This window comes from Haemorhous mexicanus, chromosome 2 (assembly GCF_027477595.1).
Source record: "Haemorhous mexicanus isolate bHaeMex1 chromosome 2, bHaeMex1.pri, whole genome shotgun sequence".
Lineage (NCBI taxonomy): Eukaryota > Metazoa > Chordata > Aves > Passeriformes > Fringillidae > Haemorhous > Haemorhous mexicanus.
The window spans coordinates 111,329,601-111,401,689 of NC_082342.1; the positions used below are offsets into that span (position 1 = coordinate 111,329,601).

A 72,089-nucleotide genomic window follows, 5' to 3' on the forward strand; every position below is an offset into this window, starting at 1 on the left:
GTGTGCTTGCAGATGACACCAAGCTGCGTGATGCAGGTGACACACCTGAAGGACAGAAGAGCATCCAGAGGGTCCTGGACAAGCTTGAGAAGTAGGACCATGGGAATCTCATGCAGTTTAACAAGAGCAAGGGCTGGTGCTGTGCCTGGCCTGGGCAATCCCAGGCAGCAGCACAGGCTGGGGGAGGAACTCACCGAGAGCAGCGCTGCAGGAAAGGACTTGGGAGAGCTGCTGGATCAGAGGCTGGCCTTGAGCCAGCCAAGGGCACTTGTAGCCCAGAAAACAAATGGTGTCCTGGGCTGTATGAAAGAGCAGGTCCTGGGAACTTATTGTCTCCCTCTACTCTGCTTTCATAAAACTTACCTGGAAAGATAACCACTGCCAGCAGAAGTTAATCCCAATGTCGTGAACACAGTATTTAATGTAAATAACTACACCAAGGTACCAAGACATCTTTCTCTTGATGTTCCTCTCTATCATCTTACTCTTCTCACACCTCAATACTAAATATTATCAATAAAAATAGCAACTGGCTATAGTTCTTCACAAATTCTGTCACTAAACTCTTAAATCCGCACATTTTCAAAAGGAGTAGTTCAGGTTGGCTGCCCCAAAATCAGAGACAGAGACACAAATGCTCTGAGAACTGACCAGGACCATGAGAGGAGCTCATGCTTGGGAGTGCTGGGATTTCTGAATCCTAATGGCACAGCACAAATATTGACCTTTTCCCATAAGAAAGTGGCATGACAGGTGTATCACACACATCTAGGTCACACGTGTATGTGTCTGTCACAGGGCAGTGACCCACAGGTGCCTGGAGAGGCCTTTGCCTGCAGCTAGCAAGTAGAAAATGTGATAGCTGAAAAAGAATATGACCTTATAATGATCTGAACTTCTGCAGAAGCTAGAAAAACCCAGATAAGACAAAATTAGTATTTGGGAGACAGTAAGTTATTCCTCTGGATATGGAAGAGGTCCCTCATTTGTCAGGGCAGAGAATTTCTTTCAAAACAGTTTCATTTTTAGAACAAATTTGATGCCAGTAGAATTTATGAGCTGGAAAAAAGAGCAAAGTGGTTATCTTTCGCTTCCAGAGTTAAGGAACAGCTTTGAAAACTACTGGGAAACATTTACACACTCTGCATTCATTGCTGCAATAAACTCGCTTTCATTTTTAAAGCCAAGCACTGCCACATGGGAATTCCACACACTTGGTGGTTTTTATAGCTCAGGAAAACATCTGCATTTCCCTCCTTGGTGCACAGATGATTCGAGTCTCACCCAGAATACTGAAATAGTGTAGCCATACTGAGTGTAACTCCCTGCTATTGCTGTGCTGCCATGGGATGATCCTCACAGTGGATCCTGTCCAGGCTGGAGCACACAAAGACAGCCAGCAAGGATGCCTGGCATCAAAAAAGATAAAAGGATGTCTGGTTTATGAACAATCAGTTTTGAGACAAATGGAGGTTGGAAAAAATGTAAAATCAGTTACCTGGAACAGCAACCAAGCCATGAGGCTTCAGGATCTGTGGTGATGAAAGTCACACAAGGCTCTCCACCACCACAGATCTCACCATGAAGCAAAGCAAGCCACATACAGAAACTTAATTAGAGGGAAGGATTCACCAGCTCTCAAAAAGCACAAGTTCTTCTCTACAAAGTTTTCTCAGACACTGCTTACTCCCATCAGCCACCTGCAATGTGTGATTGTGTCACTCTCCCCATCCCTGGGGCTCAGGGGGCTCCTCCACGTGGATCAGACTGTGGGCAGTCACACCAGGCACTCCCCAGCACACAGGGTGCTGCCTAAAGCAACTTCCGTCTTGCAAAGTCATTGGATTTAACTGAATGGCTCAAAAGTAGAGCAATAATTTCAGGCGAAATAAAACACAATCCCCCAAACCTGAAATGTGCAAGACTGGTTTGGGATACTTTAGAGCAATCCAGCAGAGAGCCACTGAGAGTTTGGGATGAATACCTGAGCTGTGACTGTTCTGTTACTGCAACCAACGCCAGAACTTGGCACCAACTGCAGAACACACTGCTGGGCTGCACCAGTCTGGAATCAGAATACCACATGCAAACCCATGAAAACTTTCCCCACCTAGAAGTATTCCATATTTTTCCTAAACTTCTTTTCCTAAAATTCTTAAAAAAAAAAAAAAAAAATGCAGGTGCTGCTTTGCTTTAGTCAAAAGCAAAGCAGCACCTGCATTGCACATCTTTAATTCCCAGGCTTTGTGGCTTAGTTTCTAAAGCAGCAATAGAACCATACTGACTTCATCTTTAAGTAAACCTGGCAAGAGAGATTTTTATTAACTTCAAGAAGGAAGAAGGGACAATGAATCAATGAATTTGTATCTTTAAAATGGAGCATGCAAAAGCAGCAAGTATATGCAAGGTTCTAAGTCTTGCCTATCTCGAAAATTACTTGAAGAGGGTTTTTTTTGTTTTTGTTTGGTTTATTTGGGTTGTTTGTTTTGAGTGGTTTTTCTTTGTTTGTTTGGTTTTTGTGGTTTTGTTGTTGCTGTTTAATTCAATACATTACTGTTTTCTAGAGAAATAGAGTATTTTCTGAAGCAGAGTGGTGCCCCTGAAAAAGGCTTTTTCAGGTCTGGCCTTGCTCTACTGTCCAACTAGAACATGTCATAATCACAGACCCTCCAGCTAAAAATTAACAAAGCCCCTTCTTTAGCTTCACAAGGTTTCCATAAAAATTCAGGTAGCCCACTGAGTACATACCACTTTGAGTGCAGCCATTCAGACAAAACCAGGTATCAATCACCGCCTTTGAAAAAGTGCATTTACAACCAGAGATGCTGCAATAAAGAATGCACAGCACCTACCCATCACAGCACGGACTGTCCTCACCAGAAGCAGCAACACCGCATTCCAGGAATATTTACCAGACCAGAGGACAAACTATCTCTCAAAGAGCCACAGATTTAAGACACAGTTCACTGCTGCCAAAACCAAGTTATCCCGAGGAATTAATCAACCAGTTTTATGCAATTCAGGCAGATCTACCTCCTCGTGACTTCAGGGAAACAACAAACAACGGTGACCACTTGTTAGACTGGTGTCTTTTGGCTCTGCATGGTCTCCATTAGCACAATATACTTTACAGGTATCTCAGCTTTTGTAGGGGTTTTTTTTTAATGTTTCAACTGCAATGATTTCTAAAGTGAAAAAAATCAAATGCCTAAGAAAAATACAAATGTCTCCTGAAACTCTGATAAAGTCAACTTAGCAAAAGGAATGCAGAATGAAGCTCTTACCTGTGTTTCCTGAGTGAAGTGCAGCAGGTTTGAGTGGGAAGGCGCTGAAGGACCTTCAGTGTGTGTGACCAGAGCCCAGCGGGGCACAGCTCCGGAGCTCCTGAGCTGTGGGCAGCTGCTGCCATGAAGAACATGACCCTACCAAGTGCCTGCACTCGCATTTGGGCACTTCCACCTCTCCCCCCTCTCCCAGAGCAGTGCCTTTCCAAGAGGTTAAGGGCAGAGGGACTCCTGTGCTACAGGCACTGGGTACTGCAGCCATCACCCAGGCCACAGACCCGAGGGGATACAGCAGGCAAAGCTGCTCTCAGTAAGGACCTTCTGTCCAAGGCAAGGGAGAAGTGCCGAGGCCAACCTCACACTCTGAACATACTATGTCCTGTTTCAACACCAGCAGCTGCACAGAATATCCATCATCTACATGGGATTCCTGCTCATTCACATGCATGGGAACAGGATTTGGACCCCAGTTCAAGATTCAGCAAATGCCTAATGATCACCAAAACAAAAACCCCAAAAGCCCTGAAACAAACCTGCTACAGCTACAGGTCCAAGTGGGAGACCAGAAACAATCAGGCTAAGAAGGCCAAAAAAGGCTGCACTTTAAAAATGTTTCCTACTACATACGAGAACAAATGCAGGATATGATGTTCGCTTAGTTTTATTAATTTATTTTTGCAGGAATCTGCAACTTGGAGTATGCACTTTCTGGAGGTACCATGCATGCATAGCCTCTGAATGCTTTTATACAATTTCATCTCTTAGTAATAAGTTCATTCACAGCATACACAAATCTAGAATGTAGACACCATATATACAGGATTAAACAAGATCGTGTCTTCTTTTTTTTAATGAAAAAATTTAACAGGGTTTCACACAGCAGGAAGTATGGATTAGATACACTGGTGCCACCATAAATAAATAAGTTTCAAGAACACAGTTTTTTAAAATTGGTTTCAAAGATACTGGAAATCCAGGATTATAATATTGCATTAACTCCATTGATTTCTGATTATTCCAAGAAAAATATCTGCATTTATGGACACATACAGCAATGAAAGCCCCAACCGAAGAAATGTGGCAAAACTCAGTCATGTCTGGGTTCATGTAAGACTGACTTTTTGGAACAAAAACAAATGCAGCTGCACACAGAGACAGTACTGACTGTGAGATGTGATATCTGTGCATGTCTTCCTTCCTTGTGGGATTTGGAGTCACTGCAGTACAGAGCACATCAATTCTGTGGTACCAAATTGGCTGTTGAATTCTTTATGTCCAACCATCCACTTCTCATCAGGATAGTCATGTTCACATTCTAGGGTACACCACTGGATTTTAAAAGAACTATCATCCTGATGACAAGCTTGTTTTTAACATATTTAATATTCTCACATTCTTTTTTAAAACATTCTTTATTGTTTTTATTTTGTCCCCATTTCAACTCAAGTATTTCTATTTCAGTTTCAAGGGATTTTACAATCAATATTAAATGTAGAAGTATTTATAAATTGAAAAAGTATTTAGAAATTGAAGTGAGAGATGTATAGCTGGGAGAGATAAAAGTAACTGAGAGAAAAGCTGGGTTTAAAAATAAAAACAAACGTGATTCAGTAGCATATCATAATCCGAAAGTACTGAGACCAGCTCTTTTAAGAATTATTACACCTTTTCACCACACCTCCCATTTTTTAAGGGAAACACACACATACCACAGACACACAGATACACAATTCAATCTGATCTAAGACTACATTTTACAAAGTACTTCCTTTCCTTTTCCTTTCCCACCCCCTTCCTCTTCACCCAAACAAGACTAATAATTACATCAAATTAAAAGTCGATCCAAAGTTCAGGATTTCTTTTGGTTTACTATGTTCTGAATAATCTTCCACAAGCCCCACTCTAAATAAACTTTTAAAGAACTACAGTAGTATCCTATAATTAAAGGGAATTCATCTTAATAGCACAGTAAATATAAAATAAGCTTTATAAAATTTCAATGAACAGTGAGATCATTTTGAATAACTGAATGTCCAAGTCAGTTACAAACTCTATCAATCTAGTAGCATGGTTGAGGGAAAGCTCAGTCATTAAGGAAAAAAGAAAATACAAGTAGTGCATTAAATCAACATCATCAGCATACCAACATTCTCTCTCTCACTCACACACACACACAAAAGTTTTATACAATACAGTGCATTTTGTTGCCAGCTGACATTAGGGTTTTATGTGCATTCAATAAATATTCCATAAACCAATCTTTTTGGTATAATCTACAATTCAGTTGGGGTTTGAATGGCATCACCTGCTTTCAGAAGGAAAATGGATCTTCCAATATTCAAAATACAATTACATTCTAACAAACTAGAAATATTCAAGCACCATGTCAAGTCTTTACTATTAAAGTTCGAGTATGGGCATTTACAAGTAAAAGAATAAAACAGAAGGGTGTGGTGGTTTTGTTTGTTTGTACAAGCAACAAATGAGAGTAATTGAAATAACAGAGCAAAGTCATTGGTACAAAGGACTCATTTTTCAATTGAATGGCACTCGCTCACTCTTCCAGTGAGTATCTTGCTGTGGTGGCAGCCCTCCTTCTCTTCCTCTGGTGAAGCTGGGACTAAGATTTGCAAGTCTCCATGTAAGGTTATTGCAGTTCAGGGCATTTTTGGACTGAATGCATATTTGCACCTCCTCCTTTGAAAGTAGCATCTATTCTATCTGAAAATGGCACAGCTGTGTTTTTGCATGACACCCCTACTCTCATTTGCTGACTGTCACTTCCGTTGCTACCTTTTTTGTAATTCCAGCAAAAACAAATGCTTCTAGAACTTCACCAGAAGTACAAAGGAACAGAAAATTGAAATAATACAATGGCAAAGGCATCAGGATAGAAAAGCCATGAAGTTACTGGTATTGTTTGGAGTCATTCATTATACAGCTGATAACAGCAATGCTTCTGCTCATCTGTTTTCTAGTTCTCAGTTTTGTCAAACTCTCCACTGACACGCACAAAATTAATATCTGGCTTTTAATTTCAGCTGACAGTAACTGACAGTGACTTTCTTACCCCCTTCCACATGTGATGAGCTCTCCTCACAGCAGTGTAAATCACTGGAAAGGCAGGAAAACTATCTCTGATGTCTTTGACTTAGTTTTGCTCATTAGTGGTGCACACTGATTGCTGGAGATCTCTTAGCTTATTTAAATTTATCCTGAAGATTTAGTGCAAGAACATACTGAAAAATGCCAGATAAAATATTGGTTCCTCATCTAAGATCAACAGTTTGGTTCTTACTGTTGTCTTTATAAACTGTGGGGAAAGAAGACACCAGATTGAGCAATGCAGTCAAGATGAGTTTTTCTCCACCCACTCCTTGCAAATGCTGCTTTATTTTAAATAAAGATTCAGACATATGATTGTTCTACCACAGCTTAGCATGTTATCACACATCAAGTGAACTGTGGTAATTGACAATATGGATGTGGCTGCCATGAGCTAAGAACAGCTTAAAGTAGTTTCAAAATTTCATGGTAAAGTTAATAGCAAATTTTGCTTTACCAAGTCAATTACCATAATTCAGCTGAAGTGCTTGGCTGCATCTCTGAATTGTGATGAAGTTATACCATAAAAACTCAAATGCACTGTACTGGCCTCTGACCAGTACACAGAACACCCTACTCAGTCACACAGCTGTGTCACAGAATCATTCAGCTGCCCAAACCCAAGGTCGATCTCAAAGTATCGAGTGCTTAATTCCAGCAGCCTGAAGCATTCAGACAGATTGAACATCACCTTTAGAATACAGTGTATCATAGGCAGATAAGTACCAGTAGGATTTTCAATTGCAAGTCTTGTGTTCTTTAACCTATGACAAATATTTCCTGACCAAAATAGAAAGAATGCAGTGTGTAATTCTTCAGGGTCTGGCATCTGCTATTTTGTACAGGCTGGTTTATTAATAATGTGCAAATAAACCTTTACTGAAGAGCTGATTAATCATTTTTCAGCTAACTTTGATCTGGGGCACAAAGTACCTTCTGTGCTGTAAACACCATGAATTCTTCACAAATTGGAAGCTGAAAAGGCCTAAGGAACTGGGTACAAACTCTTCTCAAACAACCATGGCTGAGCCCAAGTCTTCCAAATGGAATCTGGAGTAGCCTGTGTCTGGCATATCTCACTGTGCTGCTGCACAGCACAGGCTCAGAAGGTTGTATAGAAAAGCATCCTTTGAGCTTGGAAACATGACAGCCCAATGAAAGCATGCAGCAGGATTTTCATCTGCAATGTGGCAGAATTCATTCTCAGTTTATTACCAGTGTTGACACAGCCAGGTGGGCACTGTACAAGCAAACGGGATTGTAAAAAATTACCTCTGATTATACTCTCTGTAACACTCACACAGTTCCTCACTTAGTCACCTCAGGTCACTATTTAAAACAGCAATTTTTTGTAGACATAAGTTACCCTGAAAAAAAGCAGCAATTACAAATACCCTTCTCCTTGTTTTTTTATACATTGCAAAATTTATCATTGCATTTACCTGTCTTCTTTTTCAGTAGCTTACAATCTAGAAGCACAGGGAGCCTTTATTTTCCAGCTAGCTGTGGCCAGGTTAAGTCACCTCTGGCTCTTCAGTTTTTCTGGTTAAGTGTAACACTTCACACCATTACTAAGAGTCCTATAATTTTCTTTAAAAAACCAGTAGTTTTGGGTTGGTTGTTTTTAGAGCCACTAAGCAGTAACTGTAACCACAGGAATAAACACCAGTAGTTATTTGCTGTCCTGCATACATTCTTCTCAAAATTAATCCTTTTACATTTTCAGGTTTCGTTTTCTGCTTTGCTCACTACAATGGAAAGGAATTTAATCCTTAATTTATTTATTTTCTAGTGCAGCAGAAGCAGAAACATCCTAACACATTACCCCCACCCCTTGCAGTATGAAGATTGTTGACTGGCAAAGGCCGGGCAGGTGGATGGAAAGGTTCCCCATGTTTCCTTCTCTTACAGCTGTTGGCTTGAGAGCCTGTGTTCAACCCAGTGCAGCCCTCTCCTGAATTTCAGGTGTATCGTGGCATTTCACACTGTTCACAGCGATTTAGTGCTGGGTGATTTAGAAAGGTGCAGCTACCACAATTCCATGGGGCCCCTTCAAAGTCTTCATCTCTTGGCTGAGTCCGTGGAGTCTGTTTGGAGCTGTTTTGATGCTCTAAAGAAAAGCCAAAAGAAAACAATTTATTTCAGAAGAGAAGGATTAATAGTCAAGATGACACTACTGAGAGGTCCCCTGATTAAACAGTCTATCTTAAAATGAACATGGAAACCTCTTCCTAAAGCACTTCTAATTGAGTTTGTGAAATCTGAATATTTGAAGTATTTCACTTCTGTGAAGAGCCACTTAACTGTAACACCTTAAAACCAAGAAGAGAACTCATCCCTGTTAGGTCACTGATTCTGCTAAAGGTTTAATAGCTTAAAGCATACAAGTTTGTTACTGGCACTGCAGCACCATCCTGTTAAGGTTTACACACAGCAGTCTATTTCCAAATCTTTAACTACAATAAACCTGCTTCACCTGAAAGGGAAAACTACTTCTAACTTAGTTGCTTCAAGCAGTCTGACAAAACACATATTATTTCTAGCATTAATTCAGGCTGAAAAAGAATACAATCTAAAAATAAAATGACAGGCCTATTTCAAAACAAGACAATTCTTCCTCATGCCTTTGAAGTAGGGATATATGTACATGAATCAGCATTTAAGTCTGTTTTCACTGATAAAATCAGTACATATGCAAATCACACAATAGGCCTTAACTCACAGAAACACTCAGTTTTCCATGTCTCCTGACACCACCTCAACACCTCATGTTATCTACTATAAGTAAGGAATACTCCCAGGATGTGGAAACCCATTAGAAAATGTTAATATTTATTAACACACACACCTAGAAGGTATGGCTAGGATACCCAGCTGCTAAACATCAGTGAACTCATGTCTAACAAAGGCCTGCAATTTGTAAGTGCACACAAAGTAATTTGCAGTTGCTTCCCCACCTGCTAAGAAATGCAGCAGCCCCTGATGACAACCTTAGTGCAGATAGCACTGAAGTCTTCAGAGAAAAACAAAGGAAATAAAAGCAAGCTCTTTGCTTAGATGCAGTCTCCAGGCCAGAAGCTGCATAGTCACATCAGCAGCACTTGACCTCAACAAATTCCTGGTAAGCCAGGCAGTGTGGGCACTCACTGCGTTCCACTGACTGGCCAGATGGCAGCACAGAGCACATCCTTGTCTGCCCACACCCGTCTGGCTGCCCACGCTTTCAACAGCTCAATATTAAACAATATTTATTATTTAACAAAAAAAAAAAAGAAAAAAGAAAAAAAGAAAAAAATTGATGCCTTCATGTAACAATCCAAGCTCTGAATACAGTACAGCAGCCCTACAACTGATCTCTAATAAGCTGGCAGACAAAACCTGAAAGCTCATTGCACAAATCCTTACAAGGCACTATCTTCCTAACTGCCAAATAAAACAACTCATTGAGTTTTGCACATTATTTTGCTTTGAAATAACACATTAAATATGGTAGTGTAATTAAGAGAGTGTCTTCAAGCACCACAAAGTTAACAACTCCTTAATCAACGGCATGATCACTGCAATTTAAGGTGACTCCAGCCAGGCACACCATGGCTCACCTGGTGCTAATGCTTTCCTGGACACTACCACCTAATGCAGGGAACTCCTCCCAGTATTATCTTTCCTTTGAGCCACAAGCAGCAGTTCTAGGCCTTCTCTTTCTTTTAAATTTCCACACAGTAATAATTTTATTACATTGAGGAGTAAAACACTTACTTCAAAAGAGAGGGAAAATTTCCTAATATGAATTCAAAATTCACCTACAGAAACCTTGTGGGGTGTTATCAGCAACCAGAACTCATTTAAAAACTTTGGAGTGTCAGGGAGACCGTATGATTACTGATTCAGAAGAGCTGCTTCCTTTCCACTAACATGTGCAGTGCATGCTAGTTACAGCAAGAGGAGACACAATATTATAAATCTTATCAAACATAACATTTTCAGGGAAAAGATAGCTGTTTTTTCTGTGTCAGAGCCCACAGTGGCTATTTCAGCTCTTTTTTCTAAAAGGGAATAACTATAATCAAGGTGGTATTAACAGAACATCCATTCGCAACACTCTGCCTGAGGAAAACAAGTTGTAGCCAGGATTATTGCACTTATAGAAAAATGTTCTGGTTTGAATTATAGACAGAAAAGTTAAATAACTAGAGCTGCTTCCTGTCACCACGGGAATTGTTTAAAAAGAAAAAAACCTCACTCACTGCAGATTTGGTGATAATGCCTGTTTGTTGACCTACCTTTTTTATATGGCTTTGGTGGCACAACAGGACCAGGCTCTATGTTATCATAGAAGTTACATGTGGCTTTCGGATCAAAGTTTCCTGATAGAAAAGAAAAAAAAAGTGTAACTTGAAGATTATTTAAATGCCTATGCCAGTGACATGAACATCTAAAGGCTTCTTATTTTATACATCTTCTTATTATGACATTGTATCTTCCCTTTTTCACAAGTTTTGTCACATATTTTTAGTTTTCTATCAATCTTAGTAATTTTTAGCAGGGCAATCCCATATTGAAAAATCAACTCCAGCTCAACATTTTACACGGCTGTGAAAACATGTGAAATGTACATCTTCCTACAGGATACTTTCTTGATAAAAAAGGACTGTGAATATCCTTATCTCTTTGATTCTATCTGAGACAAGTTTCTGCTACAAAAAATACTTTTAAAAACCCTAGTAAATTTCGGTTTGCCAGCCTCTTGGTTGCAGCTCATTGTTCAGTTCTGCATTACGTGGCCACAGCCTTTGTCAGCAAAAAGTTAAAATTTTAAGTGAAGCATCTTCACAAAGGAGTAATTTTTTTTAATATGCTCTTGTCAAAGTCATTTTATGTTACCACTTTCTTCCTAATGGAATTTAACTTGGCCAACAGAAGTATTAGCAAGCCAAGTTTATTAGGTTGCAACTGAAAAAATGCCCACCTTTTAGAGGTAAGTTGTCACTGCTAATATAAATTGAACTCTAAAAACTCCAAACATTCACATTTAAGCACATGCCATATTAGAACCATAGGATCATTTAGGTTGGAGAAGACCTCAAAGATCATCGAGTCCAACTGCTACCCCAGCACTGCCAAGTCAATCACTAACCCACGTCCCCAGGAGCTGCATCTATAGGTTTTTTAAATACCTCCAGGGATGGCAACCCCTCCACTTCCTAGGCAGTCTGTTCCAATGCTTGACAACTCTTGCCCTGAAGACAATTTCCCTAATTTCCAATCTAAACCTGCTCTAGTGCAACTTGAGGCTGTTTCCTCTCATCTGCCACTTGTTACCTGGGAGAAGAGACTCTACCTCACCACAGCCTCCTTTCACATTATTGTAAAGAGCAGTGAGGTCCCCCTGAGCCTCCAGGCTAAACACAGCTGCCTCAGCCACTTCTCATGGGACTGACTCTCCAGAGGGACAATCCTTGCCCTGGTTCTGCTGCCACACTATTGCTGATCCAGGCCAGGTGCCTTTGGCCTCCCTGGCCCCCTGGGCACACCTGGATCATGTTCAGCTGCTGCAGACCAGCATTCCCAGCTCCTTTTCCTGCAGGCACATTTCCAGTCACTCTTCCCTCAGCCTATAGCTCTCTCTGAGGTTGTTATGACACTTTTTGAACTTCATAAAACTGACCTCACCGCATTGGTCCAACCTGTCCAGAGCCCTCTGCAGAGCCTTCCTAACCTCCAGCAGATTAACATTTGTGATCATATCCAACTGATGTTTCTTAAAAGTATCAATTTAATACCTCTAGATTGAAGGAGATCAACTTCTTTCAGTGTACAGTCAACATTTATCTGGAGTTGTCTGTTGAGGCTTCTCAATCTGGTCATTTCCTCAGGCTAGAAAGAAACATCCCAAAATAGTAATTGTGGGAAAGTCAGCATCTTATTTGAAATAGAAATAACATTGCTATATCTTTGTTAACAGCTTTACTAAAAACTGAGTATAGGTAAGACACTGAAAGAAGCCCAACTGTTGGGCCCACTAGCCCTAACTCACTTGCTCTCAAAAAACATTCTATTGGTACGTGAGGAGGAAAACAGACAAGTTACTTAATATAAAAATTCATTGGTAAGATGACATAGATGAGGTCAAGTTTATAAAACCACACACATTACTAAATTCTGTATAAATGGATGACTTCCTACCTGAGTTTGCATCAAGATAATAAAAAAACAGAATACAAACTGCAGCCCACATTAACTATTACTTGCTTACAACTGAATGAGGTCAAAAGTTTATTCATTTGCATCAACCCAAGGAGCTCCAAGAAGCCCAATCTTTTAGCTCAGTATATTTAAATCATTCAATGATGAAAGACTGCAATTATTTTTAACAGCATAATCAGTTATTTAAGTGCATATATTTGCATATCATTAAGAAACCCTAAGTTACTGGAATGGAAAGCTTTCTTAATGCTAGCAGCATCAATAACTAACACATTTTATCCTAGGATACATTCCAGCATCACAGTCTCAAAATCACAGAATATTCAAGGTTGCAAGGAACCTCTGGAGATCACCTAGGACTTTGCATCCTAGAAGTTTACCAAGCCTGGCTTCCCCTTGGTGAATCTATGTGACTGCTGCTGACCACTTTTTTGTCCTTCATGTGCCTGGAAATGGTCAGCAGCATTAGCTGCTCAATCACTTTCCCAAGGATCTAAGTGAGGCTGACCAACCTGTAGTTCCCTGGGTCCTCCCCTTCTTGCAGACATCAGTGATATTTGCTCTCCTCTAGCCTTTGTGAACTTTCCTAAACACCATTAATGAACCAAAGATTATCTGGAGTGGCCTTACAATGACACCTGCCAGCTCTCTCAGCACTCACAGGTATCTCATCCAGGATTATGACCTCGTGTATGATTGCTTTGCCTAAGCATACCCTGACCTGATTCTCTTCCAATAAGGGTGTTCCTTCTTTGCTTCACACTTTGCCCAGGCTCTCTGGGACCTGGGATTCCTGATGGACTGTAAAGACTGAACCAAGAAGTTCATTCAGTATCTCAAGCCTTTTCCAAGTCCTTCATAACCATGCCCCCAACTTGCCAAGCCCACATTTTCACTGGTCTTCCTGCTGTCACCTAGGTAGTAACAGAAGCCTTTCTTTTGGTCTTTGAAATCCTGTGCCAGATTCACCTCCAGCTGGTCTCTGGCTTTCCTAACCTCATTCTGGCACACTCAGTGCCTCTGCACTTCTCCCAGGTACATCTTTGCCAAATGCTGTCCTGAAACAGGCGAGACATAGAACAGCCACAGTAGCAGAACAGCCAACAGCCCTTCTGTGCTTTCCAGCCTACACATGTGTGCATTGTTTGTGTCAATACAGGCAGTAAGTCTGAGCTGATTTGCTTAATAACTACACATAGTGGAAGCTATTTTTCACCAGATGAATTCCCTTATCAGAGCCACACACATGTTTGGGCTAGAGTCACTTGCAGCTGTAAGTCAAACAGATAAGAAGAATCAACAAGGAAAATAGGTGAGTTCCAACTATTTCAGGCAACACTGCCACTGAAAGGTTATTTGGCACATCCTGCACATATCAAAAGAGAAATACTGTCTATGAGAAGGAACTATTCAAACGATAAAATAGCTTTTTAAAAACAAAAGGTAAACCTTTCTGCATGAACACCAAGCTCTACATGGCTAAGGCTTATTGATGAGACTTGGACATACTCTTATTGGTTATTAAGAAACCCAGTATAAAAGCACATGCATATAAGTGCATTCTGAAGTTTTGCTGGGAACATCAAGAAAACTGCACACATATCCATTTCATCAACTGCAAGAATTAGCTTATGGCAAGTCAAGTACCTAAAGTTTCCTCAAAGACTGAAGACTTTATACTCAGAATACTTTTTGAAGCATTCAAAAATACCCAGTATTTTTGAACAGTACCTTAGTTTCGTCAAAACACAAAAAATAAATGTGTATGGTGAATTAAAATACTAACAAATTGCTTACTGTGGGAATTGCAGTTGTACAGCTGACTCTCCGAAGCCGCCTCTGCATCAGATCATGCTCCATGCCATTGACTTCAGTCTTCAGGCGTTCAAGCTCTTCTTTCTCAAGCTTCAGTTCCTTTGCTAATCTCTCCATCCTTGCCCGTTGATGTAACAGCAAGGCTAATGTTTTACACAGAAGAAACAGTTACTAGCACATAAAAACCTGAACACTGAATTCTTAAGGTATGCATAAGATTCATGAGTGACCCTTCTGGAAAAAAAAAAGGTGATCACAGACATGCAGTCAAATATCAGTGTGAAGATGCTTTCATGCCAAATGAACTACAATTTAGAACAAAGTTCTTCCAGAATAAAACCACATTTTATACAGTAACTGGAAGTTGTTATTACCATTTTGGTCAAAGCTTCTTTTTTTGCATTTGGTCTTTCTCGTCTCAAAAAATACAAAGGCACCTGTACAAGGAGACAGCTTCTCAGGACAAAACAGCAACCTAGTTATACTAATACTCTACTGACAAAAAATAAAAATATACCAGAGGTAAGATCAGGAGGTAACACACATCATACCTGCAGCTCAACAGCAGCTGACACACCAGCCCTGAAACATTAGCCAAATGTCAGTCCCAAATTTGTTTTTTCCACTGCATTATAAATTGTAGTATAACTTCTAAGTAGTTTTAGCTTTTCAGGAAATATTTTAATCCTCAATACTGTAAGTTCCTAAGGGTTCAGAGGGAAAACTATGGAGCTTAAACAAAATAAATGACAGTATTCAGAAAATAAAAAGTTGAGTCAGCTCAGGTGCTTCAGATCCTAATTTTATTACAGATCGATTTCTCCGACTTCTCTCTGCTGTTGAGTCACTCCCTCATTTTCATCATGGTATTGAAATTTATGACTCTCAGTCACAAACTGCTGTTGGGCTCCTAGAGAATCAAAGAAAAGAATTTTGACTAGCTAGAAGATAATATTTAGCTTCATAAAGAAGAGTATTTCTCAGTATTTCATCACGGTGCAAAGCTGGCCAAGTCAGTGTGATGCTTAATCCTTTCTGATCAGGCTGGTTTGACCTGATTGAAGTCTGCTAGGACAGAGAAAAATAAGACATTTGATGTGGGTATTCAGACAAACATGCTGCTCATATAACAATGTTCAAAGCAAGGACGCTGTAGAACCTGCAAAATGATACTTCATGAAAAGTCACAGCCAGAACTTGCCCTTTTCTTCATCCCATCCAAAAAGGCAAAGGAAAAGCACATACTATCCAAGAATATTAACATATGAGCTAAAAAGAATTAGAGAAATAAGTAACAAGGGGACAACTTACTGGAAAGAAAGAACGCCCCAACCTGTTAGAAGCAGGTATCACCATTCCACACAAAAATGTAGCACTGTAATATGGATTTTGTATGGATTCACCAATTCATGGCCAACAAATAAACAACAAAGAGCCTAGCCAAGAATAACACCAGGTGTTTTAACGCTACAGGCACCAGAATTATTGAACAGAACTGTTCTCTACTTTTTCAAGTAGCATAAGTCACGCAAGCAGGATTAAAAGTACAGATATCAGATGGAATGATTTTCCACTATTGTTACCAAACCCTGTCTCTGTGTGATTCCTTCAACTTAACATGGTGTGACTACATTTCAGAGCTTCACATGATAATCTAGTACAACTCATCAAATATGACTCATATTACAAAGAAGCAAAGTACAGAAACTAGAATGAATTTCTGGTTACACTTTTTACAATGGCTCACATTCCAGCAAGAATTAAACAAACTTGTTCCTTAAATTAAGCTGTTAAACATACTCTTTTCTAGGACTCCTCTGTGGTAGTAAAGATAAAATGTTTATTCTTCTAATAACTTATTTCTATCGAGAGTTCAGAGTGCAGCAATAAAAAAAGCTCTGGTTGGTATTGCCACAAATGCAAACACCCCAAAAAGCATATACTAATTCGTTTTATTTGGTTTGCTTTTCAGAGACACAAATCTAGTGGAAGGCACAAAGGCAAAACCAGGTCTTACATTTCAGAACATGTTTTTCACAGCTATGTGAAGCTACTTGCATTTTTCTCACATAAATGACAACTTCTACTGAAGCTGCAATAGTAACACTACCAAAGCACAAGGCCTCAGTTACAGACCTACTGGCATTCATTTTTACTGAGGAATTGGGTCTACAGAATTTCTAATTGGGTCTACAAGGTACAGAACAGCTTTGTTGATGAGTTAGAAGAGCTCAAAAGGCAGTAGGCGAAATAAGAAACCAAGAACTACAGAGAAGCACTATAAGCTCTGATTTCAGCTCTCTGAAGTAAAACAAAGGCTAGAAGGAACAACAGAAGAACAGACTCTTCTTTCCAAACACAAATCCAGAAAATACCTGTTGCAGGTTATCATTCTGTCATTACCCAAATGACTGGTTTGAATGCTTGCAGATTGATTCACTTGCTTAATTTTAAATGTTTCAAATCTACAAATCTTGGAGCACATTACTCCAAGAAAAGTAGTTTTCAGCTTAGGGTTAACTTCATATTTTTTCTCTTTACTGAATTACCAAATTCTTCATTTATATATGGCATTAAAACTATGTTTTATCCCTGTGTAGCAGAACAGACATCCTAAAATTTGTCTGCCAATCTCCTCTTCCTCTCCGAAAACTCAAACTGGAAGAAATGAACTTTTGATTTATGTTCTTCAAAATAATTACTTTATTACCTTTAAAAAATATTTTCATTGACAAAGTTTTTTTAGCTGCATTCTTATCTCTCTCTCTTCTCTTCCACTTAATACGCTTCAATCTAAACCAAATGTAGAAGCCAGTGCTTCAAGTGTTCTAAAACACTTGAATATGGAACAAATACAAAACACTATTACAAAAATCCACATGTAATTTTATGACCCAGTTCAATGCAGAATTGACAAAAGTGACACACAGTACATGAACAAACTATTTATCATTGTTAACGGCAGTGTTTTAAGAAAGTTCCCAAAAATTAGAAGTTTGGCAACATTAGGACCCTTAGAAATTCTTTATGTATTAGATGAAATTTGGCAGTATTAAAAAAAAAAAAATCAGAAAAAACTGTTCGATTTTTGACACAGTTTCTATTTTTTTCTGTACAGGTTCAAAAATTCTCACTAAGCAGCAAAATCAAACTGAAAATGCATTTTACAACAACCACAATTTGCAGGGTGAAACATTTACCTTGAGTGTAAGCATAGTCGTCTGATCCAGAACTAGAACTTCTCTGATACTTATGGCTTCCTTTTTCTCCTCCAGATCCTGGGATTACAGAAATAGGCTGAATAGGTTCTGGTGCTGCAGAACGCTCTTCTTGGTCCACTAAATTTAAAAGATTCTCAGTCGGTGCTCGACCTACTGTGATTTTAAAAATGGTTGGGTTTGGCTGAGATACCATTACCCGAGGAGACTGTGTTGGTGCACCTGCAGGTCCAGCTGGTTGAGTGTAGGTAATATATACTGGATTAACACTAAATGGAGGTTTGGGTTGTCCCGACATACCTCTGGATGGAGAGCTTGAAGGAGGAGTAGTGGCTGCATACAGCGGGTGCTGGTTTCGTTGAGATGGTTGATTACTTATAGGTGAAGGGCTTCTGTTCATTGCAGTCCCGGGTCTTTGCGGTGGCTCAACTGTAATTTCTATTTTATTCATGGAACCTTTGGATAAACTAGGTCCAGCAAAAGGAGGAAGGTATGATACAGAGTGACCACCTTGCTTTTGAAAAGTCTGGGATGCTTGCTGATATGGATGGGGTGGGACAGTGGAAGGACTAGGAGGCATGAAAACATGGGAACTCTGGTGACTCAACTGAGGAGGTTGAACTTGGTGTTGAGGAGAGCCGAAGGGAGAGGGACACTGGGATGCCGGAGGTGATCGAAAAGCCGACTGAGGAATCTGGGGTTGTTTTGGAGAATACTGAGAAGGTTGGTAGTTCTGTTGATGTGGATATACAGGTAGAGGACGAGGAGTATAATGTGGAACTGGGCCCTGTGGCGATGAATGCCACTGCGTATTCTGAGGAGTCTGTCGTCCTGAAGAACTTTGAGATGTTTGTCTAATATAAATAGAGCCAGGAGTCCCATAAAGATTGCTTGGAATCTGTGGAAGAATTTGTAGAGCTCTGGGTACACTCTGTCCAGAGGGGAGGTTTTGTGATACTGTAACAGTAATGGGATTTGTACTGTACCGAGGTATGTGCATATACGTGGGAGGGCCTTGCATAGCAGACGTGTTCATTCCTGGTTGTATGGAAGATGGCTGTGGAGGTGGCTGTGGAGGAGGAGTAGCTGCATTTCTATTCTGGTCATTCACGAAAAATGGATTGTAACTAGGAGAAGCTGCCACGACGGCGGGAGCAGAATGTGGTTCTTGGACTAAGCAAATGAGCTGTTTACCTGCCGTGCGCTGCGGGTCAATGTGTCCATCGCTTGAGCTGTGTACCAGTGTACGACCACCATTAAGTTGAGCTCCATCCCCCGCGTGATAGCTGGTATGAGGATGAATACCCAGATTAATGTGCAAAAGGCTATTTCTATTCATTCTGGTGTCATCAGGGCTGTGGTACTCCATATACAAATACTTGCTGCTCTCCTGTGCGAGGGCTCGACAACAGGCATCGAGGTTGTTGTTGTTCTAGAAGCAAGAACAGACACTTATTACTGTCACATAGCACAGCAAAGAGCCAGCACTCCGTGTTCAGCATTCAGCTGAGGCCACAACCAGGCCCAGCCTGGACACAGCTAGGGGTAACGTTTCATACACAGGTATTGTGAAATAAAGATGATACTTGCTACATGGTATGCGAGTAATACATAGCTCACATTGCAGCTGGCAAAATGTTCCAGTAACACTAGTTACACTATGACATATCAAAAAAACCACGTCCACTTTCAGGAAAGCAATGGTTACAACTCTCTGCATGTCCTTCAAGGAAGTCTGTACAATTAACTACTTCTAATAACAACACAAATCAAAATAAACTGGATTGCAAATTCTGAAAAAAGCAAAAAAAAAAAAAAAAGCAGATAACATTTCAATATTTATCTGGGTGTTTACTGCTTTCACTTTCAGTTTACTGCTTACCTGACTATTTCTCTTCACCTGGAAGTTTAAAAACCCAACATGTTAAACCAGCTTTTATTGGCAGAACAGTATTTAATACCTTGACAATGAAGTCAAAAGTATTGCTTGAAGAAGTCCCAGGGATTTCATAAAGAACAGTACAATTCCAACCAAATTTAAATTGCCTTTAAGAATTTCAAGCTTAAGGCTAAAAAAGGTTTATTCATACATCAGTGAGAAACCAAATAACCCTTTCAAACGGTTGATTTGTTCTGTGGTGCCAGCAGTTGACATTATACAGACAATAAATTATGAATCAAATGAGAAATATAATGGGGAATCCCTTTTCCCTTCTTGCTCTTTCCACTAATTTTAGCTTAATGTAGTCTGTTAAACGAACAACATAAATGATAGCTTTTCCAAATGAGTAAATCACTAGAAAGCATTCCAGATGGTGGATTTATGTTTCTCCCCACTTCATCATGCAACAGCCTCCATCAGCTGTGGTTCAGATTTTAATTTAAATAGTAGCTAAAGAAAACAAATTTCACTTTAAGTTCAACTAAATCTGACCCTTAGCACCCTAACTTTGTTAAACATGTCCCAGAACTGTACCTTCTGTGACAGAGAGCACCTTCTTCCACGGCAAGTGTGTACATATTTATATATGCACATACACCCCTGCCTTCCTCAGTGTGCTAAAATTACCATTCCAAGGAATGGACATTAATATAATGGCTGCATTTCTATTTTAATCATTATCACTATATAAATTTGTAGGCATATATTACATATATACACATATTGCCTTGAAATATAATTTTCAACAGCCTCTGGCTGAAAAGTCATGTTACATTTCTTTTCTCATGGACTATACCTAGTCAGTCTTAATACCAGAGTGAAGATGATTTTCCCAAAATTTCATATGATTTCACTATCAGATGAACTCACATATTCTGTATCTTCTCATATGAAGAGTTCCTACTGAACATGACAGCAAAGTGTAGCAGTTAAATAGGAACAGCTCTCACTCTACAGACACTTCTCCCTGACAACCTCCCTTCATGATGAGCTCTCCTTCTAGACATCATTGATCACTGGGAATATCCAGACATAGCACTAAAAATTTAAGACCAGAATATGTGGGAACCAGACCTTGTAATAACAACCAGCACCACAATGCCAAGGCAGAAGTCTCAAAAAAGTGAACCACTACCATCAGCCACCTGCCATCTAAACAGAACTTCTTGAACAGAGCCTTCAGTTTCCTTAGGTCACTTGGTCAGGGTGCAGGTAAAGAGAACATTTACAGGACAGGCTCTGATCTGATTTTATCAGGGTATGGAATACCTTTGTCATTTCAAATGACCCTCAATTTTTGACAGGTCTAAAGCTCCAAACTGAGTTAAATCTAGAGCATTTGTTGCAAATGGTTATTGGAAATCAGCACACACATCTTTAAAATATAAAGTGGTTTTGGACAAAATCTATACTTAAAAACATAACAAGTATTTGCTGTGCAAAGTTAACTAGCTATCTAGAATGCCATATATGCTTCTGCAGCATTATGGGTTCTTTACTTTTATAAATTTAAAAATGTCTATGACAAACACAGCTCATCAAAAGGCTTGTGTACTTAAAATTACAGAAGATTTGACTGTCAGGATAAGTAAAGCTTTAAACTGAAGGACTTCCCCTGCTTTACATTTGTCTGAAAGCAATTAATTTTTATTTGTATGATTTAGAAGACAAAATGCAAAAATTACAACCCCTGTTCTAAGTAAACCTACTCATCTGCCAGGGACAGGCAGGATGCAAGTACAGCTTTCCAACCTCAGCCATGGCCACACAAGGCCAAACCAGATCTTGCATGTTTCTATTCCATTCTTGATTCCTCCCATTAACTGAAGGTACTCCCAGATAACCGCTACTTATTACATTGGTGACTTATTATCATTTCCAATTTCTGATTTGAGATGAAGGTGGAAGGATGAAATGGAAAGGAAAAGGAGTGCAGAGAAAAGAACCACCACCTGACCTAGAAAGAGAGAAGTACAACTAAACCTCTAGAGAGCCATGAGAAAAAGGGGGAAAACCGTCAGATCGCTAAGTCCAGCTCCTTATCTTGGCAGTATGAGTGACTGTTTACTAAAACTTCCTCCAATAGATCTATGTTATTTATGTAGCTGTCATCAATTAACATCCTATTAGCCACTTTCTTTATTATCCATATACATACAGTCACAGGTCACACAGACAATGAAAAAACATCAGTGCAAAATAACCACCACAAACCTAAGTGAAGAATGACAGAATTTTTGTACCTAAAAAACAAGACAGAAATCCAAGAAGTGAAGTCTTCCAACCTTTTAAAATAAAACCAAGAGAATGAAAATCTATGCTCCACATGTACTAATAAAAAGGGTTTTCATACCGAACTCATAGTTCGTGCCAAAATAAAATAGACTGTTCACCATACCTGAAGCATGCACTGAGACACCACGCCTTCAGGTATCTCAGGGAAACGCTGCCGGAGATCATGGAGTACCTGCACGTCGAGCTGCTGGCTGCCCTGCGCCATGCCAGATGGATGATGTTCCAGATTACCAGAGAACAGAAGTCAACAGGCCTTCCAATGATTGTGGTCTTCTGAGGCTTCTGGCATTTTCTGTAAGAAAGAAAACAATCTTTTAAGCCATCACAACTCTGTCCTTCCCAAACTGCTTGTGCAGAAAAACTACCGTAATGCTTTTTAACTACCAAGAGAGACTACAGCTTAAACATAAGAGTGGGAATAATCATGTCTCAAATGGTAATATTAAAACACTTAACATACCATGGGTATGTCTCTATGGCATTGCACTGGAATGTGCAAGTTCAGGTCTTTACTCAGTCCCACTGTAGCACCATGTGTGACTTCAATTATTGTGACCTGCACAAAATAGAACTGTTATATATTTACTCCCAGTGAAATTCTGAAAGGTCCGCAGAAAAGAATGAAGGTATTACCAATTACAGATGTATTATTTCCAATATGCTAGAAATGATAGGCTGGAAAACAAAGTAGCTACTCTATTAACAGGGTTCAAACTCTTTTGTCTTTACATCACTACAAATCCAAGAAGTCAGAAGCAGTTTTTGGGAAACTGAACAAGAATTAAACAGAATTTAAAGAGCGCTTTGCAGGATTAGAGAAGCATCTACGTAAGATTTTTGTGAAGTACCTGTTACATTCATACTAACCTAATGAGTGACAAAAACCTAACCAAACAAAATCCCCTAAACTTCCTTCCATTTCAAAATTCCTGTATTCAACAAAAATATTCTACCTGAACTTCAATACTCAAGGACTACTGGAAGGCAAATCAGCCTGAGTCAAACGCTTTTTGCACTTGTGGCTCATGATCACAGCAATAACCAAAAGGCAGCTGATGTCTAAGCAAAGATTCACAAAAACTTTGCATGAGGTGCTGCATGACACAGCCCCTGTTACACATCTATCACTGCTAAGCTTCAAAAACCTTTCCAACAGTACTGCTCAGTGGAATTCTTAACTGCAGAGAATGCACTGCTGTGCTCAAAAAGAAAATGAAAATCAGATACCAGCTGAGCTGGCATTTAATAATATATTATCTGCCCAAAGTCCCAAGTTTGAATCATGCTTATCTTGACCTCAGTGCAACTGTGAGTGGCACATGGTGCAGGTATTCAGTCAGCTTTTCATTTGTTAGTTCAACTTTCAGCAGCAGATTCCAGCAGCACAACAGACCAGCAAGCACACACATACCTCTAGGCACTAAAATTCCAATAGCTTCCTCTGAAAGTTTCTTTATTTTCCTAGGCAAGAAAAAGAAGTATGTATCTTCAAAGAAAAGTGTTAGGTTTAGGGTAAAAAAACCCCACTTTGGTTAAAGTTTTAGAGGTAAAAAAAGCAGGAGTCATGTCAAGTCCAGTCCATGATGTGTGGCTCTGCATGTGGACAGCTCTCAGCTGCTATCAGCATTCACTGAACACCTGTGCACACAGAAAGGATCCCTCTCTGTCCCATCTCATGTATTCCAGTACCCAGCATCACATCTGCCACATCACACACTTCTTCAAGATAAATGAGACAAGTCTAAAGAACAGTGAGATATATGAATTATCTTCCTGTGACTTAGGAAATATCACAATACACTTATATTGTACATCACAATTCATTTCTGTTCACAGTAATGCTTTTTTTAAAAGGAAATTAAGCTTCCAGCAGAAAATTCCTGTCTACATGCACAACAGGGGATCTTTTATAAACCTATTTTTTTTTTGTAAATGATGAACAAACATTATACTCTGAAAGGCAGATCATCACAAGAATACTCAAAGAAAACCTGACTGCAATCAAGCTCTATGTGTTTCTACACAACTCTCCTCATCCCAGGAGGCAAAGGCTGAAATGCAGTAATGAAGGAGTACCCTAACAGAATAAATTGCAGTTAAAACTTCTGTGGAATAGCAGATGATGGCATCTGAAACAGGAGCTAATAATTATGAAAAGTTCATTTGCACAGACAAGAGCCTTTGCACCATTTCTCTCTTAAAATAAAAGTTTAAATGTAACATGGACTGAAGATCCATCACCAACACATTCAATGTTTTTCTACTATGGTTTTAAAATAACAGAAGTTAACTTTGTGTTTTCTAACATTTCCCAAATATGTGTGGTGAGTAGAGGTATAATACAAAGTAACTGGCAGTTACTGGCCAACTACGAATTTTATCAAACTTCTAAACAAAGTTCCATTTTTATTTTGAGGAGTCAAAGCTTCCAGACCTTACACTTAAACAGATAGCCTTAAAAAGCCTACAAGAGACTCAAAATAATTATTGGGGAGCATGAACAAACATACAATCATTCTGAAATCCTTGGATTACATTGCTAAGCTATTATGAAAATTTGTTGGTTTTTTTTTTTCCCCCTAGCCAATACCACAAAATTTACTATTGTCATTATGTACAAGCCCAGCCTTTTGTCCTGCCTATTGTCCAGCATTTTGTTCAGCTTATTCTACTTGACCTGACTACAACTGACTGCCCATTTTCCACTCTAAGCAGGCACGAACTGGCTGGAATACAATACCCACTTCCCATGTTGCTCCACAGCACACGGCAGGCAGAGAACCAAGTTATTCAGAGAGCCAAGGGCTTACAGCAAAGGCTACACAGCTGAGATGCTTAGACAAGAACTCCTGCTGAGCCACTACAGGCTAGGAAAGCAATCCTTCAAAGACCTTCTTCCACAGCATTCATAGGCTAAGGGACACACTAAGGTGCCTTACGTGATCAGCCTCATAATTATTGAAAGTTCAATGCATCAAAACCCAACCCAAAGTCAAAATGAAAACAAGATGTTTCATCTCTAACTTTTAGGAAGGAGTTGAGAGTACCCAAACTCTAGATGAAAAGTATCTCATGAAGATGGACTAAATTAACAGAGCTAAATACATGGCAGTTCTAATGGCAAAATCACAGCATATTGTCACAGAATTGGTCCCGCCGGGTTAACAAGCAGTGCTAACCTCAGGAGCCACTCAGTGAATCTCAGGAATTAAGCAAACCATGACTCAAGTCCTAAAGAAATAGAATAATTTGCCTTTTCACACCTTTTACATGCCCAAATGATATGTACATTTAATCTTTTCCTTAAGCCTTTTGTGTATACTATGAGTTAAGAAAACAACCAACAGTTCCCTCAATCAACTGATGCCTCTTTTCTGAAGGAGTAGATAAAAAAGCAGAACTACTACAGTCTTGATCCTCCCCAAGAACTGTTCAAATACACAGAGAAGGAAATCTATTCTGCTACCGTCATTTCTGAAGCACTAAATCAATTTAAATAAAGACACATAAATCACCAGGAATAAGATCCAACTGAATCTAAAGTATGTAAAAAAATACTAATTATGTCAATCAATTCTATCTGAAAATGTATAAATTATGTATTGATGTACACTTATACAATTACTATGTATGGAACAATTAAATAATTCCTGAGTGAACTTTCAGGAAACAGGCTACCTGGAAGACACTTTCTTAGGACTTAATAATTTAAATTTAATTGTTTAGAGTTTTATAACAATAGTTGGGCATTGAAGTGTAAGAAGAAAAAAACTGAGAGGCAGAACACAAAAATAAAAAATCAGCTTACAAGATCATAAATATACTGGGGTCAGAAGCTACCCACAAGGAATATCTAAGTCCAGCTCCTTGCCCTGCACAGGACAGCCCCAAGAATTATACCGTGCCTGAGAGCACTGTCCAAACATTTCTTGAACTCTGTCAGGGTTGGTGCTGTGACCACTTCCCTGTTCCAGTGGCCAACCACCCCCTGGGTGAAGAACCTTTTCCAGATACCCAACCTAAACCTTCCTGACACAGCTTCAGGCCATTCCCTCGGGTCCTGTCACTGTCACCACGGAGCAGAGATCAGTGTCCGCCCCTCCTCTTCCCCTCATGAGGAAGTTGTGACTGCAGTGAGGTCTCCCTCAGTCTTCTCCAGGCTAAGCAAGCCCAGTGCCCTCAGCTGCTCCTCCAAACCCTTTATACCACCCTCACAGCCTGCTTGGTAGTTACAACTCACATAAAACTGAACAGCTTTCTCCACCTTTCTTCTCACCCTCTGTCAACTCACAACTGTACTAACTCAACGTGTTAAAATAATTTAGAAACCAAACTAGAGACTTTTTATTAGTTTAACAAGCTTTCTCTGCACAATGCATACCCACTGTACAAGAACAAGAACACCACACCACCTCCCTCAGCACATGTCAGTCATCTAATCTGTTAAAGCCATGACAAGAGGACACCTTCACCTAAAGCAGATTTATAACAAAAGCAAAAGCTGTTCTTGTATAAACAGCAGTAAATCAGGATGGAGATTTTACCAAGTGCTGTCAGTACTGGAATTAGCGGAGACCATGCTGTGGCACTGCAAGAAAGCTGCCTGTCAGCTGAGCCCCAAAGCTACCACCAGATAACAGGTCAAAACTGAAACCACACTTCGAACTCCCCATCACTTGCTCAATGTGCAATACCAACAATATCCTCTACAAAAACTCTCTCTGAAAACTGTGACAGACCAAGTGATTACAGGCAGCAGCTCTTTATCACCAGAATGATTCCAGCCCCTACATCTCTGCTGACACGCTGGTTAAATGTTTCCAAAGGCCACAATACTGTCCATATACTGCTTGCCAACAGTAACACATGAGAAGACAAGAGACTAATTAGCTCAGACAACATATTTAGAAAGCACTTTATTAGACTGAGTATTAGTATCCTTGGGGTTTTAGCTACTTATGTAGTTTTAAGAAATAAATATGATTTCAGCCATTACTGCATGATCACATCCCAATTCCACTTCTGTATTTCAGTACTCAAGTAGATGTTAAGGTATATAATTATTGTGGTACTTCCTACAGTGACTGCAAACAGAAAAGCTGTTGAAGAGCAACATTTTTTTAAATCAGCTTGCATAGAACCATGACACTTAAAGTTAAAAATTCAAATTGAGTTGCTTCACACAAAGGATTAACTATGCAAAAATGTGGTTTTTAACATCCCATCCCACACATACCTATTATTTAATAGGCATCAATTATAGCCTTGTAAACATGCCCAGCATCTGACCTGGCTGCAGATGCAATCATGTAGTAATCCCACCTCTAATCCTTGAGTAGCCTCTGGAACCACTGTTACCTTAAATTCAAAGGTGCCTGCCTGCAGTAGAAAATTACATCAGCTGTAATTGTTAAAAATTCCAATACTGAAAAGGAAGACCTAATTCCAATACTGAAAAGGAAGACAACAGATTTGTACACTGTTTGCATTTATTTAACCATTCAAATAAGCAAAAACAATTAACTCATCCCACAAGTGTCACAACACTTACAGCAATCCAGCTAAAACATTGGATTGCTCTTGCAGCAAAGGCAGGCAAATGATTTTATGGTAATGTGACACCTTCACAAAAACTTGCTAGCTAGAAGACCTTAAAATCTCAGAAATACAAGAAACTAAACTGTTTTAACAGTGCCAAGAGCAATTTTTCCTCACAACCATCTTCAGTCACATACTCACTGTATAAACATGATTTAAGAGACACCCCAAAGATTATTTTTCCCTGCAACAGTCCAGCTAAAATAATTTTTAGGATTATATGTATCTAGGCATAATTCTTCCACCTCAGAAATTAGAATGCCTATTTGTTAAGAGACGTTTTCTTTATTTACAGGGTTATACTTCCCACATCTTTGGGGCTGTATTGCTTCACACAGTAGGACAGACACAACAGAACTTTAAGACATTTTGTCAGTTCACACAAACTTATAAAGGTCAACGAAGCAAAATACAAGCAGTCAATGTTTAAAGCTGAGCTCAGCATGCTGCTGACACTGTTCTGAATGACCGGCTATGTCAGTAAATCCACAGCTTCATGGTTTGGCAAGCTGTCTTCTGATGAACAGTCATTCACTTGTGTAAAAGAACATAAAACCCCTGGATGGTAGCAAGGCAATGTGAAGCACAAAAAAGAGGTATACAGCAGAATGACACTAAAAATAAAGCTGACAAGCTATCGCTGTTGACCAATTGATCTCTTATGGTAAAGCTATACAAGCTCTCCTGACAACTCCATATCCCTGCCCATTTATCCATACAACAGTTACCCAGATGGGTCATGTGATGGCCTAGAACAGCTCAGAGTACTGAAATGGAATGTTAATCATTAAAGTCAGCATGATTAGAATACTATCATGGATGAAAAAGGAGTGTAGAGCAACAAAATCATTCCTTCACTTGCTTGGGTTTTTTTCCCCCCCAGTAGCTTAAACTTAAGCAATGATCAGTTTTGTCCATGTTTGAAACTCTTCCCACAGACTCTATAAATGAGTAATATTGTGATACAGTGTGGTGTGTCTGTATCACACAAAAACAATATATAACTCTGACGTAACAGAAACCTGGACAGAGGAAACCCATTTCTGGCCAAATAGAGACACTGCCTAGAAACATGACTGAAGCATAAAAAGGTTGAATCTGTCGACCTGTGCACAAGCATGGTAATTACACAGGTTGTTACAAAAATTCAAAAAATCATTATCAATCACTGTTCCCTCTTAAGCACGTGTTTTGTGTGCCTTAGTATTTGCTTTGCTTTTCCCCCCTTTAATTACACTCTGCCATCCTTATGGGCCATCAACACTGAAATGAACCAGTGTTTAGTATACAGACAGTATGCTAGCCTTTGGAAACATTTAACCAGTTCATCAGCAGAGATGTAGGGGGTGGAAACAGAAAACAGTCACTGTTTTCTCTCTTCCATCTACATCACAGAATTATTAAGGTTGAAACAGACTTTCAAGATCAAGCGTAACCTCTGACTGAATACCACCACGCCCACTAAACTATATCACCAAGTGCCATGTCTACTAAATTTCTGAACACTTCCAAGGATGGTGACTCCACCCTTCCCTGGGCAGCCTGTTCCCATGTTTAATCACTCTTTCAGCAAATAAATTTTTCCTGATATCCAACCTGAACCTTCCCTGGCACAACTTGAGGCCAGTTCCCTTTGCTCTACCTCTACTTCTCTGGGAGAAGAGACAAACCCCCACCTGGTCACAACCTCCTTACAAGCGGGTGAAGCAAGCAGTAAGGTCACCCCTGAAGCCTCCTCTCCAGGCTAAACCTGGCTCCCCAGTCCTGCTCCTGAGAATTGTGTTCCAGACCCTTCATCATCTCCATTGCCCTTCTCTGGACATGCTCCAGCACCTCAAGTCCTTGCAATGAAGGATCCAAAACTTGACTTTTCCAACAAAACACTTCTATAGAGATGTTACTTATTTAATTGCTTTGGAAGCAAAAGGGGTGAAACTCATCCCTATCCCATACACAACTCAAACCTCCACAAAGCAGAATTTACTTTTAATAACTACATTACACTGGGAAATAGTAAAAACTGAATTATAATGAGAGGACTACGTAACTGGAACAATGCTACTCCTTTTAGCAAGTAGCTAAGAGGTTCTTGGCTAGTAATTCCTCTAATAAGTAAGTCACAGCACAGTCTGGTTGTGGTAAGACCCTCAAAGGTCACCCCAGTTCCAAAGCCCTGCTGAGGGGGCACTAGACCAGGCTGCTCAAAGCCCTGTCCAGCATGACCACTGCTAACAATGGAGCATCACCTGTTTGAGCAGATTGTTCCAGTGCCCCACCACCCTCTTCAGAACTGTCTTCCTTATGTCCAGTCTAAACCTACTGTATTCCCGCTTAAAATCATTGCCCCTCATCCTGTCATGACAGACCTTGACAAGAAGTCTCCCCTAATCTTTCCAAGCCTCTCATACACTGAGAAGCTGCATCACAGTAGTAAATATTTTGAAACAACTGCTGGTTCTCTCACCCCAGTGAGCAAGTAGAAGCAGCTCTCACTACAGAGCAAAGTTACAAACGAGAAAGTTTCCAGGGCAGGGGGATAGCTCAGGAATGATGCTACTATGCCACAAATATCAGCTTCCAGAAGGGCTCTCCAGAACACAAGGCACAACTAAAAGTTGCAAATGCAAGTGAGTCTGTACAGCTCACAGACAATCCTGAGGTTAGCACAAGTATCATGACTGAACCCAAAGCTGTAAGAGCAATGAACTGCCTTTCTTAGGAGGACATATGATCTATGATTTCTGACTGAACACCTGTGAAATGAGGCTGTGGCTGGGAAAAATCCTGCAGGGAACAGTACACTGCCAGATTTCCTAATTCATCAACTTCTGTGTTGGCCCTGATAAAAGCAGTTTTATGATGATGCAAAATTTTTTGGTAGTGATATCCTATTCTGGGAATCAAAATGAACCAGAAAGGAGATAAAAAATGTGAAACTGAGTATATACTAAAAAGCATTGGAGAAGATCTGCTGTAAATCCATGGATCACAAACTTTACCTTTTTCTTCATTTTTAAGTACAGTCTGCTATTCATATTTCCAAGTTTAGCAACTACTAGAAGCTGAGGTTTATACAGGAGAGAACTGAGCTAACACAGAGCAAAAGTACTGGACTATCATTTCATACACAATCTGTTTGACAAAGTGAGCTTCCATCTCAGAAGTTTGAGATTAATACTTCTCAAAGAAGCAATGTCTTCAAATACCATGGACATTGAGTTATCTGCAGAGCACCAGTCTGAATCTTGACCAGCACAACAGAATTCAATATTGTTCCGGGCTGAGATGCTTAGCAGCTCCTACACAAGGTGACTCTCAGCATTAACTCCTATTCCTACATGACAAATTCATTGCTAGTACTGTATCCACCATAAAACATTTGGAACAGGCTTTGTTCTTTAGGTATATTTACAAGTCAAAATACAAGTCTCTCCACAAGACACTTCTACGAAATGAATCACTGCAAGTACTTTTGTAAGACTTCACATCAGTAAGAATCCACTAAAGCCAGAAGTTGCAAAAAGCCTCAAGAGAGAAATCATTTTAAAAAAACCCAAACAACCAACCCACCAAATTTGGATTACTCCCACTGAACTTGTAAAATTTTGGTGTTATCTACGCTCATAAATCAGCTGTTACACGTTTCAATGGCTAGTCACAAAATTAGCCTAAATGCGCCCCTTGCTTTTCTTTACTTTTTCACTTTGACTTGGGCTTCTCCCTACTAAAAATGACTGCTCTAAACAAACAAATTGTTATCAATAAATCTGAAAGAGGCTCCATTTGCAGAGTAAAAGCTGATTGTCTAAGCCTGCAGATACTTCTATAAAAGGCACACCAAAGCACTTCACACATTCAGAACTATACTATTTGAATTTTTAACCAGTTGTTTTACTTTGGTGGCTCAGAAAACAATTTTATGAAAAAAGCATGGCCCTCCTCTCAGAGTAAGCTGAAGCTGTGCAATAACTACAGAATTTAAATTCACTTACTCAATCATGCTGCAATCCAGTAATAGGATGAGTTATAACATTTGAAAAATAAAATCTAATCGCTTATGCTACCACAGAAAATTTCATCTATTTGAATTAAAACTTGAAGTATTAGAACTAAGCAACTACCAAGGCAGAAAGAAGAGGACAAAAGTTCTAAATCAACTGTTTAAATATCAGGTTTCCTGCTTCTGAAATACCCATAAGACTTTTGTGATGGCTTGCCATAGTAGTGTTGCAAGCAACAGTTTAAAATAAACAGACCAGTCAAGTTTCTCTGTTAAGTCTCTGATTAATTCTTCTATGACAAATCTTGAAAATACTCTATATTCAATACACTGAATCAAAGCTTTCTACTTTGTTGATAACTGCATATATGGAAAAGCTTTATAAGATGCAGACAAATTCTGTAACACACCCTGTCTTAAACATTTACATTTTTCTGCATCACTGAGAAAATGATCACAAAGTATATTTACACCATAAAGTAGAAGTATTCCTTTTTCTGCAGAAACAGAAGAGACTGTAATTACCACTAATTTCAAGTTAAGTGACCTGTGTAAGTTTATTAGCAGCCCTTATAAGTGACAACTCTGCAAAAAGCAACATCAATTGCAGTCTGTCTACACACTGGATTCCCTACATTTCTACACCCAGTATGACCAGTTCAGAAAGGAGAAAAGGACACTGGGAAGCACAACATTCAACACTCTCTGGCCTGATGACCACCAGCCTCTCCTAACTCTGGCCATCGAAACCGGAAGAAAAAACCCTAGACTGGAAAGAAGTGGAATGAGGGGATGACAGAACCACTTTTCAGGGTCCCCAGCAAACACAAATTGATGGAGGACATGACTCTTCACACATGAAACTGAGGAGGGAAGCAGACAAGCACATATAAACAGGAACAAAAACGGAGAAAGCTGACAGAGAAAGAAAACAATGGACAGGAGTCAATACAGAACAACAGTACAGAAAAATATGAACCATACTCACTACAACAGAAAACATCAACTTTCATTTCTAAAGTTTAGAATTAAACTTTGGTGGCTTGTGTAAATTTCTTTGACATGAAGAATTGCTATAAAATACAATGAACATGTTACACAGTGTGCCTGTCTTTTCTATCATTCCAGAAGAAATTGTTAACATAAGGAAATCTAACATAGACCTTGCTGATTCTGTGGTATTTTCTGACAAGTCTTTACATGAATACCTGCTCATGGGAGTTCTGCAAGACAGTCACATGACGAGGTTACACACCACGTTATATTAATGTTACTTTTGCCTACTGCAATATAACATAACACATTGAGGTTATCCATGATCACACCTCTACATGAAGAGGTGCTCGACCATGTGCCATAGTCAGGAACTGCTGTGCCCAATATCCTTGGGCTGTAAAATAAAAAATTATCAGCCAACAACAAAAATACATACAGACATGCATGTGTATGAGCTATACATGTATATATACAAATGTCATATACACCCTAGATTATGCTTTTTACATCTTTTTTTTTCTTCTTCTTTTTGCTTTTGGGGGCAGAGAGGGAAGAATGTCTTAAAATTATATTGTTGTTACTACAACAGACAGTTTCTGCAACATCAGACCACAATCATCTTCTATTAACATTATTTTATCTCACCTTAGCCCCAGATGGACTTTCTGGGGAGATGTGTCTTAGATACTACACAATGCAGACATTTTTAAATGCTTTCCTTCTACACTAACTTCAGCATTCTCTATTAAAAATACTAATGGGATACAAAAAAAAAAAAAAAGTCTGGTGAAAGGAAAGCTGTTTCCCCTTGTTCCATAAGCTATCCATATGTTACATCTGTTGCAACAAGAAACACTGGTATGTAAGGTAGTGTTTAATCATCACTCGGATAAAGCTGCAGCTATCCTGTCTATGGAATTGATTGAATAGCAAATCTCTATAAGGAAGTTTCAATACTATTTCAGATTCACTTGTTCTATCATGGCCAGAAATGGAAAGAGCCAAAAGAGATAATGGAAAGACCAGAATATGAATACAGTTGTTCATCCTAAAATGCATTCCTGCCAAAATTCTTGTACAGCTTCAGACCTTGAAGAGTATCCAGTATCTTAATAAAAGCTTTACAGTATCCTCTTCCTACAGAGAGCTTCAAATCAGGTGGATTTAACACCCGAGAAACTACAGATAACAGCTGAAAAACTGCAGTTACCTACATTAAACCTTTTCATGAACAAAATTAGTTTCTGGTAGTCACAGAATTGGTTGGGTCAGAAGGGATTTTAAAGATAACCTAAATCCAAACCCACTGCCATAGGCAGTGACACTTTTTCCACTGTATTTATACACACGTGTGTGCATATGTATATAAGTTTGTTAATATATTTTTATTATTTATTTTCCTTGTATTTATTGCTTCTGCCAAATTAAAAATCTAATAGCTACTTGGTAAATTCTTCTGTTCCCAACTAAGTGTAGTATCCAAAGCCTGTATATTTGAAAAAACAATCAATACTTACAGCTAGAATATTCTATTCTAATAATGGAGCAGTCTTCATACTGTCAAATAACTTTCATGCTTTTCTGTGCAAACTGGGTACAATTTTAAACTGACTTTTTTCTAAGATTTATTCCAATTTCCTTATTTTTCTAAAATTAAATTGGAAGATGAATGAATTATAATCACTCATAGGTCAGCTATAGTTACATAGAAGCACAAATTCCTCCTAAAACCCACACATTAGCTCTCTCTCCAAGGTTAAGTCATGACTTTGGTAGGTTAACCAAAGCTGTGTTTGCAGTCTGGACCTTAGTTACTCAATGAAACTGCCTGCAAATGCAGGTTGGCAGTATTCAGGTCATCTGTCATAACATTGGTTTATTTTTGCTGGTCTGACACCAGGCCAGAAAATTTCAAATCCAAGTGATGAGATTAACACAATTCCTGGCTGGAGCATGTGTAACTTTTTACATGCACCTGAGCATAAAAGACCAATTTTGTGATGATGGAGCTGGATCCTTTTTCACAGAGCCTGTGACTGCAACCTATAGCAAGAACATATTGAACAAACCTTTGGCTTTATAAAAGCAGCCTTGTAGGATACAAAGTAGAGGGAAAGAGGTCCTTGACTACTAGGCAGTCTTTCCCCAGCTGACACTGCACAGCTGGCTGATGGTGAAGTTACAAGTAAATGCCACTTTCATCAGGCAGAGATACAGAAAAAAAAAAAGGTATAAATCTGAATATGAGACTAAATGAATGAGGCCCATGTTCTGGAACTTTCAGGTAGTACTTGACTCTTCAAAGCATTTCACCCAAAAGTCCCTATTCACAATTTCAAAGCTATCATTTCACGGTATTTTTACAATACCTTATTTTATTCTACATGACAAATATCCTTCCAAATATAAGTTACACATGCAAGTTAAGCACTTTAAGCAATCAGCATCTCTCTAAAGCCAAGTCATTTCCACACTGATTTGCCTTACTGTACTCCATTAAGGTTGGTAGGATAAACTGCACTGATTTCATTTCCCTTTTAGGAAGCTATCCTCATAATCCTGCTTTAGTAAAAGAAAAAACCACAAGGGCTCAAAGGCAGCTTCAACCTAAAATAGTTACTAACTCATTCTTCTCTTCAAGAGGTTTGGATTATTTCACTCCTCAAAACCAAAAAGATGCTGTCCAGCAGCTCAAGATAGGTGCAGCCTCCAAAATCCATGTCATTCTTTGTTTTAATAGACCTTGCTCTTCTTTCAGATTTTATGGAATTTTGTGTGTAACTCAGTAAAGCAATAGCTAAAGAACTGTTGAAACATTCTCTACACTACACTGAGCTTGCTCTGGTATTTGTGCTGTGCTCAGGGCTCTTCACCTCCATCAGAACAGAAGATTGGAACTGATACCCACCCAACAATTTGAGTGGCTCAGATGCAGTACAAGAACGCAAAAACTTTTCTTTCACCTATTATCCACAGTGGTTTCCTTTGCTTGGATACTGCAGCAAAGGAAGAGATGTGGTATTAACCAATCTCCCAGTTTCTCTACTGTTAAGAAGTGGGAGTGTCCATATGGTTTGTAGAAAGCAACAATGTGGAGCATGCCCAGCTCTTCAATTAGTAATTAAGAATTTCAACCTTTCCAACCAGTCTTCTCGGTTAACTCCGTCAGTCTTAGAGGTGCACCATGTACAGAAAACACAGAGGGGAAAAATAAGAAAAAAATCAAGATCATATCTTCCCACAAATACAATGCAGTCTTACATACAACACAAGATTAGACAGTAGAAAAATCTAAAATTTTAATTAACTTGCTGTCTCCCCCTGGCTGGCCAAGCACAACTGCCACCAGAGCATTCCCCTTAGGCCAGTAAGTGACACAAAATGCCAGCCCTGGACAAAGGAGCAAAAGTGAGAAATGTGTACATTTCTGAATAAAAAAACCTAACCATCTTATATTAAAATAAGATTGTAATCTGATGCCTTGATTCCAAAATCACAGTGCAAGTAGTCACACCCTCTGCTTCACCAAACAGCCCAATGACTCCTTCAGAATTCTTACAAGAATACTGCAAACTCGGCTCTAAGAATTTACACAACCCAGACTCAAGTGTATGCTTTGGGTTCTCTCTGCTTTGAAAGGAGAGAGAGGAGAAGTAAGGAGATGAAAACCTTTGACATTTTTTAGTGCTGTTTAAGCACAAGCCTTATTTGATTTTGTTCTGAGTCATTCCTCCCCCACAGGATGAAAAGCAATGCTACATGTTCAGTATGTGAATGGACAGATGAGCTGAGCAATACCACAACAGACCTGTTAAGTCTGACTATAAATCATATGCAGATTTTCTGTTCCTTATAACTGCTGGAGAAGTATGCAAATTAAGTAATTAGGTACCTCAGAGACGCATGCGCTTTGATTCAGCATCAGCTTTAAAAAAACAAAGGTAATTCATACTTTAAAAAATCCCAGACAATACAATAATAATTGGTGCTCATTTTCATGACTACTGCACACCGCCGGTTTTCCATTGTGGTGAACCAAACTCAGTACTATTTAAAGTCTGGGGTTTTACTGGCTGAAAAATGATGAAATCTTTTTTTAAAAAACAATATTTGCTTGAGAACCACAATCAAAAGAACGTCCAGTTACCAGATTTACATTAGAATACCATCTCATCCAACCTTACTAATTCTCTGTTTTAACCACATTCCAAGAAGGGCTATTGGTCTCCAGTCAGGGAATACACAAGACTTTGGATACTCAACACCCACTAATTCTCCACTACTGTCTGCACAGTTTAGCCTATGGAGCTACTCTTAATTCAAATATCTTGTTATTTTGTCTAATTTTCAAATGGATTAAAAGTAAATTTTACATAAATTTAAACATTTGCAGAAGACAATGCACATGCAGCTCTGAACATACTTCCTCAAGTACACAATAATCTCTATTACTTTCATTATTTGTCAGATTTCCATACCCAGCCATTCTGTTTGATAAGAGCAACTTTCTACATATTTGAGACGTTAATGAACTGCACACAGCCCTCAGACAAAACAGCCTAATGAGAAAGTGCCTTTATAATAACATTTCCAAGTACGTGTAAGAGTAAAGACATTCCTTCTGTAGTTATACATGCTCAATTCAACTGAATCAAGTCCAGAATACATAGAAACACATAAAAAAACCCCAAACAGGTGCACGATTAATCCACGGGTTCAAACACTGTAGTATTGACTTTCTACTTATTATTCATTTTATAAACTTTCAATGATATCATGAAAAAAATCATATAGGCATGATAAAATTCTATTAAAAACTCTCAGTCTGCATCATTTCTTACAAAAAGCAACTCCTAAAATTCAAATTATTATTTTCAAATAAGAATCAAATATTTGAAGGAAATCTCATTACTAGAAATCAAAAGTATGTGTTCCTAATTTACAAATTTTTTCATACAACTACTTTTACCTAAAGAAAACAAACTGCCAAGTGTATTTGACATTTTAAAAGCACTTTTAAAATTAATAGCATAAAACAAACGCATCTCTAATGAAGACTATGTAACAAACGTGTTCTAGATTGGTCTGGAAGTCAATAGAAAGACAACTCGGCAGTGAATTCTGAAATATCAGAACTACCAAGATGCTATTGAATGTTACTTGCAGGAAAAAAAAATTCTGAAACATCAAAAGTGCAAAATAATTAACAGAAGGAAAAAAAACCACACCAAAAATTACAAACATACCACACTCAAATACCAAGGTTCTTACCAACTTTAACTGGGAACATGGGGGCTGCAATCTAATTCCCTTCTACGCTGAGGCACAGAAATATGCAGTTACAAGGGAAAAGCAATACTGAACATCCAAATTCATCCTTTTTTTTGTCCAGCATACAGAGTCACAACCCTAAACACCAAGGAAACAGCAACCCCAGCAAAAGAGAGGTGGTTTTGATACTGTTGCCTTTAAACAAGGGAGTATTAGGCACAAAAACCCTTTAATTTCAGGAAATAAGCTGGGGTGGTGGTGGTGGAGGGAATCTTTGTCTAGGGAAATATTTAGCATCATAAAATGCTCTCCAATAGCACATACTCTGGGTGCTTCCTCAAGAGAAACTGTCACAAAGGAAGTCTCATCTGGCTGTTTCATAATCACTTTAAACCAGTAGAACACAATAATTCTGAAGAAAGAATTTGCTTCTCCTTTCATTTCAATGCTTGCTCCTCCCAACACACCACCACAAATTTAGAGACCAAATAGTGACATGGACATCACTACAGCTAAACTTTGATTTACAAACACTACTCACCCAAACTGGATCAGCTCCCTGACTCCCCACAAATCCCCCCAGTATCTTGTGTCACAGACAGACACAAAACTTTGAGACAGAAGCAGGCAGCCAGGGTGAGAGAGAAAGAAGTGTTAAACCAAAGTGTCAGGATGAGATCTGACCACGAAGACCTCAGAGCAGACTCTTCCTTTAGGTAAGGCACAAAAACTTATTGAAAATTAGACTTGCTCATTAAGAGAGCAGTCCAAGTCACAGTCTGAGGCTGAACTCTTTAATTCCATTTGGCAGTTTTCCTCTTATTCACAGGAAGCTCATAGTTGCAAGGAACCATGCAACCAATAGTTCTGGTTGGTCACACTTTACCTACCCAGTGATTTAGACACTGAAAACATGTAAGATTTAGAAGTCTTATTTTCCATGTTAAATGATAGAAAAAACAGCATCTCCTTGAAATCCAGATGATCTATATTCCAGCAAGCCAGAAATCTATGCCTTGGAGTAGTTTTGATTGTTCTCAACTTCCTGAAAACCTGCCTTCCTGAATCTTCATTTTCTTTTTTATTTGGAAGAACTGGGAAAAGTTCTTAGCCTCAACCACAGGACAAACAAAGCCATCAAACCAGATTAGTTATGAATCTCATGGATTAGCAAACAGAGAAAATAATCCAAAAGCCAAGGCAAACTATACAAAATATAAATATTGTGATTGAAAAATGTTAGAATTTTGAGATACACAGAACTGATATGAGTTTAATTCAATATCATATAAGAATTAAAACACATCTAAAGACAAGTTTGGAATCCTCACAGATCCCTCCTGAAAAGTTACTCTGCAGAAAGACTTACAATCACAGTAATATACTCAGAAGTTACTCATCTTTGAGTATTTAATAAAGCTAACACAAATTTGATGTACTTGAATATATGTGTAATAAAAACCTATTATAATTGAACCTTGAGGTTTGCACCTTAGCAAGCTCATTTCATGTTTAAGTAGTCTTTTTTCATGGCTAGTAAAATCATTAACTATTAAAGGAACCCAAGTTAAATACTGCTTACTACAAATGCAACACAGCTGTTAATGCTTTCAAGAATGCATTATTCAAATAATCACCAAAACACTTTTCAAATACTTACACCAAAAAAAAAAAAAAAAAAAAAAAAAAAATCCATTTTTTCGGTAGAATATTTGTCTACTGGACAGTCTTCTAGTGCCATTCTGCCACACTGTACATGCTATCAGGAAACCAAACAACTAAGATGCTCATAGTACAGAATATGGGATCATTAGTAGTACTGAACAAATAACCCCAAGCATCAAGTTTTTCTCCTTGCTTGACTTTTATTATAGTTTAATAAAAATTAAGATTATTTGTGATTATGTAACATGCTTACATAATTCACATATTCAACTATACACAGAAATAACTTGCCCTACAAGTCTAAGTATACCATACACTTGCTGGGAAAACAAAACAAACAACACCCTCAACCCCCATAAAACCAACTACAGTGAAAAAAACAATGTAAAACCAAACTCAGAAAAGCAGACAAAAGAAAGCCCTAAGCAAATCTAAATGCATTCCCCTTAAGTATGTAGAGTGTTCACCTTCTGAACAGACTAACAAGACTGTGCCATAAATAGTTTAACTTAAAAAAAAAGTGCAGTTTACATAAGCCTGTGGCAGTCAACCATTTTTACTGATGGCACTACAACCAACAGCGGCAAAAAAAGTTCAGAAAGTAGAACTTAGGAACTAATTCAAAATACCTTTAGTCCTTACTCCAGGGCTGACTAAGTAACGCTACTGGCAAAGCTTAAACTCAAATATCCCATGAACTGTCAAGTGGATAGAGTAATCCAGGGATTATGCTCAAGAGAAGTTATTCAGAGTAACCTTAAAGCAGAAATTTGCTACTGTCACAACATAGGAAGAAGCATATGAAAATGTCAATGTCATAACTACTTTCCTCTCACCTGAATCATAGAAATTCTAACTTAAACCTATTTCTTTCTTTTCCTCTTCTTCTGGAGCTCACAAAAACCTTACCTTTCATAACTTTCAAAAAATGAGACATTTAGAGACTTTAGAATCTCATTCTTTAAACTTCTTTACAGGAAGCAGGACAAAACAATAATCTACGGTACAGATTTTAACAATATTCAGTGGCGGGAGGGAAAGCACATAAGGACTGCTTGGTTTTGAGGGATCTTTCTAAAACTCAATTCACAGAACAGAGTCAGACCTCTTTTGATCCTTTCCTGTCAGCTCCCCAACACCAGTCCCCTTTCAGCTAGTTCTCTGAGCCATCAAGTCCATGAACTGACATCCACAAGGACCAGGGCTTCACTGAGCCCAAGACTGCCTACAAGAAGTTTTTTTTCACTCTCCAACCACTAGGAGAGTGAGCAGAATCTCTCTTTCTGAAGATATGGATTTCTTAAAAGGTAAGAGAAGTAGGAGCTCTTCTTCCATCTCCTCTGCATTTCCAGGACAGGAATCCTCCATCAGACTGGAGACACCAGTCCACCACTGCTATGTTTCAACCTCTCCACAACAGACGGACATGAGAACAAACTGCACTGGGATTTCTGAAATCAAAACCCAGGAACTGAACAGTACAGATAAGAACCAAGCAGCACAAGCCTCCCTGCCTTGATCACATCTTGGGTAACATATGCTCTTAGGAGAAGTGTCATAAATTTTTGCTACAACTTTTACAGAAAAAATGTCTCAGTTAAGGCAAAGCAGCTTTAAAGTGACTGAGTGTTCCTACAGAAATAGAAGTACTGTTTATCACAGTACCAGAAACGTCTGTGTTGTTGGTACTAGTGCCTCCATGAGTAACAACAACAGAGATCACTGAAGATGCCTCAGTGTCCACATTACTACAAAAGGATGGCACTCACCTGATGGAACTAAGACCATCAAGACCTGCTGCACAGAGCTGCTGAAAAGATTTTTTCTTCTCTTTGGAAAGCTTCAAGTTGTCCTCTACAGAAGCCACTTCCCTCTTACAGACCTCTTACTCCTAGATCAAGGAACTTTATTTCAACACTTAAGTGATTTTTGACTCTTTTTTTTTTTTTTTTTTTAATATAGTAGATCATGATTTCTAAAGACAGACTAAAATAGCTGATCTTACTCAGGTCTCTCTTAGGCCTAAGGCTACCTTCAGCCTCATTTACCTCAACTCCCAAATCTTGAAAGGGATTGGCAAGTAGAACATTTACTTGACATGGAACTTTCTTTAAAGCAAAAGAAGCATTTACAGCATCTAGAGGCTGGGCTTCGAAAGCAAAGAGGCAGATTTCATTTAAGAGAACCTACATTCTGGCATTTATGAACTTAATTCAGCTGCAATAGATGTGGTACAAACTCTTCCCAGTCTGACCTCTCTTCCTTTAAACTGGATATTCCAGGAAAACAATAATTAAAAAATGTTTGTTCCAGAAAGTGCCAATGAACTCAAACCAACACAGAAGGAAGCTGGATGTAGACAGGGATAATTCTCACTGTCACTGCTTGGTACTGAAACCAGTACACATTGAAAAGTAACAGCTCCAGTGTAAGAACAGGAGAAAGTACAAAACTGCAAACATATTCCTGAGCAATTATTCAAAAAGTTCTTACTCACAATGCATGAAGCATTCATCCCAACAATGAGATTTGTTGTGAAACACCTGTATTAGTCATTGATGCTCATGAAGTTGGAACAGCATACTAATTTTTATAACCACACTTTCATGATGCTGCCTAAACAGCAAAAAACACAGCATAGATAAAACACTAAACTACCTGTTCCCCTGTGCTGTCCATTTGAAACTAACTAATGAGCTGAAAAAAATCCATGGTAATGTACAAAAGCACTGACAAAAGTTTTAAAATATAATTTCATCTAAGTGTTCTGAATTAAGCTACAACACTTACTCAGCAATTACTGAAGTCCCATTTGCAAATCTACAGATTACCCAGGAGCTAAAACTTGATTTTTACCAGGAAAGAACATCAAGTGACTTTTCAGCAGAATATCCAGCAAATAACTTAAAAGTTTTTAACACATTCAAATCAGCAGTGAGAAGAAGAGGTTCGATGTAATGCTTGCTAGTAGAAATTTAACCTATTCATATTTTTTTAGCAAATATGAAGCAACAGAGAAATTGTACCAAATTAACACTTTGTCTTATCTAGACATGTAATTTCTGATCCAGAATTAGCAGGATTACAGCGAGAATTACTATTCCTTCAAGATAAACATAAAAATTCCAAGAAAAAAAAGCAGGTACACTTTAATGCAATACTTTGCAACAGCCTAGTACCTGGCTTACTATTTCTGCAAGCTGATCTTCAAGAACATCCACATGAAAGCCAAGTTCTATATTTCTTTCAAAACTTGCACAATATCTAGGTAAAAAAAAAAGGCCACAAAACCAAACCATCTTCTATTCATCAACTATTACTGATCCAATGCCCAGCACGGAAGAAGAAAACAAATCTGTAACTTTTTCAAGTGCTAAGAAAAAATGCCCACATCTTGAGTCAAGCCAAAGTATACAAACTCCCCACTGAAGACACAGAATTACACTTGAAGATTTATACCAACGTGACAAATAACATACATAGAACAAGCAAAGCCTTTTGCCAGCCAATTTCTAATGCAGCTGTGACTCTGTAAAGCAGGAAGAGTTGTTCAAACAGATGACCTGGGGGCAAATCACCTCAGAATATAACCAAGGAATAGAAAAATGCTTAAGCATAAAGCTGCAAGATTAAAATACCAGCACTGCTGTGGTTCTTTTTACCAAATCTGCTAAGAAACAGTCAATACTCAATACTGAGTGCAGTTTATTAAATCATTCAAGTTTTTTTCCTGCCACAACATCCAAGACAAATACTGATAGTAACAGGATTTCTTTTTCTAAAAACTCTCCATTTGTTCCTAGATCAACTGTGATTTCACATAAATTGATCCACTTTTCAAATTAATGTACACTTTAGCGGATTTGCAATTTCATTTGAAAGAAAGTATTTCATTTTGAGCGTGGAACATGACAGATTGAACAGAATCTGCTGAAAAGTGTTTTCCAGAAAGCACTCTAAATGATCCACCAGCAAGCCCACATGCAGGTAGGAAAACATCTGTACTCGAGCTGTGACAGCAAGGCTGCTCAACACTACCACAGCAGAACTGCCTCTCTCTCTTGCTCTTTGTGACTTAGCTATTTGCTTACAAAGCCCCCTGCTTTAAACAACTCTCTGAAAAGAGCAGTAATTTTCTGAACAAAAGAGCCAGATTAGGACAAAACCTGGTAATTCAATGCTTTTAAAACACCACTACTTTGAATTTAGGCCCTTAATAAAATAAAGCCCACCAGAAACTGAAGAACTAATGCTTCTTAAAAACACAAAAGTGTATATAACCTCAACAGAGATGGCATTTTTCATTTTTAATCTCTAGTGCTATGCTGGCTGTTTTAAAACAATACTTGAAAATGGAGAAACATTCAACATAGTAATCAATGGGGTGTAAGAATATTGAAATGTTATTTCCACAGTGCCATTAAGCTGAGACAGACATTGTGATCTATCTGGTATAATTAATCTTCAAAAAGAAGAACAGAACAAGAAAAATACCAAACAGTAAGAACTCACTGAACAACCTGAACTGTTATCAGCAATACTGTGGCATTGTCTCACTGTATAACGTACTGAATTTTGTGACATGTATTTCAGCTTCTCAAGTAAATGAAAACACCCCAGTGATGTTTTTTCTGGAAGTTGTGCATGAGTCTCCTGGATACCAATACCACAGTGCCACTTCTTAAACACTGACTGATACAGCACAGAAGTTGCTGACCAACCAGCCTCCTCACACAGAACAGGAGACACCCAGCATGGATATTCAGTACCACAGAACCACCTACACTATCACCACTTGCCTGGAGCTGGAGAGAGTGTTTTGTTTAAGGATTATGAGCACATTCCCAGTTTGAAAGCTTCTCAAAGGACAACTTTGACACTTGAAGGTTTGGCAGACTACAAGAACCTACTCTAGCAGTGTTTTCAACCAATACCTTTAACATTTGCACACATGATTCTAAATAAGTCTTTCAAAACTCATCTTTCCACTTACAGAGAGTTTCACACGTGAGAACTGGCACCATGCCATCACCACACTTGCAACTTCTGCAAAGCAGTTCTCAATCTATCACAAAAACAAGACAGTCAATATAGACTTTTGGACAGTATTTTAGTCTACTATGCCCATACAGAAATAAGCCTAGAGAAAATTTGTACTATAGGGAAAACCAAGAGTTCCAACCTGGAAAAAAAACCAAAAAACTCAATAATAGAAAACTTTGCCAGAGATTTGAAAGTAAATCCCTAATATCAGTTTACTGCACTAGGTAGCACCAACATTTCTCTGTTCGGCTTTATTTTTCTGTTAAAGACAGGGACAGGAAAGACACTGCAAAACCACAAGTCACAGATATTTCTACCACGCATCTGGCAGTCAAAAGTAGCCCAAAAGGTGCTTATGGTAATGTTTTGGGCTCTGTATGAAGCCTCTCAGTTTCACACTGTTTTTCACCTGCCTATTAACCATACCATGAAACAAAAAAAACTTCCACTGCAAACACCTTCTGTTACACTTTCCTTGCACTTATGTGTGAGCACACAGGCACTGCACCTACTTCAGCTCACAGCAGAGGAACAGCAGCATCACAGATGCTCCCAGAGCAGAATGTGTCATAGCACAGTTGAGTTGGATGACTAAGCACACACTCAGACTTGATGTTAACCAAAATTTACTAGATTTGATCATTTACTCAATGACTCGATCATCACTATAATACCTTTGGTGTCAAAAAAGTAAATCAAAGGCTTTTGCTTGTTTTGGTGATTTTGTTGAAACGCTGAAGATATGAAAGTAGAGATTGAAATTCATCCCAGTTGAAGACAAAATGCTTTGAAAAAGAATTCAATAAAATATCTTAGGTTTCCTATTTATTATGAACTGCAGTACATACCCCTATAACTCTTGCCCTAACCAAGAATACTTCTCCAGGTCATACTTTGAGGATACTTATGCTGTTTACAATTGCATACAAAACAAATCATCACAGGCTTGAAATCAGGAGAAAGCCTCTACAGACCAGCACAACCAAAAACTTCATTTAAGCCCTACATAATTCTTGAGAGGGGACAGAGGAGAGTTTGCCAGATAACCCAAAGAATCACATCAATGTACTCTCCTGGATGATTTCCACTAGGATTACCTTTTACTCTGCAACTCAACAGAGAGACAACAGCACAGACATAACCAAAGCTGGCTGAGAGTCAGATGTGTTTTCACAATACCTACTCAACTTATCTAGTCTTCCTCAAGATGAAAAATCATGGAAAGAAAAAGGAGCCTCAATGAGATTCAGGAAACAAGAATGGACACAGATCTCACAACACCATCATTACATTTACCTGCCATGATTATATGTAAAGGTTATGACACAAGATGAAAAACAAAAAACATAATAAAAGTATAATTTCATAATAAGAGTATAATTTCATAATAAGAACACTTCATACTCATCTGGCTACCCGTGTTTAAAGCAAAATATTCAAGATTAAAGGCAGGCTTAAATGCTGATTTTATTATTCTTTACTAATGTGTGCAAAATTTGGTATGTTGGTAAGTTTAAGGACAGAGGCTGTCTATATATACATTAATACAGGTTGTTAAGGCACTCTTCAGATTACTGCTGTCAACAGACACCATTCATAAGGCAGGACAAAGTGCAAGCTTTAACAAATGTTGTGAAATACTTTATTTTTAAGAAGCCTGTTCCTCTCTCTACAAAGAGGAAATGAATTTAACATTTCTTCTTTTTGCATGAAATATGTTAACTGCAAATATACTTAAGGAGGGGCAGAAAAAGTATTGCTTTTCTTGCAGAGCTAGAAAACAAAATTAAAGTTACCAGAACAGTGACTGGCCTTTGACCATGAAAGCTTTACCTGTAAGTTTTAAGAGGTCTGTTATACTAAGTCCTCTGGAAATCTTAGTGATCAGGTGCACCTGCTAAAGAACATAAGCCCATAAAGAAATACTACTCAATTTTGTCACAGTAAACACCAGCACTAAAAATAACAAACACATACTGACACATCAGCTGGATAGGTTGACCTGACCACTCTCAAGATTTATTTAGAATTGAAGAATAGTGTCTTCAAACCTGTTAGCACTGAGACCTTCCATAACAGTTTTATGCATGTTTACCTGAACACAGTGTCTTATTTTAAGTTTTTCCATTACTTTCCAAGTGTGGCATATCTAAGCCATTCCATTTTTTTGAACACAGGGAATCTTCACCAAAATCTGAAGTACAGATACTGCCAAACCATCTAAGCAATTGTCTTTCCTCTCCTTATTTTCTCCTTGCCAAAGCCAGGGAAACAACGGCCAATATCATGTTACAAGTTATGTTTGAACAAGGGAAAAAGCACAGCGACTGCACAGTCCTACACTAACAGTGAACAGTATAAATAAGAGCTGCATCCATCCACCATATCCACTTACATTTAAAAAACCAACTAAAAGGAAACTCGAGTTAATTTTCCTCAGAGCCAATACAAGCAGTCGATAAGATCTCAAACCCGACTGAAGCCAAGACTCTGGACAGAGCACAGCCAAGGAAGGCCTTGCTACCTTTGGGGGCCTTCTATTTCTAGAGCCAAGGCACAGCAGCAGCAGCATCGCGCTGCAGTCACGTCCAAGGGGCAGTGGCAGCGTTTACCTGTGATTCCATTTGCTTTTTATTAATTAATTTATTTCTACGCAGCAAGAGCAGCATCAGTGGCCCAGCAGACATCACAACCCCTGCTCAGGGGACACCCGCACGGGATCCCCGGGCACTCCGCCCGCCTCTCTCCGCAAAGGGCTCCAAAAACAAAGACCAAAGTTTTCCCTGCTCGGTGCGTGGGAGTGCGGCAGCAAAACAGGAGCCAGGATCAACACGAGCCGCCTCCCGTCACCACACCCGGGCCCACGCAGGGCAGGACAGCCCCTGCTCCCCGGGGCAGCCCGTCTGTTCCCCCGGGACGGCTGCAGCCCGCTCCCACACAGGGAGGGGGGGGACACCCACAGCCCGCCGGGATGGGGGAGCAGGAGTGCCACCCAAACCTCCCTCACTGACCCCGGCAGCGGGGCGGCCCTGCCCGCCCCCCAATTCACCCCCCACACCCGTGCCTCACCACTGCCCCCCCTCACCGTGCTGCGCTGGGGGCTCGGCTCCGGCTGCGGCTCCGGCGGCTGCATTCCCGCCCCCCGGCTCTGCCCCGGGCCCCGCTGCGGGGGCCCCCCCGCTCCTCCTGAGGAAGGGGAGAGGGAGAGGCGCGTGCCCCGGCGGGCGGGCGCGGGGAGCGGTGGCTGGAGTAGGGAGCGGGGTCCCGGGGCACAGCGCGGCCGGGAAGCGCTTCCGGGCTCAGTGCGGGGCGCTGGGGCCGCCGGGCGGGGCGGGGCCCCGGCTGCGCCCAACGGCATCCGACATGGCGCGGCCCGCGCGCGCCGGACAGCACGGCTCTCGCGAGACTTGGCGGAGGCAGCGGGGTTGGGGAGAACGGGGGCGCGAAAGCGCGCGGCAACGAGCGGGGGGAGGCGGAGCAAGGGCGGGGTCGGGGGCGGGGCCGGCACGGGAGAGGCGGGGCCGTGCCCGAGGGGCGGGGCCAGGCCGGTGTGAGGGGGCTCCGCGCTGGGGCTCCCTCCCGTCCTTCCTCCGGACCGGCGCCCGGGCGATTCTAAGGGCTTTTAAACGAAGGTTCCCCGTAGCCAGGGCAGGACACAGTGCTGCGTGCTAGACGGGACTGGGCACCCTCGCCCCCGGCTTCACCCTCTAGAGAAGCCTGAGCGTGGCTGGGCAGTGACAGGAACTGAGGTGTTGCTTTCTGAGTATTGACAGCAGCGATAAGGTGCGTGCGCACTGTGGTTGCGGCACAGTTCACAGGATCACAGAATGGATCAGGTTGGACCGCAGTGGGTCATCGGGCCCAGCCTCTCGGCTCAGGCAGGGCCATCCCAGAGCACATGGCTCGGGGCTGTGTCCAGACGGTGCTGGAATGTCTCCAGTGAAGGGGACTCCATGCTCTCCACGGACAATCTGTTCCAGTGCCTGTTCTTACATGGCACAGGATAGCTATGAGCAGAAAAACGCTGGTGTGCTGTGCTCCTACCCAAATGTCTCATGATCCTGTGCCAGTCCAAGTAATATTTTTGGTCCCTCTGCTTGCAGGATGGACTCGGGGCTTTTATGATTAATATGGATTGATCCAATGTGAACTTTTAACTGACATCTCCGGAGGCTGAAATCTTCCTGTTGAGGCAGAACCTTGCAGATGGTTTAGTGGGTGTGCACTGATTTTTCATCCACACACTGGGCCTTGAGATTACATTTGGTTTGTACATCAGCATAAACTGGTTTATGCATCTTTTCACAAATCATAAAGACTATTATTTGTGTTCTTCAGAGAGAGAGTGTGTGTGTGTGTGTGTGTGTGTGTGCATTTAGGTATTTTTCATTGTTTAAACAGCATCTGTCTTGTGTAGATTTTTTTGTCTTTGTTACAGTTTCAGAGCCACAGAAGCGCCATTGCACTGATACCGATGAGAGCAGATGCAGAGCCCTGTAAGCACCTTCTGTCTTTCTCTGGTACAGGACTGGAAGTGCAGGGGGGACGTGTGTCTTGTATTGCCATTAGTGACTCTCCACGTCATCTTCCGTGTGCAGAGGCCTCGGCTCCTCTGTCAGAGGTTGTGTGAAGCTAATTAAGGAATTCCTGTATTCTGATCCCCACATCGGAAACACGCCAAGCCTGACTAACATTTCTGGAGGAGCAAAACTGGAAGTAAACAGGATCTCAGTGCAACAATACTTTTATCTAAAAGAGTTTGATTCTTATCCTCTGATTGGAACTATTGTCAAGATGCTGAAGTGCATATTCCTCAGCAAAAATCCATAATTTCCAAATATGAGTGTGTGCTGCTAATGCCAATGAATAGTTCCCATAGTTATATGTAGTCTCACTTAAAATGTAAGAAACAGCCCTTGGTACAGCTGCTGATTTTGTGTACATTACTTACTCGACTCTCTGTGGCCTGACTTACAAGTGCTGGCCCTGGCTTCTCCAGCATTTTTTTGTGTTTTCCAGCTACTGTCTTAATTCATCCTGTCATTGTTAGTTCCAGATTTTCAAATCAACATCTGAGTCACTTTGTCAGTACTCCTCTGTAAAGTCCTTGCACTACAGCTCCAGTGAGTCCTGGCAAACCACTGTAGCTTCATACAAGTGGGCTCCATGGCTCCTTGTCACTTCAGAAGCAACCAGTGCTTTGTTTTTTTTTGGAAATGATGCTTTTCCTCTGCAATTCTCTGTAATGGACTAACAGAGGACTGTAATCCAGCAATTGCCTGACTTTTATCCCACTTTCAAAGCAGGAGTCTTCCAACAGAAATTGCAGACACTCAGAATTTTTCATCTACCCTTAGCTACTTGTATGCTTGAGAGCAGGATTGTGAGACTGGGAAATTAAACGGTCTTGAAACTTCACAATTAATCATAGCACAGCCAGGGCTGTGCTCAAGAATTTAAGAAAAAAATCCTTATGGGTATTAGGTGCCTGATTACCCCAGAAATCAAAGGTTGTATATGTTCTAACTTTGCTGAGCACATCTCTGTTAATTTTATTGCTGATCCAGCTTTTCTGTCTCTTAGCCATATGACAACTACAAAAATTGATTTTACGGAAAAGTAATGTTAGGAAAGCGCTTAATGCATTTTTAGCTGCTTCTAATGGGATTTAGCAGCTGGAAACAAGGAGAGCTGGCACTGAGTAATCAGGGCTGTTCTTAGACAGCTGTGTGGGAACCAGAGTATCAGGACTCTGAAATAAATCACCATTTTTTCCCTGTATTTTAAAATATGCAATATATGCAAGGAAGAATTTGAAAGCTAGCTCTCAATACTTGCAGCTCAGACAGTTAACTCAAAGTCAAATGTAATTCATTGTTAAATCCAGTTCTGTAATAACTTCTGGATGAAAATGCCCCGGGGTTCTGTGTGATTTTTTTTTTCTTTAAATTTAATGCTTATGGCAGTTACTACTGCCCATTTTTGAAAGGCCTCAGGTCTGGATTTAAATTCCATGCTACATTAATTTTTAAGCAGAACAAAAATGTAGTTATTTCTGCTCTCCTTTTCTCTTTATGAGCCACAGTCCAAGAGACCCATTTTCCCATTTTGGAAGAAAACAATTTTATGCATGTTTGTGCCTAGGAATTGCAGAAAAACATCTTGTTAAAACGGCCCTTCCATAGGTTTTCTGTCTGAATAGTTCCTATACTCAGCTCCATTTACAAATCAAAAGCATAATTTTCAACATAAACACTGTAAACTGAGTCTTGAATCCTCCTGTTACACCATGGTCGGTGTTTTGTCTCTGAAATGCACCAAATAAGTTTATTTGGTGATGCCTAAAGGGGAAAACAGCCCCACTATGTGGGAATGGAGTGCATCCATTTGTCAGAGTCTTAGTAAAAAAAAGTTATATTTTTTGGTCCTAAAGTACTTTAAGTATGTAACACTATCACAAAAAAAAAAAAAAAAACAAAAAAAACCAGGAATGTGTGCCTAGAGTAAGAAGGTACCATTGTTTTCATACTGTTTTCCTTATGGAAGGAAATTACCTTGGGATAAAATCTAAGCAGTCATATATAGGTCTGCGGTAGTACTTTGGGTTAATGTCAGGTCCTGCTGACCCCTGTGGTAGTCTGTAATCAAGAAATTGCAGAATTCAGGACCTAAGCAGGATTATTTAGGTGGAAGCCTATGGAACTGGAGCTCACAGTCAAGGATATCCTTTCTATGATAATTTTAATTCTGCCTGCTTATTCTTTAAAAAGTCCTGTGCCATTGGTTTGTAAGTGTGCCTCAATTCATTGTGTTTCATTACATTTAAAGAATGTATCCTTGGCCTTTCCTCAACTTTGGGTGAATTATATGCCCTAAAAACAATTCCTAGAGCACAATTCATGTACTGGATTCAAATTTAATCAAAACTTTTTGGAATTACACATAATCCTTTGTACTTTTCCTTCTGCTAAAGCTGTTTGCAAAGCTATTGTAAAGCTGTTTTGACCCTGCTAGATACCCTGGTTATTTTTTCATTTCAAATTGGTCAGCCATGTCACTGAGGTAGCAGTAGAAAATGTTTGTTTTAACAGGGTTCATGGATCAAGAAGTTGAGCTCAAAGAAGATATCTTGGAACTTACTAGTAAACACTGCTGTAGTGAAACTGAGAAGTCAAAATAAACCTCTGAGAAAATGGAAAATATTCCCAAGAGCAAAAAATGTTATTGCTCTATCTTTAGGTGAAATCTTTTGCTGCCTTATGGAGATCTAAATAACTGCATATTGTTAGAGCCTAAGAAAGGTCACCTGACACAGTTTGGGGAACCTGTTGGTGTATGTGTAAGTGTGCATGTATGTCCACGAAAGGATAAAGCATTATCCCCCACTATTTCCTTTTCCCTTATTCTCCACTTCAGACATAAAATACTGTGGTCACATCTCTTTTTGTACCAGAACATTTTCAAGGGATGCCTTTTTACTCTGAAGTTCTGTGAATGACACCAGCAGGCAGGGACAGAACTCTGCTGCTCTTTGGGAATGGTCTTCTGACCTGGAGGGCCAGGCAGATACTGGGAAGAGCCATAGAGCTGCTGCCCAGGGTACCAGCCCCACCTCTCCATTGGCTTCCAGTCATCACTTTTATTTTGCAATTTCTGTAATTAAGTTTGCTGCTTTACAGATTAGTCTGTGACTTGGAAGACCTAGACTTTTTGAAGAACAGATTCTTCAAAAGCATGCTTAAAAACTTAGGAAAATTTCAAGTGTTCCTTTGCAGAATGTCCTTAACAACTGCAGTCCTGGCATAGCTGTTGTCACTAGAGCTGTTAAGTTGGTGCTGAAAGACTGATGAATTAAATCAGTCATATAAGGGGTTGGGGCATAAGTGCTTTTCAGTGTTTGAATGGGATATGTAGTGTGAAGAAAGTGAAAAGACATCCTTGTGTGTATGCCTTTTATGAGCATGCTTTTTTGTTGTTAGGGTTCAAAGGCTTTAGTAATAATTCAAACAGAATTTGTGATTTTTTTTTCCTGAAGTGACGTGAAGGCTGTGTTTCTCTTTTGGACTATAGATATAAATATAATTGATCCCCTTGGGGGTGTTTTTCATCTCTATTGTGAAAAACGCCAATCACTTGTTTTTAAAATTCTAAAACTTTAATAGTAATAAAATGGTTATAAAAATAGTAATATGAGTAATAAAAATTTGGACAATTTGGATTAGGACAATATGAGACAATAAAAACAAAGAGTTACAGACAGCCTGGGTACCTCTTTCTGGGCAAAATAAGCCTGAAAAAGGACCCATGTTAACAGAGGATTAACCTTTAACAACAACAGCCTGTTGCATATTCATGCACATCCTACATGATGCATAAATTCCATTCAAACACAGGATTCTATCTGGTCAGTGTCAGCTTCTTCCTCTGAATCCTGACGGCGTCTTCATGGCTGAGCAAGGCGGGAAGAAGTTAATTTCTTCTGATAAGAGGACAATAAATTCTCTTTCTTTGAAAGATTTAGATGTCCTGTGGCTTCTATCCTGGTGCAAGTCCTTTCTTTTAAAAAAGTATCTTACATAGCATAGTTTCTATTTTAACATTATGTTATAACCTAAAACTGTATTTAACACACTACTTAAGAAAATCAATACATCATAACTTTCTAACATAACACATATAATATTCATTTTAATATTTGCTAAAAGCCAATCATAAAATACCCATTTTTCACAGCTGTTAATTTTGGTGCTCTGGTCAGATGTAGTTTCTGAATACCTAGAGTTCCCCTGTGGTAGCAGAAATTGAAATGAATGACATCATTTACTCCTTCTGTGCCAGTGCTATTGTGTGGGACTAGTGTATTCTATAAAATGAGCTTCCGGTTTTATCCTAGGTGTGGCTGTTCTTCCGCAGTGCACACAATGCCCCTGCTTTGAGTCCACAGTGCCATTTATGTCTTACATAGATGCACCTAGACTGGGGAGTCTGATTTGTAAAATTGCTTTTAAGGATTTTTAAATTCTTCTGAATAAAAGAAACACATTTGCAAATTACCATAATAGAAGACTGTGCGTTCCTTAACTTAGGATGATTTGGTGCTTTGCAGTTCCCTCAGGGTGACAGTAACATTTTTCCTCAGTTCTTGTAATCAGATCTAATAGTATCAGGGTGTTTTTTCCAGTTCCCAGATTTTTCACTGAAGTGTGACATTTGAAAAGGAGATAGTGCTTTTGAGTTGTACTGACTGCTTGTCCAAACTCATCATCACATCCTGTCAGTGGCCCAGCCAATGCTCAGTGTTGGCTGATCCTGTGAACAGGGACAGGGGCAGATAGCAGATCAGCACATCACATCAGATATGGTTGCTAGTGAAAGCAGTCAGAATGATCGGGGGAGAAAAACCCAGTCTATAGAAACAAAATACTCATCCTTATGGAAGTGCAAGAGAATTCTGATAGAAAGCATTACTGCCTAAGGATCAAGTGCTCCTTACACTCTTTCTTGCTTTCCTTCTCATTTGTTGGGTAAGAGAGATACAAGGGGTGTTACAGCCCTGTGAGTTGTCCCAGAAGGAAGGAACAGTGTGTTTTGGCTGTGAAGTGAATACTTCCTTTTATTCTCTGTTGTTATATTCCTGGAAAGATGCACAAGTGTAATAGAAAATGATTTTCAAACCACACTCTGTGATACCACACAAAGGTACAACCCTGCAGCAGGATATGAGTGAAAACCAACTACTTACATGAGGTTTGGGCAAGGTTCCTATTTATTATATAAAATACGACAGATTTCATTCTGTGATTGTTTTGATTGTATTTTATAGCCTGCTATGGAAAGTTCACTTTCGCCATGCTGAAATATTTTGGGCCAGCAGTAAGAGCCTAAGTTGTGTGGGAAACACTTTCAGCATCAGTCTATTGAGTCAGCACCTACAGTATCTTTACTCAGGAAATGATGGGGCATAACCACACCAAGTTTAATCCAGCCAGGATGCAGTTTGACAATCATACAAATATAGCACTGTTGGTTCTAGTGAGGGCTCACAAACTTCATGTGTATATATTATAAATCCATACATGTGGGGTTTTCTGCAGGTTTGTAGAGTCAGTGATGAAGTGTGTGCTGCTGAGTCTATATTACTCCTGTTTCTAGCTACATGAAAGTTAATGTGAATGTGCCCACTACACCAGAACCAGCTCTTGTGGCAGGGGCATCTGCAGAGAGGCTGCAGTGGTGTCATAGTACAGACTGGGTTAGTAGCCAGAGATTAATGTGATTTATGACCTTCATGAGTTCCTAAATAGTAATGGAGAATTTTGTCTCAAATCACTGGGCAAAGCATATAATTTCTTGGAAAGGAAGTTTTAAGGTAGAGCCCTATAATTAAATATTTAAAGGTGTCTTGCTGTTGTTTGCAGTTTATGACTGTTTTGCAAGTTTATCTTGAAATAGTTCAGGACAGCCTACAACAGTTCTATAACTCAGCAGCACCACTTTTGGAGGAAGACTGGGGTGGTTGAGGAACACTGGTACTTCAGGAAGAGATGAGGCCAAGAAGTTTTTTAAAACACAGCTCATGCTACAACACTTTATTGAAACAGTTCCCCTCAATTCTTGAGAAACTAACACTTAATTCTGAAGGCATCTGAGATTCCTGTTCCAAACTCTCATCCCAAGACAAAAATCAGTGAAGTACTGGACTCCCACATGTGGGCCATATGTGAATATTTTACAGGTATAAGGATAATGTAAGGCCAGGGCAGAGCACAAGACTGTTGGTGGTGGTGCACAAGGACTGTGCACAACATGACCTCAGTGATTTTGCAGCTGGGACACCATGGACTGGTGTGTGCAGCAAGGAGAGTTTGCAGAGTCACTTGCAGACATTTCTCATGGGAGCGCTGGGGACAAACAGCTTCTATTTCCAAAGTGACACCAGGTCATATGTGGGGTTTTTGCTGTTAGTTAACTTGCTTGCTGGGGGCACTAGTTTGGTAAGCAAGGGACTTCTCTTGTCTCCAGCCAGCTGAAAAGCACTGGCCCTTCTTTCTGTGTGGTGCTGGAGTCAATAGGAGTAGGTGCTTCCAAGACTTCTGGTGTGGTGAGCCATAACTGAAGTGGAATGGGAAGTTAGCTGATGAAAAAAAAATTACTTTTACATCTGTCGTTTTGCTGAGTTCCTTTTGCTAGCTGCTATGGATTCCTTGGTAGTAACTTTGAATCCATTAAGTATTAAGCCACACAGTATTATACTGTGATTGTCTTTTGATCCACAGACCGTTGACTTTTTCCAGTTACAAGACCTAATATAAAGCTTATGAAAACAGAAAACAAATCCTGCTGTCATCAGGTGAAATTAGACTAATGTTTCCTTTTTAAGAAATTCCAGATGGCCTGCAGAATGATTTTCCCTGAGACACTAATAATAAAGATTCAACACCTTCTGCTCTCTTTGAAAATACACACTCCTGAAATTCATTCCACCATTTTTCTCCTTAATGAATAGAAGTAAATTTTCTGAAGACAAGGAAGAACTTCCTGCTGCTGGTTTTGTATGGAATACGTAAGTTTTATAAAATTGGGCAACTATTCTAACATGCATAGCTTAAGATACATTTGTTCTGTGCTAATCAAGACTTTCATAGTCCAGCCTTCTGTATTTTTTTTCTACACAGGTTATCAGAGCATGAAAACGAGTTCTGATTAACCTTCTGTCAGGTATTGCAAGAATAAGAACAAGTGAAAAAAGGACAGAAAATTCGAGCAATTCTCCTGAGTTATATGACCAGACAAAATCTGGATGGATGGGTTTTCTTCAAGCCAGTATTTTGAAAAGACAGGCAAAGTTCACAGGGGGCAGAGGAAAAAAAGTCAACTGGAAAAAAAAAAGAAAACAATATGAATGCTGACTTTCAGAGAGGAATACCTCAGGGAACTAGCACCTTTTAAATAAGCCTTTAATTGGACATACAGCTTTCCACCACAGACTGACCATCTTTTCCAAGCAATGTATTTTCCATTGTGTCGAATCTGTGCCAACACAATAGTAAACACAGTGAATGCAATTTAAAAGAATGAAAGTCTTCATTATTACCATGAAATTAATGGAGAAGAGAAAATAAATACTTCATATTTCAATCAAATAATATCAGGGAACAAAGTGAAGCAGTAAATGAATCAGGGTAAGTATATCACTTTTCACTAATTTAAAAAAATCATATTTCTCAACATCTGTGAGAATTGTTTCCTTAACAAACACTTCCAATTATATGTGAAACAAGGCAGCTGCTCATTTCCAAAGACAGATAACTATGTATTTTTAATTTATGTTGTCACACAACCCTTTATTGCAGTGAAACACAAAGCATGTTCTTGAATTTTTTCACATCAGACAGCAGCTGACAGCCACTACTATTGTAGGTTTAAAAACTTACTCTTTTGCCTGTCTTGCCCCCAGGGAAATGTTTTGTTTCAGAATCTGCATATGCGTTTGAACATGTACCTTCAGCAATATAAGAGCTGAAATAGTGTTATTCATCCTTGGATTCAAGGATTCCACTCCAAAACTGTTACCCAAAGTTACCAGGCTGCATTGCATGTGGCTTCAAGTGAAAACATTCAGTTTTCCACTAATTGCGAAGTACAGTGAAGTTTAAAGAAACAGCTGCTTTTAAAAATGACTTTTCAAACCCCACTCACACAGGGTCTGCTTCTTGTTAACATTCAAGTCAAGGCGAAATTATCTGTGCTTCCTTTGGCACAGAAGCTAATCCTCATGCATCGTTTGCATGGGAAGGCAGCCAGGCCCCGGCGCAGACAAAACTGCGCGCGTATCCCCGGAGCGAGCGCTTGCAGGACGCCTGGCCCTGCGCCTTCCTCAGCAACGCCATCAATCTTCTGGAAGCCATCAGCATAGGGGAGGCTGAGGCTGGGCTTTACTGCTTCTATTTCCTATCTCATTGCAGTCTTTCAGCCAGAAGATGTGTCTGCCAAGGTGCACATAGAGGGAGCTGGTGTAGTTCCAGGAGTGAGTTTGTGCTATTGAATTCTGTCAGCACTGCAGCTTCACTCACTTAAAAAATGTTACCAAAGACAATAACCTTGCAAGGGCTTGTAAAAGCGGTGTGATTTGCTGTTTGGTTTGGTTTTGTGTAAGGATGAGACGGGTTTTCGGACAATATTCAAATGGGACCAGAATTAATTATTTTTCAAGTAACTGTAGAAAAATTACATTGTGTACAGAAATTAACTTTTAAACCCATCACAGCTGGTTTTAGTTTTAGATTTTTTTAAGGAGCATATTTAAACCTAACACAGCTAGAGACTTTCCACTGATTTTATGTGCACAGACTCAGACCCTTAATATCTGAGAAGAGAATCAAGAGAAAGATATACTCAGTTGAAAGAGAATTAAGCATGCAAAATCTTTCTTCCTAAAGGTAATTTTTTTCTGGGCTTTCTTCTCTGTGATTTATGAACATGTGCAGCTTTTCCTTGCTGTGTCAGTTTTGGTTGTTAATGACAGGAGCCACAGACATCAGAGAAACTTGTACTGTCAATTTGTATTTCCATTTCAGCCCTCTCAGTTGTCATTGTAAGCTGAGAGTCTTATCTAGATTTTACTATGGCAGGCTAATACCCCTGAAACCAAGTGAAGAGGGAAGAGCAGGTCAAAGTGTCTATGGGGCTAGAATAGAAAAATTCCATAGCCATTTAACACTGGCAAAAAAGAATACAAGGATGGTTTTTCCTTAAAATAGGGTGAAAAGTAGCTGCATCAGTTCCACCATAGCATTTGTAATACATGTCACCAAATCTTGAAATTGGCTTAGAAATTGCGAGGAAATTTAATTTTTTTCTTGCTTGTGATTTTGCCTGTACAGTTAAATTGTTTTATTGAGACATTTGCTTTCCAAAACACCTTTTTTTTTTGTTCTCCAAGTGTTCATTTAAAGCAGACAGTTCAGCTTATATACAACGATTGCTTCCTAAACAATAAACAGCAGAAATATATTTCCTAACAGATCTCCTATTGATCCTTCCCAAAGTATTTTAAGTAGATAATTAACATCGGGTAATTAAAAGTATCTTCAGCCTCTGTAATTGTACAGCCTATAATTTTTCATAGTAATGTGATTCATTTTATCTGAAGTTGTTCAACACATATCTTTGGAACAATTTAATTTGCATGCCTGGTTGGTACCACCTTCCTTCAGTTTCCTTCATTTTGTGAGATGCTCGATTAATCACAAGTCTGAACAGACAGATTCAGGCAGACTCATGGTTTGGAGTACCCCTTGCTCACTGAAATCCTTTATAGGACTTAGAAAGCACAGTATCCTTAGGGCTAAACCTCCAGTGCAGCAACACAGTCCTCAATTTATAGAGAGCACACCAAAAGGGAGCAATTCCATGGTCATTACTCTCCAGCAAAAGAAGGCAAGCATCCATGAAGATGGAGGGATCTGTTAGCCATGTGTATCTTTCCCCACTGCTTTACAGAAGGCTCAGGATATTGACATCCCTGTTCTCCCCATCACGGGCTTCTGTGTGTTCTCTGGAAAAACTCAGCCTCTCACTACGCCTGGTAAGCCGTGGTAATTTTATGGCCACGGTGCTGCAGGAGTCTGAAACTGTGCGGGTTTGGCTCAGCAGAATTGACTTCTGAGTAACAGCTGTATTCTATGTGTTACATGAAAAGATGCAGTTTGATAATTTTCATTTAATAAAATGTTTCATGGGTAAGCTGTTTAGAGATGAGCACCCTTTTTCTGATAAAATTGCTAGGTGAATGCAGAAGAGAAGTATTTCATTTGCTAACCATCTACATTATTGCTGTCTAAATGTTTTAACAGAAATACTCTTGATAAGAACATATTTCCTAAGTGACTGTCAGTTTGGTAACAATTCTAATTCAAATCATATAAAACAATGGACCATGTTCTGTATTTAGCCTGGCACGAGGCTCCAGCAGAGAATAAGGTGGACAGAGGTATTTTCATGTTGTCGTTGTGCTGTCTGAATTCTGGGCTGGATTGGGTCTCCTTGCTCTAGGCCATAAAGCTCAAGGGTCTAAAGTCATAACTGTATCAAATTCAGAATATATGTAAGAAAAATAAAACTTAGCAGAGCTTGGCACTAATGTACGATGCTTTTGTCATGGGGTCAAAAGTCACTTTTGATTATATTTTTGATAACTCTTTGTGATTAACTGTGTTGCCCAAAGAGGAGTCTATTTGTGTATGGGAAAACAAATTGTTTCAGTCATGACTCTTCAGAAACATCATATTCTGTGCCAGCTCCTGCCTTCCCCCGGCCTTTGATACTCACAAATCATTTCAGTAAACCTGATTCCTTCTGGCTTTATTTGATTTTTCTGTGTTGGGATGTATCATTGTGGGTAAATGTTGTGCCATTTCTTTGTCCAGTGGTCATTTTCTCTCTGCTTTAAAAAAATCAGTGAAATTTGGTTTTCCTCTTCCATTAGATCATGTAGTGAAGCTTTTGGATCTTCCTTAAGCATCATAATTACACTTTTTTAAAGTTCCTTTGTCACATTAGTTGCTACACACACATGTTTCTTTCCATGTTATTTCTAATCCACCCTATCAGAATGACCACAGGTTGAAGTGTCAATGAAGGCGATGCTGAGGAGGATTGAGAGGAACAGTAGCCAAGAAACTAGCCAGGCTTCCAGTGAAGAGACTGAAATACCAGCCTTCGATATAGAGAGACACTTCTCTTGGACATTTTTAATATTTGTAGGGCTCAAAGATTGGGGTATTTTATTTGTCATCCCCAAAAGTCTCTTGGCAACTAGATTCCCTTCTTATAATTTATATCAGTTCATGACTATTCTGATGAAGACTGAAGACGTAATAAAGAAAAAAAAAGGTTCTTTTTTACAGTGTATTTTGTTCACAAGAAAGGGTGCCATGGATTGTACACCCTAGGGCACCCCATAACAAGTTGTGTAAGAAATCTGTGGCATGGACAAGAAGCAAATTGAATACATTGTTTCTGTGGCTTTCTCTTCCTTTTGGCAAGGGATGTGTGAAATTCTCACCTGGTAGAGATCCAAAAGGAGAGCATCATTAGCAAAAAGGTAGATGTAAATAGTAGAAGCCTTCATTTCCCAACCCAGGCTGTCCAACTTTGCTAAGTCAGAGGACTGAGTTTGTGTGAGGTCTATGATGTAGAGAGAGTTATTGGAAATTTTTTAATTTCAAGTGCTGATAATAGTTCTGATAGAGTCCAAGACCAAATTCAGAACACCAACATCATCACCATCAAAATAACCCAACTTCCAAGAGAATGCATCTGAGTGGCACTGTGACTTGCACACGAATGGCTGTCAGCAGATTCGAGTCAAATTTCGTGCTCAGTTACCCAGCTGAACTTAGATATCCATCACCACTTGGACACACACCCTTCTGGGCTGGTTCCTGCTGGCAGTCCCTCCTAGTTCCAGAAGTACACATTGGAATTGCCTCTTGTCCTAGGGAGACTCAGGCTGTGGATGTGGGGTGGTTCTCAGGGACTGAATCTGTAGTGATCAGCTGACTCCTTTCTGATCCTTTCATTGATACTGCAGTCCACTGCACATGGCATCACATCCACATGACAGATCTGGAACAGAGCTGGCTTCCCTGCTATCATTAACTTTGGTTCATCATGATGTTTCAGCAGCTTGCCAAGCTCTCCAGTAGTAATGGGATAAATATAACCGGCTGAAGCAACAGCACGGGGGTAAGCAGCAACTTTATCTTGCCATTTCAACTTTACACTTTGGAAAAGGAATGACTGTTCTGAACAGCTATCACAGCAGTTGCTGATATTAGCCTGAGCTGTTGATGGTGACAGGGTTTCCAAAGGAGACTTACGGCATCCCAGTGGATTCACATTTTATATATGTCAGCTTGTAAATGGTTGGAACTTCCTTTTGGCATTACAAGGGATCAGCAGTAAAGAAGCTACATAAGCCAGTTTCTCTCTTGTAGTTGGTGCAATTGACTCTTCAGACAACCAGGCCCAAAGTACACATTTAATGCTTTCAGGGCTAGGTTTTTAAATTCATTTTAATGCAACAGCTTTCTTGGGTTTGCCCAGGATTTATACTGATATAAATAAAGGATACCAAATCAGGTTCCCAAAAGTGATCATCAAAGAACTCAATGCTGCAGAAGAAGAGCTAAATTCTTCTCTCTACTGCTGTAAACCCAAACTCATACCAACAAATCAAAATAATTTAGTTTGACAGGAAACTATGATACCTAACACAGAATATATATAGCCTCCAGCACCCACTGTGGGAAATCTCTGCTGACTACACTTGTGGCACTGAGAGCAAAATGTTTCCCCTGTATCTTTAAGAGACCAGGAGCCTTGGAACAACAAATTAGCCTCAGTCTGCAGTCCTTATGTTAAATGAATGAAATTTTATCATACTTCCTCCAAGAGTGCAGACAGCATGGGTAGATGTAGGGTGTACCTGTGCTGCTTGTTAGTCTCTCAAGGATGACACCTTCTATGTTATGCTTGCTGTCATTGTACATTAATCTACTTTACAGTTTTATGTCAAATACTTTTTTGAAATCCAAGTAGATTATATCCATTAATCACTTTTCCCAGTCTGTGTTCCTTGTGATCTCATCTCTTATTAATATCTTTAGGATCTTGCCTACCACCAAGGTCAAACTGGTCTATAATTTGCTAGCTCCACCCCAGGCCTTTTTAAAGAGGGCTGTGTTTGTGTTATGGTGTCCTTCAGTAGCTGCTTCATTTTCAGAAGGCTACTAAGAATCTTTCGCTTTTGCATGGTTTTGATTTCTAAAGTTTTCTAGAAGTACTGAAAATGTTGCTTTTTGTTGCTTTAGTTGGCCCTTTTGGTGTTAAACCTGGACTCTTCACTGCTAAAATCTTTTCACATTTGGCATCGTCTTCTTTCTACACAGAAAGTAGCTCGCTTCAGTTTTCATTTACCTCTTTGTAGTGTAAGGTTTCTAAATGCAAATCAAAAAGCCTTCATCCTTTTCTTATTTTTTTTCTGCTTCTGTGAACATGATGATTCTTTTTATGGTCAAAGTGTGGCCAACATACAGGATTGCTTGGGCTATACAAATATCCTTGATTAAATTCTAGTTTTCAGGGGTGGAAATAAAAAAAAAAAATACAACCCAGCTTGTACTTGTATTAATAACTGTCTGGCTTTCATTGTATCCTGTCTTCTCTTTATATACCCATCAAGTTTGAAAGAAGTTCATTAGAGGCTAGACCATTTTACTTTGAAGCCTTCAACACATCCCAAGCATAGCAATGAAATTTAAAAAGAAAAAAAAAGAAAAATTGCATCACAGTAAACCACTATATGCAGATTACAGGCTAAAGCTGATTGAGATGAGGAAAAGTTATCAGACAGAAATAATATTTTACTACATTCTGTAGGCAAAGTATTTATCTAGATTGGAGTAATTACAGTTGAGTCGTTGAAAGTGGTGTCCAGAAATTTAATTAAATAAATCCTTGCCAATGGCCTTAACAGAAATCCAAATGGGCTAAAGCAGCTATCAGCAGCAAGTACCTGTCATAATTAGAACCAAGCTTTGGCTACTGTAATGAGTCACAGAGAGAAGTCTTGACTTCATTTTGTCAAGGGTCTGTGTGACTTGATATTTCACTGGAAATCCTTATTTGAAGTCCTTCAAGAGATTGAAAATACATTAAAAGTAAACCATAGAAATTTGCTTTATTTATTTTGAAGGAAAACATCTTGCTGTTCTGAACTGTCCTACCCTGATAATTTCCATCAGTGATATGAGTAAATATAGATATTTGACTTGGTTTAGATTTGGATTCTCTCAGTTCTGAGCGAGACTGTCTGTTGATGTTGCATGCAGGGCAGTGCAGATGAGGGCACAGAACATGCCATGTACATGGTGTCAGCATTCCCAGCATGTAGCATAGCTTCAAAGGCATGTCACAAATTAAGATCATGTTTAACTTACTGTTGTCTTAACTTGCTGATGCTTATGAAATTTGCCACTAGTGTTACAGTTTTTTTTTTTTTTTTTTTAGTTTTGGCACCCAGTCTTTTCATGAAGGAGTTTATATACATGACTTGGTCAAGGACGCAGCATAATGTCTGTAGCTTTTGAAAAGAAATGTGGGTTTTTACCAGCAGTACTACCAATACGGTGCAGAAGGGGGCATGAGTGGAGTTCTCAGTCTTTTCAGGGGGAGGGAAATGTTTGGACAGGATTGGGAGCCTTCAGTGGATCAACACTTGGTACAAAGCTCATGTTGCAGACAGGAGTTTGGCTCCTACCACACATGCAATTAGGAGGAGCAAGGACTTTAAAGCAGGAGCAAGATCCATTTGACAAGGTGTGGCAAAAAGAGTGTCTTTGGGAGGCTTCAAACCTAGTGAGAGCAGCTTGAAACTGCTAAGTGACTCTATGATGGAGAGCAAGTATTCAGTGTTTACTCTCATAGTGCACCATGTTTAGACTGATTTCAGAGAGGCCACACACTTAAGCTGAAGTATGAGTAAGAGCCATGCCAAAACTGAAACCTAAAATCCCTTATTTTTTCTTTTTTTTCTCTTAAAGAAATGAGTAGCTATATTTCCTTTTCCTTTCCTTTACACAAATACAAATGAACACCTGAGAAAGTGAGGGCATAAACAGCAACTCATGTCTTCCCTTGTATTTGCTTAGTATTCACTTGAGGAGCAGAAAAAGGGGCTTCAATCCCTCACGTAGAACAAGCTCAGCACTGTAAAATCAGTGAGTTCCCAAAGCTGCTCCATCACTGCATCCATCAGAGGGCAGCAGAAACTGCAGAACAGGCTACAGAGGCTGCTTCATGGCTTTTAATTTCACACTCAGGAAGAACCAGAAGAGAAAATAAACAATTTAGAAAAAGAAAAGAAAACACTCCAGAAGCACTTCTATTAAAAGCTAGATTGCTGCCTCATTTTGATAACTTTGAAGTGGTCGAGTGCAGTTCTGAGCACAACAATTTCCAACAAAGCAGTGTAACTACCTGTTGGTGAGAGCAGCTATTCTGCATGTGGTAGTTGGAGCGTTAGCAGTGAGCATATGAGGCCATGTTAGTATAATGGCAATTAGGGCAAGGATATGAATAGTCATTACAATGACTAAACAAAACATTGTGGTGGAAGAAAACCAGACTGGTTTTTAAACAAATTAATGTTTGGTAGCATAGAATTTTGGATAAATACCTTCAGATAATAAGGAGAAAAATATGTTGCAGTTTGCAACAGGGATATAGAGGTTTGTAGTGACATTCAAATGACACCTGTTGGAAAATAAAAGGATTATTACCTAATTTACAACAATCTAGGGATTTCCAACACTAATGCATTTTCAGAGTCTGAATCCACAATAATAAATGAATGGCATTCAGAAACATTAAAAAGCTAGAATTAACATGGGATACAGAGAATGGCAGCCTAATGATCTCTCCAAATGTCCACTGTGACATGCAGAAGGTATGAAATTAGTGGCAGTAGTTTTTATCTGTAGATGACACCTTGAATTAAGTTGGGAGTAGCAAGTAAATATAAATAAATGATGCATTTTTCTTGCTACTTATCTGAGTTATTAACAGTATTTTGAAGTGCCTGAAGTAATTGTCCAAAAGTAAGTAAATCCAGTAAGGTTACTCTGAAATAAACATTGAAAGTATTTCTGTGAGTAAAATTTTATTGCTGTGCCAAAGAAGCACCCATGAGGAGAGGGCTTTAAAAGGATGGAAAAAGGAGTAGAGCCAAATGGCTGAATAATCTGTGGGTTGCACACTAATCTGGACAGCTAGTTCATCTGCTTTAGGAACTTCATGCAAATTCTCACCCAAATCTGATCTGCTTTCCCATCTGAAGAATTTTTGGTGTATAATATGTACAGGCAGAGTCCTGGAAATGGCACAGAAGCCTGTTCTGGCAGCTCTAAAGGCATGGAAACCAGTTAGTTGAAATGATTCAAGCAGTCTCTCTTCACTTCTTCCCTCGAGCAAAACCACAAATCGGAGCTCAAGGAGAAAAAAGCAAGAGATCCTTCCTCAGAGACAAGGAAGGTCTGTTTTGCAGGGGGTTTCCAATCCTTACTGCTTCAGGAGTGTACCACTCACTCATGGCTTAGCTGACCTTGTTTCTTTTAAAAATCACATCCATCATCATAGAGCCTTCATGCTTTTTGTGTTGGATCAGGCAGGTGAATTCACTTCTCCATCCAAGGCAGCACCATGGATGCTTTTTCTTAGTTTGGGAGATCATGATCTCCCAAACTAAGAAAAATGCAGAATATTATTACAAGGGACAAGGATTTGAGGGAAAAAAAAACCCCACTAAGGCATGCCAAATTTAGGGTTTCTGAACTGTGCTTTTTCTTTGAATTTTTAAAATATATTGAGAATGTGTAATGCGTGGGGTTGAGGCAGAAGTGTATCCAAACCCAATTTAGCAGAAACTGTTTCCACAAGAAGTGTTGTTCATTCTCACATAATTTGTCCAGATCCTGTGAATTTAGGAGGAAGACTTCTCTTTGTGATTTTGCTTCTGGTGAAAGGCAGGAGCTCCAGTTCACTCTTCCATCTGATTGCCGGGAACTGGGTGGTGAGTGACGTTATTTCTCATAAAAGCCAGATGCAGTTCAAAGATGCTGCCAATAAACAGTTAATTCAGTTTGCTGATGTGTTTTTTTCCTCACACAGTGGTACATCACACTGCTTTGAATATTCATTCCCTTCATTTTCAGCTCTGAGTAAATGAGCACATGAGTTTTCACTGTCTGTAATTTATGTAATTACCTTTGTCATTTGGATAAGATTTAAGCAGATGAAAGGATTGAAGAGAGGATAAGGGGTTTTTTATTAAAGTTTTAACAATAAAAGTAAACCTATGATTTTAGTAAAGGAAAACAACAGACATTCTTTGTCATCACACTCAAGGGCAGCCCTTGGAGGCTGCAAGCAGAACCAGCAAGGATGATGTTGTCAGTGCTATCATGAGTGAAAGAAGGAGAAGCATGTAGAATTATTATTTCCCCTGAAGACTCAGAACAAAAAATAGTTTAAAGCTGATTATGCTTTAGTTTTTTTCTCAAAAGGATCTGAAAGACAAATAGAAAGCAGGCCTTGGGCAGCAGCATTTGCTCCATAAATGACACTCATAGATATTGGTAAAGTATCTCACAAATGTCTTGTATTGGACTAGCACCTTGTGCATCCAGTGCTGATTTTGCATGCTTCCAGGTCCATCTAAAATCAGGTTTGTGTCATTTTAGTTAATATTTTCATAGAAACTGAAATAGCCATGCTAGGTAGCCCCTGGTGTAAATACTGCTGTAAATGAATAATGGTGACTAGATTAGCAGAAACGATTCTCTCATGGAAGGATATTCTTAGCTCAGCACAGCTAAACTAATAGGAATTTTCTGTATTGGAAAAACCTTTGAAAAGTGTGAGGAGGTCCTGGAGGCCATTGTATCTTCAATCCTTTTACAGTTCCTATCAGGGACTGTATTTTACTGCCAATCCTCACTCAGTGTTTTGTCAGTATTTCCTCATTACTGTTAAACCTTTTGGCTTCACTGACCCAGGAACTCTTGGCAAAGAATCCAGCAAGCAATTTGCTTTATCCAGGACTTAGTCTCAATGAAGCTGTTTGAGAAATGGTCATCATTTGTGCTGCCTCTCTCTTAGCATCTTTGATGAGACTCATCTGATCAGTCTGTAGCTGGACATATGCACAAGGCTAAACCTTAGGTCATGGATGGGGCTGACACAGGCAGCATAAGGCAAAGAAGAGTGGGGAAAGAGATGAAACAGAGAGCTACAGGGAGGAATTGAGAATGAAGAAGAGGAACGACTGCAGTTTGTGAGTTTGTAAACTTTTCTGCCTCAACCTTAAAACTTAAAATTGAATGTATTTTAAATCCAATACATAACAAATATGTTTCTATGACAGCCTCATCATGTTTCCTTAATTAGTAGGTTATAAAGTTTTGTTCCTGAAGAAGCTTGTCTCTCACTTTCAAATAAATTTGTACATCACTAAGTACTTCATAGATCGGAGGTCAGTAGGGGTTAGGAAAATGTATACCAGGGCCTTGAATTTCTTCATGGTTAAATGAACAGTAATGAATTCAGAGGCCAAAAAAGCAAAATAAAAGGAATAATCACTTGAGGTGGAAGAGTTTTTAGTCATGCAATAGATACACAGGCACAAAGACTATGACAATCTTTTTCTTAGCCTCTCAGAAAAAGCATTTTAAAAGTGAATACTATTTGTGACAGAAAAATGGAGAGGCTAGTTTTTTTGTTTTTTTCCATAATATCTTCCATCTATCCATCTTCTTCCAACATGGGCAAATATTGCTGTTGATCCTGTAGCTCTGAGTTCACTAGGCAAGATAATACCAGTGAATTAACCTGTGAGAACCACAGGCATGGATTTTCTGGCTTTTTAGTAATTTTCCAACTGAAAAGTTTTCTGGAGTTGTTCATGAAATTGCACTGTCTCCCTCTAGTGACTGCTTCTGTCTGGCATCTCAGGTGGAATTCTCAAAGGCATTTTTTACAGCTTGTCTTGCAGTCTGGTACCACCCCATCAATGCCCCAGCACTCGACAGCTTTTATTGTGCCTGTTAGGTTTGCAGAGTTGGTACTGCAACTGTTAGTGGGGCCAAGTCAGGTCTAGGAATTCTGTCTTGCACCACAACAAAATCCAGCACTGTGGCACTCCAGCAGTCCTCGAGCCCCCCATGGAGCAGGTGCACTGCAGCCTCTGGAGTTCTTTCAGTGTCAGAGTTAACATCAAACTGAAGGACCACATGCTGCTGGCCAGCAGATGCCAGGTTCCATAGTTCAGAACATTGAAACTCAAAGTGTTTTCATTGTGATTTTGAATTGCAAAGTGGGTGGCAGACGTCTGCTCTCACCCAGGAGCCCTAAGTTTGCAGTTCAGCAGGTAACACGTGCTCCATTTACTCCAGTGATTTTAACTCTTTGCCATCTGGGTTGTACACCAAGCTCTTCAGCATCCTGCTGCATTAGTATTGACTGTTGTTCTCCTGTATCTGTTAGAAATTTTATTGTTGACAGGAACCAACTGGAATCTGAATGTATGGGCTGTTACTATGTCTGCATTGATAGGATTCCATTTGCTGGATTTCAGTCCTGCCTGATTTAGGGCTCCTGCAAATTAGCCACCTGAACTGGCTTGAATTGGGTAATTTTCTGGTGTCCCCATCCACCCCAAGCTTTTGTAGTGGATATGGCTTCATGCACATGGCAGGGAGGATTTGAAAGAGATAAAAGATCATTTTCCCCTAGTTCCTTATCACAGGCATCACTCTCTGTATTTCCATTTCCATTTCCTTCAGGAGATGTAATTAGTTTTTTAATCCGAACAGTGCTGGGAGATTAGCTGTCTGCTTCAGCATCATCTCTACCTTTTTTTCCAATTTCTGTTTTTTCTCAGTTTCTTCCTGTAACTGTTTCTGCACCTGCCTCAATAACAATAATAATTCAGCTGCTTTCTTTCCTTTCCTGACCTCAGAGAAAAATGCTTCTCTGTTTCTTCACACTCCTCCTCTCCAGCAACATTTTGTTCTAATTTGTCCATTTGTTATTGGTCCTTGAGACTCAGCAGAGAATTAACTCCTTGTTGACAGAGTAGAAGTCAAAGAGTGTCTAACCTAACACCACCTCTATACCATGGCACTAAGTGCCACATCCAGTCTTTTCTTAAACACCTCCAGGGCTGCTGACTCCCCCACCTCCCTGGGCAGCCCACCCCAATGCCCAATGACTCTTCTGAGAAGAACTTTTTCCTAATGTCCAGCTTAAATCTCTCCTGGTGCACCTTAGGAATATGTCCTCTTGTCCTGTCACAGGTTGCCTGGGAGAAGAGACTGACCCCCACCTGGCTACACCCTCCTCCCAGGGAAGAAGTGTGAGGAACAGCCCTGCCAACAGCAGCCTGAGAGCAGGACGAGGAGGAGGAGCAGGAGGAAGAAGAGGTAGAGTATGATAAGGTCTCCCCTGAGCCTCCTTTTCTCCAGGCTGAACACCCCTAGCTCACTCAGCTGCTTCTTGTAGGACTTGTGTTCTAGACCCTTCACCAGCCTTGTTCCCCTCCTCTGGTTATGCTGCAGCATATGCTGCTGAAATCAGCAGTTCCATCATGGGGTTCCCCTGCTTTCCTTCAGGCTGCTCCTTTTAGGAGGGTGGTCCCATAAACTGGAACACCCAAAGGCCTGCAGAAGCCGTTGCATCACCTATTTCTGATCATTGGATCTTGACCCACAGCTGAAGGCTCAGGTACCTCTGGACACAGTTTGTTGGGTGCTGGGTGACCCCCTTGTGCACACAGACCTCCTGCTTTTCTCCCTGCACTCCCAAAGTGGGAGCACTGCCTGTGTGAGTTTGTGAGGTCCCCAGGATCAGGTGAGAGATGAGAATCTGACTCCATGTTCTCAGAAGGCTGATTTATTATTTTATGATATTATGTTATATTAAAGAAGGCTATACTAAAACTATGCTAAAGAAAGGATACAGACAGAAGGCTTAACAAGAATGATAATGAAAAACTCATGACTGACTCCTCAGAGTCTGACACAGCTGATGGTGATTGGTCATTAAGTAAAAACTATTCACATGAAACCAACCAAACATGCACCTGTTGGTAAACATTCTCCAGCCACATTCCAAAGCAGCAAAACAGGGAGAAAATGAGATAATATTGTTTTTTCTCTGAGGCTTCTCAGCTTCCCAGGAGAAGAAATCCTGGCGAAGAGATTTTTCAGAAAATATGACAGGGACATGCCTGTGTCTGCCAGGCTGCTGAGAAGTCACTCTTGGCACAGGCAGAGCTGTCTTTGGCCCAGGTGTCCAAGCCAGGCAGTGGTGGGGCTGCATGGGAGGCCTGGGAGAAGAGGGAAAATACTGCAAGAGGGAGTGAGGAGGGAGGGAGGAAGGAATTGTGAGGAACAGCCCTGCCAACAACAGCCTGAGAGTGGGATGAGGAGGAGGAGCAGGAAGAGGAGGAGGAAGATGAGGTTCTCCCAGCTCCAGGGTAGGGATCTGTGCATCTGTTACAGAGCTTCCCTGCTGAAGCACACGGACATTTCCTGAAGAATGTGTGGCCCATGCAGTGCCCCTGAGGCAGCAGGCTTATCCTGAAGCACTACAGCCCTGGAAAGGGGCCCCATGCCAGAGCAGGGGACAAGTATGATGAGGATGGAGCTGCAGGAACAGGTGGAGTGTTCCCCTGCATCCTGGGTCCCAGGGAAAAGAGATCAGCACCTCCCTCTCCACCTCCCCTCCTCAGCAAGATGTAAAGAGCAGTGAGATCACCCCTGAGCTTGTCCTTCTCCAGATTAACCCCCTCATGCTCCCTCAGTCACTCCTCATAAAGCAGCGCTGAGCCCTGGGAACATCCCTGGTGTCTATCCCCAGCTGGATGTCACTCCATTCCCCATTCCCCACCTTCTCTAGGCCTGGCCCCACAGCCAGTGTTTTACCCAGCAAAGAGCACACCATGAGCAGTCAGTTTCTCCAGGAGGTTGCTGTTAAAAACAGTGTTAAAGACTTGACTAAACTCCAGTGAATCGAGCCTCTCAGCCTTTCTCTCATCTGCTGAGTGAGTCCTCTCATCCCAGGAGGAGATCAGGGTACTGTAGCAGGTCTTACATTAAGGACCTCACTGCCTTCCTCCTCCTTTGTCACTGTCATTTTTCCCCAGTCCAGTAAAGGCTGGAGGTTCTCCTGAGCCCTCCTTTCATTGCTAATGTAGTAATAGAAACAGTTATTATTGTCTTTTTAGGGCACTGGCCAAATTAACAGCCAGACATTGTCCAGTCAGACATTGGCCCTTCTGATTTCCTCTCTGCCCAACACCACAAAGGCTGTGTAGTCTTCCCAAGTGGCTGTCCCTTCCTCCAAAGGTTATAAACTCTCTGGTTCCATGTGAGTTCCACCTGAGTTCCATCCAGAGCCCCAGCTGACTGCAGAACTGTCACTGGGGGGCTCTGGTGACATCAGAGGGGACAAGTGCCCAGCTGCCCCATGCAGCTGCAATGCTGCTCACATTTGCCCATTTTCAACCTGTGCTCAGCACTCCAAAGCTGCCTAGCTCTGAAGAGCAAAAGGAGTGTGTGTGCAGTGTTCATGAGCTGACCTTTCTGAGTTCAGGTGTGTGCAAAAACAAATTAGAAAATGAAGAAGGCGGCAGGAAGTGCTGGGTTATCCAGTCGTGTATTGTTGTGATCTCCACTGAGAGATTACTGCAGTGTATTGAAAGAGGAGAAGAGTAAATGTCAGATCTTGAAAAAGAACATCCTCACCCTATCTTCAGAAAGTTCATTTTAGAGAAAGGAGTCATGAACTGAAAAGCATTAGAATCAATGGATAGTCCAGTAGTTGGTCTCATTAACCAAATCCCCCTCTCAGTGGCAGTGGCTGTAAGCCTGCAGTGACCTTCAGCCCTAGCTGTGTGCTGTAGGCATGAAAACAGAGTTTGGATGACTGCTTTATCTGCTTTTATAGATTTTATACTGTGTTTTAAGAAGCGCGTGGGTTTTGAATTACTAAATGAAAAACATTAAGTAAAAAAAGAATTTTGCCTGTTA

At 39.9% G+C, this 72,089-nt stretch overlaps 1 protein-coding gene across 2 annotated transcripts; it reads right to left on the minus strand.

Annotated features, from left to right (window-relative positions):
* Positions 1-3,929: 3,929 nt before the first annotated feature.
* TAB3 (TGF-beta activated kinase 1 (MAP3K7) binding protein 3) lies at positions 3,930-47,800 on the minus strand. Of its 2 annotated transcripts, XM_059839935.1 has the most exons (8): positions 47,522-47,800; positions 21,967-22,155; positions 17,927-19,058; positions 17,609-17,686; positions 14,391-14,551; positions 12,170-12,263; positions 10,670-10,753; positions 3,930-8,499 (listed from the first exon to the last, which is right to left on the minus strand). In XM_059839935.1, exons 2-8 carry the CDS (start codon positions 22,066-22,068, stop codon positions 8,351-8,353), a joined length of 1,800 nt encoding a protein of 599 aa, XP_059695918.1. In that variant the 5' UTR covers positions 22,069-22,155; positions 47,522-47,800; the 3' UTR covers positions 3,930-8,350. The 2 variants fall into 2 exon arrangements, with proteins under 2 accessions (XP_059695918.1, XP_059695917.1); XM_059839934.1 differs by having other exon boundaries at positions 17,609-19,058.
* Positions 47,801-72,089: the final 24,289 nt, after the last annotated feature.

Coding starts and splice junctions, on each gene's coding strand:
- TAB3 (XM_059839934.1), bottom strand. CDS start 22,068: ATGGCGCAGGGCAGCCAGCAGCTCGACGTGCAGGTACTCCATGATCTC. Junction 12,264..14,390: donor GTACAACTGCAATTCCCACA/GTAAGCAATTTG, acceptor GTTTCTTTCTAG/CCTGAGGAAATGACCAGATT. Junction 10,754..12,169: donor TGATCTCCTTCAATCTAGAG/GTATTAAATTGA, acceptor CTTTTCTATCAG/GAAACTTTGATCCGAAAGCC.